The sequence below is a fragment of the Microtus ochrogaster genome, chromosome 1, assembly GCF_000317375.1.
Source record: "Microtus ochrogaster isolate Prairie Vole_2 chromosome 1, MicOch1.0, whole genome shotgun sequence".
Taxonomy (NCBI): Eukaryota; Metazoa; Chordata; class Mammalia; order Rodentia; family Cricetidae; genus Microtus; species Microtus ochrogaster.
In genome coordinates, this window is record NC_022009.1 from 8,264,705 (window position 1) to 8,326,981 (window position 62,277).

Consider the following 62,277-nt stretch of genomic DNA (forward strand, 5'->3'; position numbering starts at 1 on the left):
TCCACAGGGCAGGGAACCCTGACTGCTCTTTGGACTGGAGAGGGAGGGGGAGAGGAGTGGGGGGAGGGGGAGAAGGATGGGAGGAGGGGGAGGGAAATGGGAGGCTGGGAGGAGGCAGATACTTTTTTTTTCCTTTTCTCAATAAAAAAAAAGAAAAAAAAGATCAAATGGTTCAGAAAAGCTATTCAGTGAAATTTTACCCACGAATTTCTCAAACCTAGGGAAAGAATGGGTATTTAAGCAAGAAAGCATCTAGAAGCCCAAATAGATCTGGCTAGAGAAGAATCTCTCCATGATATAACACAGCCAAGATGTCAAAAATATAAAGAACAAAAAGCAAACCAAAATTAGAAGCTCTAAGGAAAAACAACTAACATACAGACTCAGAAATGTCAGCATGATAATGGATCTGTTATCTGCAAACCTAAAAGCTAGGAAAGCATGGAGTGCTCTGTTTCAAGCCTTGAAAGCGAGTACTTGTAACCAAGATTCCGATAGCCAACAAAACTATTTACTAAAATAGAGAAAAGGTAACATTTCAAGGCAACGAAGCAATACCTGACCAGTCAGCACTTCAGAAAATTCCCAAAGGAATACTATACAGAGAGGGAAAAAAGACATTTTTACACAAGGAAGATAGGAAAGATGCATTTCATGAAAGCAATGGATAACATAAGAGAACTGGGAAGAAATTAATCTTGTATAATACAGCAAAGTCCAACACTACCAGCCAGAGGAAGAATAAAACCTACCAATTAACCAGTCAACCAGGACAACAAACAGCAAAGATATAAACAATAGCAAACCCTTCTCAAATAACCTTGAGTGTAAATGGTTTTAATCAATCAGTTAAAGCACACTAATGGACTAGATTAAAAACACAATCCAATTATCCTTTGTCTCTAAAAAATGTAACTAGGAAAGAATCCATAAACTGAGGGTCAAAGCTTGAAAAGGAAGTTACCAAGCAACTGGAAGCACAAACTAGCTGGCCTAGCACTACTCTTTTTTGATAGAATATACTTCAAGCCAAATTAGTCAAAAGAGATAAAGAGGGCTACTACATAGTAATAAACAAAATAATTAATCTAAAAAATGTCGACCTAGGTTTCTGTTCCACCTGATTCCACAGCCATTCAGTCCCAAAGAAATACACAGAGGTTTACATTAATCATCAAAAGGTTGCCCTATTAGCTCAGGCTTCTTATTAATTCTTACATCTTATATTAGCCCATAATTCTTGTCTGTGTTAGCCACGTGGCTTGGTACCTTTATCAGGAAGGCATTTTTAACGTGCATCTTCTGCATCTGGGTGATGACTGCAGACTGAATCTTTCCTCTTCCCAGAATGCTCCTGTTCTGGTTGCCCTGCTCTACTTCCTGCCTGGCTACTGACTGATCAGCATTTTATTAATACAAGTGACAGGCAGGGTAAGAGACCATTGTCCCACAGAAAAAAAAATATTATAATGTTTATGTACCAAGTCTTAGGGCCCCAATATCATAAATGAAACACAGGAAATCATAAAAAGATCACACAGATCTTGGCAAAAATAATAATGACACAGTTTAAACTGATAAGATGGGTCAGTGGGTGAAGGTGTGTACCACCAAGCCTGGTGACCTGGGTTTGATCCCTGGGAACAAATAATGGGAGTAGAGAACTGAATCCCATAAGTTGTCCCTGACCTGCACAAACACAGACACATAAAGTAATAATGATAGCAGGAGATTTCAGAAACCTACTCTCATATCTAGATAGATCTTCCAAATAAAAATAAGAATAGAAACCTCAGAGCTAACTTACATCATAAATCAACTGGGCTTAACAGGTATCTACAGAATAATTTACCTAACAGGTAGGAAAAGCACATTTCTCTGTGGCATGTGGGACCTTCCCTAAAATTGACCACTATAGGACACAATGCAAATTTAATAATTTAACAAAAACAATTCTCTGTATCCTATCAGACCAAGGTGAAAAATAATCATTAGCAGTATTACTATCAGAAAACACAAAAACACTTGGAGACTAAACAATGCACTTTTAGTAGTTCTGTGTGTACATATATGTGCAGGTACATGTTTGGAAAGGCGTGCTTGTGCAGGTGAGTCAGTGCTCCTCTTCCCTCTTGTTGAGGCATGGCCTCTCATGTTTCCGTGGCTACACTGGACCAGCTGGCTTGTGAGCTTCTGATTCTCCTGTTTTCCTTTCCTTTCTTTGCTCGGACTGCTGGTATTAAGATGAAACTGTTACATCCTGCCTTTTTATGTGGGTTACAGTGATCAAACTCAGGTGTTTGGCTTTTATGTCCAGTGTGATTGTCTAACGAGCCATCTCCCTAACCACACATCTGGGAGGGGGTGTCTCATTAGGTAGTCCTGTCTGGCCTAGAACTCAGAAACACATCTGCTTCCACCTCCCGAGTTCTGAGATTAAAGGTATGCACCACCATGCCCAGTTCCCCATAATATACATTTGAACAGTGAATCCTGGTCCTTTCAAAAAAAAATATTTTTGTAATTAAATGCAAAGGAAAGCACAATCAACAAAAACTGCTGAGGTATCTCTAAGACAGTTCTAAAGAAAGTGTTTAGCTATCAGTGCTCACGTTAAAAGTTCAGAGGCCTTACACGATGTCTTGGCAGTTAAGCACACCTGCCACCATGTGATGACTGATGCTGAGCTGAGTCCAAGCCCTGGAACCCACATGATAGAACTGATTCCCTCAAGTTGTTCTCTGACCTCCACATCCATGACATGGCACATGCATACTCATCCACACAAAATAATAATTTTAAAGTTAGATTTTAATAAATAACCTAATGATATATCTCAAGCTCTATAAAATCAAAAGAAAAAAATTGAAGCTAAAGATATGGCAGTAAACAACAAAGATGGGGGCAGAGATTAGTGAAATAGAGACTAAAAGAACCATACATGGAGTTAATCAAAGAGGTGGTTCTTTGAAACATTTACAAGATTGATCAACTCCTAGGCAAACAAACTGAAGGAGAAAAAAGACTTAATAAAATTAGAAATGAAAAGTTATTCAGACAAGTTTTGATGAAATCCAGAAGAACGTAAGGAATACCTTGAAAACGTATTTTAACAAGTTGGAAACTCTCAAAGATGTCGAATAATTTTTAAACACATGTGATGTAACAGACTTAGAGAAGACAGAAACAACCTAAGCAGACTCATAATAGGCAATGGGATGGAAGGAGTAATTAAAGTTTCGTCAGAAAGTACAGAGCTGGTCTTAATCTGAATTCTCCTGAGCTTTCAAGGAAGATTTCATGCTGGTATGTCTCAAACTTCATCGTACTAGAAAGGGAAGAAACACTATGATACCAGTATAATCTTGTACCAAACCCAGAGAAACATACAACAAAAGAAAAATATAATCTCTCTGATGAATACAGACACAGAAATTCTCAGAAAAGTATTCTCAAACAATTTAAAAATCACATTAAGGCAAACATAGGGCAGACACTAGGATATAGATGGGATTTATGTAAATTATTTTTAATAGGATTTCAATACTATAGGAAATAGCACCAAGGATTGGCAGATGTGATCACATAAAACTAAAGTTCTTCTGCATACCAAAAGATTACCAGGGTGAGCAGACAGCCTGCAGAAGGGGAGAAATTCTTTGCCTGTTATACATCTGACAAAGGATTAGTATCTAGAAGTAGAAAGAACTCCAATATATAAGCAACATGCCCATTCTACAAATCAGAGCTGTTAGGCAGTGATTCATGGAAAAGACAGAGAGTTCTGAAAAGAAGAAATACAAATGGCCAATACATATTTTTAAAACTGCTCAATATCCTTAGAATCATGAAAATAGAAATGAAAAATGTGAAATTCTATCACATCCCAGTCACAATGACTGTCATCAAGAAAATAGCTATCTGCAGCCACCAGAGCCTTGGCCCCACCCACAAAATTGGAAAATTTAAAGGAAATAGACAATTTTCTGGATAGATACCACATACGAAAATTAAATCAAGACCAGATAAAGCATTTAAATAGACTTATAACCCCTAAGGAAATAGAAGCAGTCATCAAAAGTTTTTCAATCAAAAACAACAACAAGAAAAACCCCACCAAAAAACCAAAAAAAATCTAGGACCTGATAGTTTCATAGCAGAAATCTACCAGAATTTCAAAGAAGAGTTAATACCAATACTCCTCAAATTGTTACACATGTTAGAAACAGAAGGGACATTGCCAAACTCTTTTAGGAGGCTACAGTTACCCTGATACACAAACCACACAAAGAAGCACCTAAGAATAAAAATTACAAATCAATCTCCCTCATGGACACACCCAGCAACTGATGGACCCAGAAGCAGAGATCCACAGCTGAGCACTGGGCTGAGCTCCTGGTATCCAGTTGAGGAGGGGGAGGAGCGATAATGTGAGCAAAGGGGTCAAGACCATGATGGGGAAACCCACAGAAACAGCTGACCCAAGCAAGTGGGTGCTCACTGAAGCTGGACTGACAGCTGGGGATCCTGCATGTGACTGAACTTGGACCTCTAACTGTGGGTGACAGTTGTGTGGCTTGAGCAGTTTGTGGAGCCAGTATTTATCCCTAGTGCATGAACTGGCTCTTTGGAGCCCATTCCCTCTGGAAGGATACCTTGCTCACCCTAGATACAGTGGGGAGGTGATGTGACAGACTTTGTTGACTCTGCATGGGAGGGTTCACTCTCTCTGAGGAGTGGATGGGGGTGGGGTAGAGGGATGGTGGGGTGAGTGGGAGGAGGAGAGGGAACTGGGATTAGTATGTAAAACAAGATTATTTTAAAAATTAAAGAAAAAACTAACAGCCGGGCGGTGGTGGCGCACGCCTTTAATCCCAGCACTCGGGAGGCAGAGGCAGGCGGATCTCTGTGAGTTCGAGACCAGCCTGGTCTACAAGAGCTAGTTCCAGGACAGGCTCCAAAGCCACAGAGAAACCCTGTCTCGAAAAACCAAAAAAAAAAGAAAAAGAAAAAGAAAAAACTAACAAATGCTGACAAGAATGTGAGTAGGGGGGAGTCCTTATCCAGTGTCCAGTGAAGGTAACTTGGTACAGCCACCATGGAAATCATCCTGGAAGTGTCTCAAAAAATTAAAAATAGACTTAAATATGACCCAGTTGCATTCTGCTAGAGACACTCGGGCACATCAATGTTCATCACTGATTTCCTCACAATAGTAAAGAAATTTAATCAACTTAGATGTCCATCAACTAATAGATAATGGAAATCTGGTATACATACTTGATGAAATTTTATTCAGTCACAAAGAATATTTTATTTTCAGAAATATAGATAAAGCTGAAAAACATTATGTAAAAGCAAGGTTGTCTAAGCTAAAAACATAAACTCGCGTGTTCTTTCTTAGAAGCAGATCTCGGATTTTAGTTGTTAAATATATGTATCTGTTGTGAGATGGTGTGGGAAAATGGTCTGTATTCTGTCAATTATATTTTAAATAAACGCTAATAGGCCAGTAGCCAGACAAGAAGTATAGGTGGGACAACCAGACAGGAAGTAGGGGTGGGTCAATGGGAACAGGAGAATTCTGGGAAGAAGGAAGCCCATTCCTCTGCAGTCCTGACCCAATCACAGAAGAAGCAAGATGTGACTGCCCTGCTGAATAAGATACTGAACCACATGGCTAACACAGATAACAATAATGGCTAATAATGGGCTATATAAGTTATAGGCGTTAATAAGAAGCCTGAGCTAATGGGCCAGTCAGTTTATAACTAATGTAGACCTCTGTGTGATTTCTTTGGGACTTAATGATTGCAGGATCTGGGCAGGACAGAAACCCCAACAACAGTGGTATTTTGTGTAAAGATGTAGTGCTGTGATTGGTGTAATAAAAAGATGAACGGCAAATAGCTAGGCAGAAGATATAGAAGGAATTTTTGGGGAGAGAAAGGAAGAGGAGGCGGAACCTAAGCATACAGAAGAAACAAGACGCATAGAGGAAACAGGACAAGCGTACAGAGATGAGGTGAAAAGCCACGAGGAAAATATGTAGATTAACATAAATGGATTGCTTTATATTATAAGAGCTAGCCGGAGAAGCCTAACTAAGGCTGAGCTTTCATAATAAATAAGTCTCTGTGTCGTTATTTTGGAGCTGACTTGTGGGACAGAGAAAGACTTGTTATATATATCGATGAATGTAGGTAAAGGCCAGAGAACTAGAAACATGCCCATGGGACAGAAAAATAGGCTTTAAAGAAATGGAGCGAGACCACTGGGAATAAACGGGTACAGTGGGAAAAGATGGGGGGGGGACATCGAAGGGGAGTGTGCTTGTGAGAGAGGAGTCAATGGAAATAAAGTCTGTATGAAAATGCCATAAGGAAACTTATTACTTTGCTAGTGAGAAGGGGGTGTGGAAAGAGGAGAATAAACTGTATGGTACTGGTCTGAGAGCAAGTGCCAGGCTGCTGAGATGCTCAGTGGATAAAGAGGCCTGGTACCAAACCTGATGACCTAAGTCTGATCCCTGGCCCATGTGGTAGAGGGAGAAAACTGACTCCCTCAAGTCCACACACACACACACACACACACACACACACACACACACACACACACACACACACACACACACACACACACACAGACACACACAGACACACACACAGACACACACAGACACACACACAGACACACACACAGACACACACACAGACACACACACACAGACACACACACACAGACACACACACACACACACACAGAGGGGGGGGGCGAGCATCATTTAAAAAACAGACATCTGGATCAATAGAATAGAAGTACAGACATAATCCCACAAAGCTAAAGCCAGCTTCCTGGTTTTTGTCAAAGACTTCACAACTAACCACTGGAGAGAAGACAGCTCTTTCCTAAGCGGTGCTGGGAAACTGAGCAGCTATGTGTAGAGAACTGAGACCAGAGCCTTGTCTTTCACAGCTATTAACTCCAAGTAGATCAAAGACTTAGCTAAGACTTGAAACTGAAAACACAGGACAGAAGAGTAGAGAAGTCACTTCAAACACAGGAAAGGGCTTTCTGATAAGGACACTAGTTCCTTAGAAAATAAGGCCAATAATTAACAAATCAAATCCCATGAAAATTTAAGAGCTATAGAGCAAAGAAAACAGACAGCCCCGAGAATGAAATGTTTGCTAGCTATACATCTGATGATAGAAAAGTAATATCTAGAATATCCAAAGAACTAAAAAAAAAAGAGTAAATATGCAACAAGAAACAACCAGTAAAAATGGATTAAGAAACTTGAGTTCTGAAAAGAGAAAATACATATGGCCTAATATTTTAAATCTATAGATATCAGAGAAATGCAAATTTGAACAATTGTGAGATTCCATTACACCCCAGTCACAGTGACTGTCATCACAAAACCGCATGACTACAATGATGACAAGGATGTGGGCAGAGAACCCTTATTTGCTCTGATGAGCGTGTAAACTGGTACGGCCGCCATGGAAATAACTCTGGAGGTCTCATAAAACACTAAATAGGACTCCCATATGAGCCAGGTACATCACTGCCGGGCTTGTACCCAAGAGATTCTGTATCTTACTACAGATGTACTTGTACATCCTTGTTTAATGCCTCTGTATTCACAACAGCAAGGAAACTGATTCAGCCTAGATGTTCATCGATTGAAGAACAGATAATAAAAATGTGCTGTATATATACAATGGAATTTTATTTGGCTGTAAAACATGAAATTATGACGCTGTCTTAAAAATAGATGGAACTAGAAAATAGAAACTAAGATAACCCAGGCTCAAAAAAGACAAACATCACATGTTCTTTCTCATTTTCTGATCACAGCTTCTCATTTTTATATGTGAATTTGTGTGGGGATGAGTGTCTATAGAAGACAGGAAACTAGAATGGGCACACGAAGGGGGAAGAGATGTATTGGTGGGGAGGAGGCACAACACATGGGATGTGGACGTGGAAAGGGAAATACCGAGGGTATAGCAGGGATGGGGAGCGAAGGAGGGAGCGGGAGGAGGGTCAATCAGTACTATGTATGTTTTAAAAAGCCACAAGGAAACCTGCTACTTTGTAATCTAATTATAAAATTAAAGGAAATAAAATGCACTTTTCAGTGTTAAATGAAGGTATTCTAGGTGTATGAGGAAAAAAGTACTCCGAGCAACCACACAGCTATTAAATGAAGATTCTAGTGTTGGGAATGAGCTCCCTCCCTGTAAGCTGTGCTCTTGTTGTCTTAGTCAGGGTTTCTATTGCTGTGAAGAGACAAGGCAACTCTTGTAAAGGAAAAGATTTAATTGGGGCTATCTTACAGTCCAGGGGTTTAGCCCATTGTCATCATGGTGGGAGGCATGGTAGCAGGCAGGCAGACATGATGCTGGAGAAGAAGCTGAGAATTCTCCATCCTGATCTGCAGGCAGCAGGAAGAGGGAGTGAGCCACTGGGTCTGACTTAAGCTTCTGAAATCTCAAAGCCCACCTCCAGTGACACACTTCCTCCAATGAGGCCACACCCACTCCAACAAGGCCACAAATCCTAATCCTTTCAAATAATGTCATTCCCTATGAGCCTATGGGGGACATTTTCATTCAAACCACCATAACCCTCAAATACTACAGGCTAGTGTCACTGCGGCTGGGTATCCAACAGAACTATATAGCAATCCCCACTCCTGAAGAGACCACATGCAGAACTCATACTTCTGGAGGGACTGGGGTGTGGCAGACTGCCGTGTGGCGCAGTAGAAAGTGTGCCTAGCAAACGTGCAGTACATGGTTTCCATCCCCAGTATCACAAAGGAAAAGAACCTGGGATTGTGGAAGTAATTGAAAAACTAGAGATTAAATGTTGGATATGCTTTAGACTGTAGAAAAGCCTGGAAAAAGGTGATAGAAAAATACTTTACATACATACCCTGAGTTTCCCCATGTGAACACATCTTTAAATTTTAAGAGCCTAGTGTCTTAAAAAATTCACTGAAGCCATGCCCTCGGTCAGGGCAGGTCTGAGCAGGATATACAATATCAAGATTCTTTGCCTTTGGCTGAGGTGCTGGTTACCTCATGCAGATCAACGCTGAAGACCTAGAAATAACAATCTAGACAAAGGCCAGACTGAGTGGAGTGGGGAACAGGAGGGCGGGGCCAGGAAATTGTGGTCAGAAAGGAATTCCAGTTTGAGATGATAGCAGTTATCAGGTGTGACTAACTCGTCAGTGGTCGGAGTAAAGGCGGAAACAAAGATGTTGGACAGGTTAAGAAATTTAGAATGCTGTAAGACAGCTATGGTAAAAACAATCTGTGAGCCATTGAAAAGATGGAATTTCCTGTAAAACAGCAGAAAAAAGAGAACAGGTTAGTGTGAAGAGAGGCACAGAGTTCTTCCCTGTGACTTCGGGGTCACTCAGTGAACTCAACTCTTGAACCTACTCACTCACTGAGAATCCCAAATGACTGGATGGTGACATTCAAATTCTGTATTTCCACGACGTGTTTTACTCGTACATCCTCACAGCTACCAGAAGCCTGACACTTCCAGACCGGCTGCTCAGAATCCTCCCAAGGTCACCTATGAACCTAGAGCCCGTGGGGGCTTGTCTGCCCGGCAGGTCCTGATGATCTCACACATGGCTGCTTCGTGGAATGGAGTGATCATATCAACAGTGAAGGTAATTTTCTTAATCGTGGTATCAGTCATCTTTCCAGCACTGCTTTGATGACAATTATGAAGGGATTATGCTGCCTAAAAATAGAAAGAGGGGTGAAAAAAAAGAGACCTTGCAACTGGCGTTCTTGCTGCCTCCACTCATTTCACTCTGGGATAAGTACATCATCTTCCATATAAAAACTCTATGTTCCAACTCACAACCTAAGCTTTCTGGTTTCCAATGTTGACATTAATAACTAGTATCTGAACGACGGGAACCAGTGGGTATCATTGGAGGACCCATAATTAGAACAGTTAAGAGAAACAGCAAACACTACAGCTTTTTAAGGTGCGCTTGGTTTCCGCATAAATACGCAAGACCAAGCGCTGGATCCTTGTGTATATTTCTGGGCCTAAAACATCAAGGTTAAATAATGATCCTTCAAAGATAGTCAGGTCCTAATTTCTAGAACCTGTAAGTGCACTAACATGTTTATGCTGATTAGTTGGGGTTTTTTTCCCCCCCAATTTAAAATAAACTAGAATTATTTGGAAATAGGGTAAAACTCAGCTGAGAAGATGCATTTATCAGACTGGCCTGTGGAAAGCCTGTGGGGGCATTTTCTTAATTAGTGATTGGCGTGGTCAGGCCGGCCCACTGTGGAAGGCACTGCTGTTTCAGTACCCTTGCCCTTAAGGTTGCAGTCCACCATGTCTGGAGAGCTCTCTGGGCTTGGTGAGAAATGGAGGATTCCCTTCCTTTCCCGCAGGACTGCCTTCCTCCCTGGATAGTGTCTCTAGGCTTGGAGGCCTGACCTTATGCAGAAGCTGTCCCTAAGCCTGATGCCCGACCTTCCTCAAGCCTGACCTTTGACACAGATCCCTGCAGATGCTCTACCCCTCCCCTGCTGCCCACGTGATAATTAGGTTTTGTGCTCCCAGCTGCTAGGACCCTGCTGCCAAATGCAAATCAGGCGATGCCCCAGCTACGGTTCCCATCTTTTGTATCTCCCCTCATTCTGGAATAAAATTGAGCGGAAACAGTGACCGATCTCCCAGAACGAGCGTTGCTCACGTTTCTGCCTCCTTTGCCCGCGTGGCCTGTTGGTCGATGAACCATGGTGGTTAAAAGGGGACCCCCACATGCTGTCCCTTTGCTGGTGGGCCTGTGTTGTGTAAGAAAGCAGACTGAGTAAGCAATAAGGAGCAAGCCAGTAAGAGGTGTTCCTCCATGATCATCACAAGGGTATTTGTAAGGGGGGGGGGGGAGGCAAGCTAATAGGATTAGGAGATGTAACTGGGAAGCAAAAGGTTCTCACGTGAGGAAGCAGTCAGGAGACAAACGCCAGGCACTTCCAGAGCCTCCTGGAGGAACCAGCTCTCTGACACCTGTGAGCCCAATGAGCCTGGGTGTGGATCTCTAATTTCCACAAAAAATAATGAGTTTTTACTGTTTCCTACTTTCTAGTCTTAGGATAATTCTCTCAGAACTCATCCATGTTCCACACAGAGTAACTCATGCTTTTTCACTAAAATAATAGCTCACCTAGAGGATGTGCCAGAGGTGCTTATCTGTGGGTTGATTGATGAAAATTTTGATTGTTTTCAGATTTCTGTGTAGGCGGGGTTTTCCTGTCCTGCAACCACTCTCAAATAATTACCCAGAGACTTAATATTAATTACAAATGCTTGGACAATAGCCCAGGCTTATTACTAACTAGCTCTTACATTTTAAGTTAACCCATATTCTTTATTTCCACTCTGCTACATGATGGTACCTTTATTAGCATGGCATGTTCATCTCCTGCTCCCTCTGTGTCTGTTTGGTGACTCTTCTGGCTCTGTCCTTCCATCATTATCATTATCTCTGTCTCAGGCTGTCTTTTCCAGTCTCTTCCTGCCCAGCTATCGGCCAACCAGCCTTTTATTAACAAGGAGAGCAATACATATTTACAGTGTACAGAAGGCTTATTCCATAGCATTCCCTCTTTTCTCTCTAATTAAAAAGGAAAGTTTTAACCTTATAGTAAAACCGTATGTAACAAAACAGTTATTAAGTAAGGATTATAGTTACCATATCCAGTCCATTTATATTTGGCAAAATTAAAGAAAATACTCTTATCTCTCTTTCCTTTGTGAGTCTAAAGTTTTTCATTTATCTTTTTATCATAATTAAGAAAAGCTATGATTATGACTATCTAGTCTTCAACTCTGCCAAAAACCCCAGAAGAGGCCGGGTGATGGTGGCGCACGCCTTTAATCCCAGCACTTGGGAGGCAGAGGCAGGCGGATCTCTGTGAGTTTGAGACCAGCCTGGTCTACAAGAGCTAGTTCCAGGACAGGCTCCAAAGCCACAGAGAAACCCTGTCTCGAAAAACCAAAAAAAAAAAAAAAAAAAACCCAGAAGAGTAAAATGTTACCTAATGACAGGACATCAGGCTTCCTGAACAGTCATCCAAAAATCTTCTGCAATTTTGGGGGACCCAACTCTGGCCTTCAGACCAAACATATCTGACAGACTTTCCTGTGAAGCAGGGAATACTGAAGAACTGTCCCACCTTGTCTTGACAAAGTTTGGCAATCACTTTATTTACATCCTGCTGGTACAGTTTGGACACTAATTGTCAGCAATTGTGGCAAAGGCAGTTTCTTTGCCCATGTGGCTAGCTTTTTTCAGAAAGAAAACAAATTTCATATGGAGTTTCTTCAGTGTGCATCATCTTCTCTGAAGTAGATTTGTGTTGCCAGGAGCAGACATGTCCTGAAAAGCCTTAGATTATTGTCACGCAACTATAGTGCTGCCTTACAGTAGCTTCTTGACTGTGATGTAATGACTTTGAGCACAGTATGTCCCATGGAATAGTTAGAAGACCGACTGAGTCTGGGGATATTTGAGATTGGGGACATTCAAGCAGTTCAGGCAGGTATGGCGAAAGAGCATGGTGGCTTCTAATGGGCAATGGAGATTTCTTCAGGCCTAGCTGATACCAACTCTGTCATTAGTAAGGGCTTCTGGCTCTACTGGCAGCCCCAGCAGTAGTGGGGGGGGGGTAGGACAACTCCAGCACCTCCTCTGTGGTCGTCATACCTGCTCTGATGGCAGTGTGGTCAGGTCAGGTGTGGTGAAGTGGAGACTGGCAGTGGGGTTTGCTATATACTGGGAATCTTTGCTCTTCTTAGGGAGGAATATTTGGAATATTTTGCTATTCTGGATATTCCTCTTCAGGACAGTCTTCTGTTGTTCCTAAAGTACAATTACATGGTAGCTATTGCATCAGCACTGATTAAATATTGTTCTGCTATGAGTAGGAACTGATAGAAGTATCGTAGGATCTCTATCATCTATCTATCTATTATCTATCTATCTATCTATCTATCTATCTATCTATCTATCTATCAATCATCTACTTGTTTGTTTTTTTGTTACAGGGTTTCTCAGCCCAGGGTGTCCTGGAACCTGCTTTGTATATGAGGCTGGACTTGCACTCACAGGTCCACCTGCTGCTGTTTCCCAAGGGATTAAAGGTGTGTACCACCACTGCCTGGCTAGTATTGTCGGACTTTAACAGCAGATCTTGAACCATGAATACAGACCTCCCTATTTGCAGGCAGGGTAGCCTTGATTCTTAATTTTGCAAGCTTCAATTTTCCCATATGTTAAATATGGATAAATAGTTTCTGCCTCATAAAAGCAGTATGAAGTTTATATAAGAGTTTTGACAATGAATAGAACAGGGCTTCGGAGACAGGTCTAGGTTGACAAGGGATAGAACAGGGCTTCAGAGACAGGTTTAGGTTGGCCAACATTTTCACTCTACATTTCAGTGTTGTTTTTTTTTTTTATTTTGTGTTTTGAAGACAGGGTTTCTCTGTGTAGCCCTGAAACTCACTCTATAGACCAGGCTGGCCTCATATGCACAGAGATCCACCTGCCTCTGCCTCCCATGGGCTGGGCAGTGTTTGATTATTAACAATGTACTCTGGGTTTACCTTTTGGGGTGTCTAATGACACCCATATCATCAGTCCATATCATCAGTTATGAGCATCTCAGTTAAGTGTGAATTACTCACCTACGAAGTCGGCAAAGTGGCACAGCTCAATCTCTGAAGCCTCCCGGATGCCACGCAGGGCCTTGCCTCTGGTTAAGATGGTGTGTGAACTCTCCACTGCTACAGAACACAAATACCACAAGCTGACTGGTATGAACGTCATCACTTCCTTGACAGGTAGGGAATGAGTCTCTGGGCTCTAATTCACAACACATCACTTGGGGGAGCCTTCTTTTTAAGGTTTTGCTTACTTTATGTGTATGAGTACCCGTATGAGTTTATGTGCACCACATGCATGCAGGTGCACTTGGAGGCCACAAGAGGGCACTGGACTTCCTGGTGCTGAAGTGACAGGCAGTTGTGAGCTGTCTGATGCAGGGGACTGAACATTCTTAAGCACTGAATCATTTTTCTCCAAGTCACCTGGGGAATCTTCTGAAAAACGATGGTTCTGACTTACTGTGCAGAGTAGGGCAGTGATTTTCTGTTTGCAGAATGTGTTTCCTGCAGCATTTTGATGGTTTCACTTACTGTAATGGTTTAACCGAACTCCAAGACATAGAAATCCAGAGGCATATTTGCAAAATTATTTATTTACATTTTAAGCTTACATTAAAAATCTTCCTGGGATAGAATGACTAAGAAGAAATTTACAAACCTGATATAAACATATTCACATTAACCTTTTTCTGAATACAGTTCTGGAGACGGACTCTAGATGAACTTGCTTTCTTTCATAAAATTCATATTCCTTTACACCATGCTGTGGTAATGTTCTCACAGGGAGAATAAACTTACCTTGTATCATTAAAAAAAATTAAAAAGCAAGTAAGCAAACAAATGAACTAACAAAAAGGCAACTTTGACTTGCTATTAACTAGCTGTCCAATACCAGAAACCAAGCTTTTACAGTATAGAGATGTAAAACAGGACCAGTCATGATCTATTGACTTCCTTCCCTGTGTGAGTGCTTTGGTTGTTAGGCCTAGACCTGGCTTCTGGCTCACTGGAGTGCTATTCAATAACAAGTAATCTATTTAGAACAGCACTTGCTTTATACTGTACTTGAGAACAGTCAGAATACCTTTAAAAGATGCTGATCACAGCAGCGTGTTTTCTTGTCCTTTACCAGGAAAGTAAAAAGAGAAACCACAAATTTTTCCATGTTTTTTTTTAAAGTTTCCCCAAAATAATACCTGCCCTGAATATTGATATTGCTAAAACACTAAACCCGTAAGATATCTTCCTTAAAGTCTATGATTTCATGATCTATTTGAAAAAGCATGCTGATGGCCAAGTACACAAAGAGCACATGTAAGCTTTAAGGAGGGATTCTCATTAAACATGGCTTAGCTGGAATTAGAGTTTTAGAGAAACAAATGAAAACAGTGAGGTTCATTCTAAACCACAGCTTCTATTTCTTTCACTTCCTTCACAAATTGACTTTAAGAGTAAAGGCCTTTAGATAAAATAAATCCTTTCTCCTTTGGGCAGGCGGGGAAGGAAAGAGGAGGCCTTTAAAAGGTAGCAGCAAGCATAACAATGGAGATCTTCTGAGCAAGTCCAGCATTGTCCCACCACTACTAGAGAACTGTCCTCAGATACAGTTTAAAAATCAGGGCTATGAAAAAGACAAGCATATGAATGACCATAAAACACATAACTTGGGATTTTGGCGAGAGCAACTGCAAAGTCTGAGAGTCCAACTACATGGAATTCTAGTATTTTCCGTCTGCCGCCTTTAAACCTTGAAGCCATTCTAAGCAGCCAGCTAAACTCCCGCTCCAAACGGTTTCTCAAAAATAAACTGCTGCACAAATGTATAAACTTAGGCCTCTGTAGGGTGTTTTTATATTTATCCCCCATTTCATAAGCAGGGTAAAGCAAGAAGTTAACATTTTACTGGAGTAGCATTTTGATGTTGGGTAAAATAATTCTCAATGTCTTATTTACAGTCATTGTACATCACCTTATGTACACATAAATACAAATTTATAAGAAACACTAACCCACACTTTCATAATATAAAAATAAAAAAGCACAACAAACATGACCCCATGGCAAGCCAGCGTTGGAGAAATACGCTTGCTGTTCGGTTCAGTGGCATTGACCTTGAGAACCTAAAGGTCACTTCACACGGTTCTAGTTTGCCTCTGATCCTAGCCTAGGCAAGTGAGGTTTTTTGTTTTTTTAACTAAATAAAGCTAAGGCCATACAAGTAGTTGAGAAGAAGGATGTAGAGGAGCGTTAATACCAGATGCCAAATATTTAGATGTCTAACAGGGAAGGATTCTTTCCCTGTGGAAAATCGGAACTTCCTGATAGTAGCAATAGTGCAAAACCAGTGTGAACTATTGGACCACAGACAGTGTGTGCCACGCCAGAGCCCTGGAGAGCTGCCCTGAGCTGGTAGACTAGGTGGTTGGGCCCCAAGGAATCCCAAAGAGTCGCAATGGAAACGACTTGAGATTGCCTCACATCTCCTGACTTCTCAGCCTATTTGACTATTTGACTTCCTGCCCATGTGTAATGGTTTACTTTTCTCTTGCGCCTCTAATAACATGAAATTCTCATTTCTCTCCCCTTGGAAACATGAAGGTGGTTGAAAAGAGCTTTGGTAGTGTCCTGCACCTAGTAAGTCCTCCACCAACCACTGTGTGTGTGTGTGTGTGTGTGTGTGTGTGTGTGTGTGTGTGTGTACTTAAAAAGGTTTATTGTTCTTTAAGCCTAGACCTTGAGAACAAATGCAAAGTCCCATTATTGCTCCCCCCCTCGGATGGCATGCCTCTGTTCTCCACAGTATGAAATTCAGATGTTCAGAAGTGAGGTATCGAAGGGGCCAGAAGCAGGAGACTCCTGACTTGGATTAAACAAACAGTAAAAACTCTTCTATAACTTGGATAGGTTATTAACTCTGAAGTCAAGGCCTTTCCAGATAATTAAGTGCACTAAAATATAGAAATAAGAATTCTATGGCTGTTGATATATAGTACAAATAAGGTCACGTGGTTTATACAACTCCAATTCTTAGAGAGGCTGGGCAGTAAGAAGTTCAGGAAGACAGCTTAGAAATTGTTCCCTGAGCTCTTGACGCAAACTCAAAGTTCTGTGAACTCCAAAGGCTTGGGAGAGAGGAAACCACACCCATCACATTCCAGGTAATCTTCCTCCAAGTGTGGCGCTTTACTCCAAAGTGGGCTGTTCAGTGGTCTTCCCATAGTTCAAATGTTTTAAAAATGAAGTTTTATCCATTTTTAAGAACACAAGGTCCCAAACGAAAAGCTTTAAGAGGAGGAGAAATGGCTAATAAATAAAGTAAGACTTTATCCTCAGTAAAGAGTGCAGCTGAGCAAGTCGGTTCTGAATCTATTACATAGCAGGAGCGGTGAGAACAGGCGCCAGAAGCCAGAATCTTACAAAACTGGGGCTTTTCTGACCTCAGTGTCTAGCTACTGGCCAAGCCTTCTTTAAGCAGAACTGCAGTCACCAATTAATTCGAAGAAACAAAACTAGTATAAGCATAATTATTACAGTACTTAAATGTTTCCAAAAATAAAGATTATAATAATATAATAACCACTCTAGCTAGATCTCAAACTTAAAGGGAATCTGGATTGTATATACAGCTAATAGCAATTAAAACCCATTAAAAACTGGCATTTTAAGTACTTAAAATTATTTTCATTCTTGGTAGCTCTCCAGAGCATACTTTAAAAGTTTAATGCTCATGGGTAATTTAAATAGTGAAATATGTCATTTATGGAATTCCTCTAAGCATTCATTTGGAGACTCAGATTCCATTGCTGGCAGAGCAGACTTCGGGTAGGCTTGACAAGAAGCCATTGAAAGTTTTCAGAGGTTTCAGAGAACGAACTGAAGTGTTCCAAGGATGTCAGGACAGTAGACAAACGCAGGTGCATCCTTTGGTACGGCTATGACCTCAAAGGAGGCGTAGAAGCCAGGGGCGCTGGCGCCAGGTTCCTGACGATGGTACTGAGGCTGGCGATCTTCTCCTCTAGGAGGTAATTCTTCTTCTCTGCCGTTTTCTGCCGCTGCTCAGTCATTTCCAGAGCTTTCAACAGATGGGCATTTTCAACATACAAGTCCTTCACCATGGCGTCGGCTTTCGTGTTCCTGCAGAGCTAGGACAGAACCAGAAGGATCTCATTCCATCTGTGCTAACTACGCTCAGGTCTCGGGGCTAACAGGAGGGAAGTCAGAGGGCAACTTCTGGGAACTGGTGCTCTCATTCTACCACATGCGTTCCAGGTTTTGAGCTCGGGTGCCGGGCATGGTGGCTAACAGCTTTACCTTCCAAGCCATTTTATCAGCCCTAAGGTACCTTTTGAGGTTGCCACAAGCTTTTGGGAACAGGAAAGCCAGCGTTCCATTATTACCCCATTTTTAAAAGTGAATGGATCACTTTCTATTTATTTAGAGATGTGTATTTCATATCTTGGAAAAAACTGTAAGTATCTGGTTTGAGCCACTGAACTTTGTTAGGTGCACTTTGGATATGAGCCACCGTACACAAATATATGTTTAAAAAATTGTGGACAAACAGGCCCCAAAAGAGTTTTAGTAAAAAAATGTAGAATGCAGATTTCATATTTTGAGGCTTAAAAGAAAGTGATCCCTAAGCTCTCTAGACATTTTCAGCAGAATCAACTTTCATTAACAACACAACTTAACAGCAATAGAAGGATACAAGCCTTTAATTCTAGCACTTGGGAGGCAGAGGCAGATGGATCTCTGTGCGTTCAAGGCCAACAAAAAAGGAGGATACAAAATCTGGAGTTAGGTCTGGAATGTTGGGACTGGAGAGACAACTCAGCTGGTAGAGTAAGCATGGGGACCTGACTTTGATCCCTAGCACCCACAAAAAAAGCTGGGCACAGTGAGTGTGCACAGTGGTAACCCCTGTGCTGAGGACAACACAGGCCTAGCCTAATTAGAGAGACCCAGGTCTTCTCAGAAACAAGGTGGAAAAGCTCCCGAAGAATTAACACTTGAGGTTGGTCTCTGGTGCACATGCACACACACGCTCACACACAGGTGTGCACATACACACACATGCATAAATACACACACACGCATGCATGTATACACACACTCAGACACATACACATATATGCACGCCCACACAGTCACAGATGCACACATACACACTCATGCACAGACACACACACACACTCTACACACCCTACAAAACTGGACTGTAAGACAGGCAGAGGTGACAAGGGGGCTGACCTGTTCTTTGAGCTGATTCACTTTCTCCTGAAGAAGCCTTTTGACCAGCTTCAGCTTCTGCTCCACTTCTATCATTCGTTCCTCCATGAGATTGACAAGGTGCTCCTGGCTTCCCTACGGAGAAGAGGGAGAAAGGGTGTATCATCACTTGAAAGTCACCCCTAACTTGAGGGATCCTCTCCCCATAGGGATCTAGAGAAACCACGGCTGATGCTTTATGTTCATAACCAGGACAGATTTCTAGTGAAATGGGGATTCTGGGCACTGCATGGGTTGACCATGCTAGAAAAGGAGTCCTATCACAGAGGAGTCAGAGAAAAAGCAAAGACTCTTACCTGCTGTACTACCGTTCCCTAAAACCCATCATGGATATCCATGTGTACTCTTAATACAGTGAGTATACAAGGCAAACCAAACCACAGTGGCAGACCTCCCACTGGGCCATGGGTCTCTGCAGTACTGTGTGCCTCTGAGCATCGCAAACACTGGGTTTGTTTCTGGTTGCCCAATGTTTCCAGTCAGCCTGCAACACATGCCTCTCATTTTCCCTTTGGCATGACTGGTGACCGTCCAAGGTTAGCTTTTTCTTCAGAGTAATTAGATTCTTCCTGCCAGTTCCCCTCCTCATCCCAATGACTTGTCGCTGGGAAGCAAATATCTCACTAGAGGACGCATTTATTATCAATGCAAAGTCAAAGTGAAAAATCTCACAGACATCCAACCCAGATAAAACCACAGGACAGGACCGGCCTTTCCTCTCCTTCTCATGCAACAAGGATGGGATAAGGAGAACCTGAGTTTAGGAAGCAAAGAGATCGCGAGAGAAAGGAGACTGCTCATACCCTCCCTTACAAAAATGTCCACACCAGAAATTTCATATTTCAGAAGGTACTTCAGATCCTTAAGATTATTATTACTAATTATTATTATTATGATTCAGGTGTTAACAGTTGGGTGACAGCTAACGGTTTCTTTTTTTTTAATATTTATTTATTATGTATACAATATTCTTTCTGTGTGTATGCCTGAAGGCCAGAAGAGGGCACCAGACCTCATTACAGATGGTTGTGAGCCACCATGTAGTTGCTGGGAATCGAACTCAGGACCTTTGGAAGAGCAGGCAATGCTCTTAACCGCTGAGCCATCTCTCCAGCCCCCAGCTAACAGTTTCTTAAAAGGCATAGTTTGAAAAGAATGTAGGATGCTCAAACATGAGTTGAAACCCATTATTTGCTTGGATTTAAATAATAGCACTAAATCACATAGTCAATTTGAAGACAAATTCAAAGCTTAATAGAAAATTTCAATAAATAGGGCCTTGGGTGTCCGGCTTTTAAAAAAAGTTATATTGGCCTTTTAATATTTATGCATAATGAATAATGCTTGTTTCAAAAAAGCAAAATAGAAAATCACAGTATCAGATAAGTCAAAGAACACTGAGTATTGCAAAGAGGAAGGCAGAAGAAAAACAAAGAAGACAGTCATATATTTAAATTTTACTTTATTGTTTCATCAAAAAAATTTTTCTGTCAAAAAGTATGATACATCTTATACAAAACAGTATAAATAACCCTGATTTTCTTCAAATTCCATATATAAAAGTAGTACCTTCTTTTAAAAAATTACAACATATGGAATGAGAAAATATATTGACTATATCCTTCCTAAGAATCTTAAATCAACCAGTTTGTAACCAGCTGAAGCTTGTGACTGGCTCACAGAGTCTCCCAGATCTACATAAATAGGAGACATAATTGTGAGCTTGTAACAGTGGGAATAACAGCAGAATAATTCAAAAGAGCCCTTGGTTCCAACATGCCCCAGCTCATGTCTGTGTGGGGTGTGTGTGCGCGTGTGTGTGCATTTGAGGCTCTGTCATGGTAACAAATGGCATCAATAGCAGCCCAGTTTTCAGAGGTGCCCAATCCTTCTGTAGGAATCTGCATGCACTGCTCGCTGCTCCGGTAGCAAGGCCTAGAGAAAGAAGGCAAGGGGTACACTTCACCCTGGGGTAAGAGTAGGGCTTATATTTAGGGGAGTCTAAGTTCACAAGCTTAAAATGCAAATCCTCAGAAGCACACACAGTCACAGTACGCGTGCAAGCAAATCAACACAAGGACAGATGAAAACCCTCACTCCCATCCACAGGCACTGCCCAGATCTGTGTAATGTGGAGGGTTCTTAAAATTAGAGTCGGCTCAGCAACTGGAAAAGGAGCAGCTTGGAGGCCATTCCACTTCGAGTAATAAATAGTCCACTCTTTCCTCTGGCTGAAGGATGACCTTTTTTTTTTTTTCCTCAATAGCTTCTGTCTAATACTGGAGCTATTGGTACAAGACATTTTTTTTTTTTTAAATTCTCTAAGACTGATGGGCAGATTAGAAAAAGCAGACTTTAAAACCAGGGTGTATGGGAAGGCAGGAGCACAACTTTGCCAAATAACTAGAAGGTCTTTTCAAAAGCAGAGGCCAGGGCTTCAGATTTCAGCTACATGATGAGAAACCGTGACCTTGCTTCCATACTCAACCACTGCAGTTTCTGCTCTAAAATTCCACTTTAATGCTGAGAAGCTGAAGCGTTCGTTCCGTGGAGAGCTGGAACGTCTCTTTAACAGCACAGCCCAGCACAGCCCAGCACAGCCCAGCAGACTTAATTTATGAAGCTGACTCGGGGAAATGGTATATAGAAAGCTCCCGGCACATTAATAAAAAGACTTTTTGAAGGTTTTGTTAAGAAGAATGAGTGACAGAAGTGGACAGCACAGCACAGCACACAAGCACAGCACACACGGCTATCTACTAAGAAGAGGAGAAGCCGAGGGGCCCACGGGGAGTTCTAATGTGACTTGCTCCCCTGGGGGAACCAAGAAACTGGAAAATTCCTTATCAAACACTAACTGGGACATAGGTATTTCTAAACTAGAAATAATCGACTTAGATATATAAAGACGAGGTTTTTTTCTCACCCTTAATTACAACTTAATTAAATGGGTAAGAATAAAAAAAGGAAATTTCTGAAAAATAAAGATTATGTATAAAAGCCCTAAAGAGAAAAAACTATTTGGAACTTAAGTAGTTTTTCACACTTGATTCTTTCCAATGTTGAGTGACATGAACTGGATAACTAAGAGCAGACGCTAACAACTACACATTCTATAAAAGTCCCTGCTTGTGAGTTTCACAGACCTTGGCGGGCCACACTGTACAGGAAGACTGAGGATGTGTGTCAGCAGAGATTCCTACCCAAGGACTGAGTTTGTGACATTTTAGGCATCAGGCAAGAACATTAGGACAACTGTGTACTATGTGCAAGTACCCTTGATCCTTTGTCAAGTACCAATGTGCAAAGGAGTCACAAGCAGAGAGCTTGAAAGGAAACCGTCAAACCAAAGCGAATGCCAGGCTGTGGTTCTGTGACTCTGCAGCTCAGGGAAGGCAGAAGAGCGATGGGAGATGTAGCTCCGCATCCCCACCTCTGCACTGGTTTTTTTAACGAAGGTAAAGCAAAGCGGCTGATTTGGTTTCTCCGTGGAGGAGAAGCGCTCTGTACCTGCGGTGTGTTGGTTTCCAAGGTCCTATTGTCAAGCTCCTCCTGCAGGTGCTGGCTTCTCCTTTCCGCCTGCAGCAGCTGCTGTTGAAGCTGCAGAAACTGCTCCCTGGGCACCATCGGACAGGCTTGCTGCTGAAGCAGCTGCAGATCCCAGTGAGAGGGTGGGCTAAGCGTCACAGTGGACTTCAGGGGCTGCATCTGAAGGGCAAGGACAAAGCTTGGTCAGTGCAGGGCCTTCTGCCAAGGAAGGTGCCAAGCAGGGAGCAGAGTCCAGAGCCCCTTCATGGCCTCCTAGTGCCTGATCACTTAGAAACAGGACAAAGCCCAGGGGAAGTGCGTAGGTAGAGCCCTTTCGCTGCCTTTTGGAGATAATACACCATGTGACCAGGCTTTTTAAACAATTTTTTAAACTCGAAAGAATAGACATCCATCACTCCCAAGTGACCATAAGGGCATGAGGTACGTGATATACATAGCACATTTAAATTACATCTAAGTTTTTGATTCTAGAACATTCTACAACTGCCTTTTTCCTTCTGTTCAAAGTGAGATGGGAGCAGGGAAGATGGAGAGGGTGGCGTGGTTTTAAGCTTTCCCTATTTCCCTTACCATGAAGTTTCTTAAAGATGACTAGTCACTGGCTACCTATCTTCTGACCCCAAATCAACACTTTAAAAAGAATATCATACCTAAATTTCAGGCTCTTAGTTTTATCTACGTGTTGTTATGGTTATGCCCTTCAATAGCAACAGGATAGGCAAGCGTGGGACAGAAGGTCATAACCCAGAACACCCCAGAACCAGACTCAAAGTATTTGTTGGAAACAACAAGGAAACAGTGTATCGACATGCCAATCAAGTTTAAGAAGTCAGAAAGGACGCATTTTGGCCAATGGAACATGCTACTGTCATCCATCACACATTTGGCAGGCACAGGGCCCAATGGGAGGCATGCAACACGCATGAGCAGAAAGTAACCTGGGGAGGGAGCACCAGGCTGTGGGAAGAGAAAGGACCTTCCACACTCAACCATAATTAAATGTTGTGAGGTTTCAGAGCCAATATCCATTTGCTTAACTCTAAATCTCTCTGAGTTGGATCATTAGCCACTTTGAAATATTATAGTTATTTGTAGACGATAGAACATAATTTATGAATAAAGGCTATGAGGGACTATGATCCCACGAGTTTTTTTGTCAGCGGGACAGTTTTCTTTATAACGCTTTAAGTATTGAGGAAAATCCTTAAGTAAATAGAAAAAAGAAAATCCTTAAGTAATATTCCAATTAAAGTAAAATGAAAAACGGATACTGGCTCTTGCCCAAGTACATATCAATGGTCATAATCAACAGAGATGAGGGTGGACACAATGTCGAGATGGTCCCATGCTATGACGGGTCACCGGAAGAGAATGCTCTACCTTCGCACACTAGCTCGGGCATAGAACTGCACCCTTCTCTGCTACTTCCAACCACTGAGTTCTACGTAGAGGTTAGCCACAGATGAAACAAAAAGAGAAGAAAATTACTAGGGTTACAGGAGGAAGAAGAAAAGTGCAAGTCACCAAAAGAAAGAACGGGCAGATTGTGTACACAAATAAGAGCGTACAAGCAACCAAAGTCACTTTTTGCTGTATGTCAGTTTTACAGTAAAGGACCTTACACCCGGAACTCTGCAGCTGTACCCTCACCTGCTGGCATCTGGTTGGTTGTGAATCTGCCAGCTTTACCCATCCCCAGATCCGGGAAGCACAGGATCTCTGGTTGAGTCCCTTGTCCCATGGGCACGCAGAAGGAAAGCATCTTTTTTGTTCAAGTCTGCCAAGTGATATGGCAGACAAAGGCCAGCAAAGGTAGTCTCCGAAGCTTTCTTTGAATGCTCAAAATAAAGTGCTTACTGAATATTCAACTACAGTGTTGCTGAAGAAGTCCAGGAACGGGAGTCAGTTTCAGGTCAAAATCCTTCCATTTGCCAGTCTAGTAATTTGCAATCTTTAATTACACTGGACCCTTAAAACTAGTCTACAGAGATGAGGGAAACTTCTCCCAATGAAGTAAATGTATCAAATAAGAACCATTTAGAAAGCCTTTCTCAAAGTCCCTGGCCCCAAGGACTGTTACAAGAACACCTCCATGTCTGCTCATCACCCCTCAACCCTGCCCAGAGGGAGCATTGCCAGCGAGGAAGGGATACATAGATCCCTCGGGAGGAGACAAGAGGCAGCCTGAAAGCCACTGTCCACCACCCCCATACAACCGTACTGCAATCCCACCCAACAGGCTGGTGGGAGGAACGGTTAGTGCTGAAGAATTAGAGTTGGGAGCTATGAAAGGCTTTAGAAACAGCAAATTTAATTAAAGCCATTGGATTGGAAACTTAAAAATGGTTGAAGCTGCAAAGTTGTTACATCCATGTCCCCAAAGTTTAAGAAGTAAAAATATTCCTCAAGTGCAACTGTATAATTTAATGTAAGAATTGTGCAGCCTGTGAGTTACCTCCAAAGAGCTGTTAAAAATCCCACCTGGAACTAGCTGTGCTGGTGCCTCAAGTACCAGCATTGAGAAGCTCAGGCAGAGGGGCTGTAAGTTCAAGGCCAGCCTGAGCTGCGGGGCTAGATCCCACCTCAGAAAAGGAAAGCAGAAAAAAAAAATGCAGTCCGTCTAACTGTAGGGTTAGTAGCCCAGTGTGTAAATGTTCTTCTCAGTGTTTAAATTCAGGCCTTTTCCTTATTCTGTTCCGGTGCCAGGAACACTTGTTTTCCTTACCAGCAAATATTTTGCCACTATGGAAAAAGAATGGCAGGAAATGGCTGATGACAATTAATAATAGAAACTGGGGCCCGGCAGAAGGGGGCTTCCCAGGCTAGGGCAAAGAGGAGAAGAACCAGCTAACTGGTCGAGCATTTGCAAGAGCCCAGCAGTGAGGAAGTACACATACCCTGTCACCCTTCAGTTTCTCACCAGACACACGAGCTCGGCTTCAGATAGATTCATTAGAGTCCACAATTATTTCATCAGAAAAGCATATCTACATCAACGCACAGGCTGAACTCAGTCTTAATATACTTATTATATGCTGTCAGAAAACAGTTTAGATGTCACTATTTACGGTTTCACCAATGCCCAACTAGTGGATAAACTAGAGAACATAAAATTGTAAGACACCTCAGTGGCCATTTAAATGTCAATGTGACATGTTTTCCCACCTTTCACATTGTTTTAAAGCTAAGCATTAAAGCCACCTTGCCATATATCTAGCTTTATAAAGAAAATACTTTGCCAGGTCTGGTGGTGCACTGAGTGCTTGAGAGGCAGAGGCAGGCAGATGTCAGAGTTTGAAGGTAACCTGGTCTACAGAGTAATTTTCAAGACAGCCAGGGCTGCATAGAGAAATCCTGTCTTGAAAAAAACAAAATAAATAAATAAATAAAACGCTGCAATATCTTCCTTCCTTCCTTCCTTCCTTCCTTCCTTCCTTCCTTCCTTCCTTCCTTCCTTCCTTCCTTCCTTCCTTCCACCAATTCTGCCTTGAAAAACCAAAATGTGTGCACATGGTATTTTAAGAACACAGCATGATAAATTCTATGAACACTTCCTTATACAGATTTTATAGTTCATTTCATATGAGATTCATTTTTCATCTACAGCAAAGCAGCTCAATGAAGTCCTTTAAAATAGCACATGAAAGCGAGCTGTGGTTCCTGGGCCCAGCAGACACACAGGGGTGACTTTTTTAAATCAGCTTCACGTTTGTCAGGTGGGTCTTTCACAAGGCAGAACTGGGTTACGAGTGTAGCCAGAAGCCATGGACCCTGGGAATCCAACCCAGCGATGCAAGGCAAGCACTCTAACGCTGGGTTCTCTCTGCCGAGATGGCGGTTACCAAAAAGAAACCTAAATACCGAGGTCCTCGGATCTCCACATACATCTGAACAGGTGGAGAGAGGGAGATTATGTCATAAAACACTGCAAGACAGACTATGTCAGGGAACTGTCGCATAGACACCAATGACAAGAGAGCTGGGGCTCCTCAGACAGTGTTAGGCAGGGTCCCTGTGGTCCACATTTATTGATGTATACTGGGGCTATTGATGTATGTTTGCATATTGTATATTGATGTATGTGTATCTGTATATTGTATATTGATGTATGAATATTGATGTATATTTGAGGCTGAAGTCGTCCTTTATTCTGCAAAGCAGTACAGATACCTGTGACTGTAATGAAGCAAACATGTCTGTTCATTTTGGGAAGAGAGACCCAAGAGTTAAGTCTGGCAATTAGACTTTCATGACAGGAATTCAATGCCACGTCGAGTCCCTCCTAACAAACGGCCCTCAGGCTTCTCTACAGTTGTGGTCATTTACTCAACTCACCTCCATTAGCTTCTCGTCCAGTCTCACCTGTTTCTTCTTCAGACCCTCATTTTCCAAGTGGATTGTTTCTAATTCTCGCTCAAGAGAACTCATCTGACCAACCTATTACAACAACAAAAACAAACAAAACAAAAAACAAAACGCTTTAAAAAGACAAAAACATATGAGTTGCTGTCTTTTTTTTAAAGATTTATTTATTTATTATGTATACAATATTCTGCCTCCATGTATGCCCGCACGCCAGAGGAGGGTGCCAGATCTCATTACAGATGGTTGTGAGCCACCATGTGATTGCTGAGAATTGAACTCAGGACCTCTGGAAGAGCAGTCAGTGCTCTTAACCTCTGAGCCATCTCTCCAGCCCCCGAATTGCTGTCTTTTATTTTGATAAATTTGTGTTAAAAAATCTCTAATTTTGGAAGAAAGCCAAGATAATTCAGCAAGGAAAACCAGCAAACAACAATTGGTGCACATCTGGCCTTTAAGCAATCTGGATTTAACAGTCAGGTCTCACAAAGACCAGATTTTTCTGAGGCAGCTGGCTTTAAACTTCTCTACCACCCACTGCAAGAAACACACATTACCCCAAAATACAGTAGCCATGCCCACAAGTGCATGTGTGCAATCAGTTCTAAGTGCATTCTTAGTTGGAAAAACACCTAAGAATATACAGCTCTTTCCCTCCCCCTGAGTCAGTGTGACCCCAGCTTTCTACTCAGACAATCTTATATTGTCTATCACTACTAATATTTAATCTTTAAGGCTTTATAAACAATCTTTTTCAGAAATATCATCTTTGCTCTTAACCATTTAATTTCTTAATGAAGAGTGGAAAATAAAAATAAAAACCTATTCCTTGTGACTTTCTAAGTAAGTTCTTTCTAGTTTAGATGCATATTTGTTTTCAAACATTTATCAAACATTAACTGGGAGATAAGGAATTTTCCAGCTTCTTAATTCCCTCAGAGAAGCTTTGTAAAATCACATTAGCACTCCCATGCCTCACTGTTGTAGAATATTTGTTTAACACTGTGTGAAGATGTGTCACTGTGATTGGTTTAATAAAGAACCGAATGGCCAATAGCCAGGCAGAAGAGAATAGGCGGGACTTCCAGGCAGAGAGAGGAATTTGGGATGAATCTAGGTGCACAATTTCATCAAAATCTTGGCATCCAGATTGACCTCTTCAGGAGGCAAATATTCAACTTCTAGGGACTGGAACTTTACTTTTAGGTAAAATAAAGTGCAAGATGGGTTGAATGAATAGGACCAGAAGGACAGATAGGAAAACAAAATCTATATGTGGCCAACAAAGCAAAACATTTATGGGGATGTGATTTGTTGCAGCAACGGAAAACACAGATTAACATTCCTTGAACCTCAGAAACAAACAATAAAATAAAGAAACCTTCTGATGCCGGGCGGTGGTGGCGCATGCCTTTAATCCCAGCACTTGGGAGGCAGAGACAGGCGGATCTCTGTGAGTTTGAGGCCAGCCTGGTCTAGAAGAGCTAGTTCCAGGACAGGAACCAAAAAAAAAAAAAAAAAAAAAAAGCTACAGAGAAACCCTGTCTCAAAAAATAAAAAAAAAAAAGAAACCTTCTGAGAAAAATATTGCAAGGTATTAGCAAGAATGGTTACAGACCATTCAGGTTGTACATAAGCAGGCAAAACAGCTGTTGGTCTTTCAAAGGTATCAACAGCCTTACCTTTAAAATGATTAACCGACAAACCTGTGTGGATGAAACAATGGCCTTTGACATCAGAAAAATTAAGGGCACTAGAACAGCTGAACACTTGAACATTTAGGAGCAGCTAAATGCTCAACATATTGGAGAATCAACCAGTCCTTGGAATTCTCTAAATTTGTAATCTGGAAAATGGAGAATGTTAACAGATTTGAGAGCCATAAATAAGGTGATTCAACCAATGGGCTCTTTACAGCCTGGGATTGCCTTGCCTTCTTTATTACTTAAAGTATGATCTATTATAGTGATTGATTTAAAAGACTTTTTTTTTTAACTATACCTTTACAAAAACAGAATAGGGAAAAATCTGCCTTCACAGTGCCTACCTATAATAATTCCCAGCCTGTTAAATATATCAGTGAAAAATTCTTTCATAAGGGATGCTGCCAAATGTAGTCAGACTTTTGTTTTGGCTGAGAGCTCACAAATAATAACATGGAGACTTATTATTAATTTGAAAGCTTGGTCTTAGATTAGGTTTTTACTCAATTAAAAAAAAGATGATATTGTTTTGACAAGATTACGGCAGTATCAAGGGATGTAAAGAAGGTTCAAAGCCTGACACTCATGGCAAGAAGCAGACATTGGGGCCACACTTGTCAGAACATAGGTACATGGTTACACTTGAAAAACCCACCTTCTTACTAGTAGGAGATTGTTCTTTCTGAGACTGTTCACACTCTCTCTTTAACGTCAATTTTTCTTGTTCTATGGGTTTCACAGTACATGACTGGTGGAGTTGTTTCTGAGGTTTGCTGGGAAGGAGGTTGGATTCCAGTTGGCGAACCTAGTAAGAACAAATGTAAAAGGAAGAAATGCTTATATAACCACACAGTCAGGAAAACAAACAGGAGATGAGGAATGCTTTTATTTACTACTTGGGGTCCATGGTATTAAAAACACTTTTTCAGCTGAGCTAGGTGATAGAGGGCTGTGGTTCCAGTTACCAAGGAGACCGAGTAGGGGATCAAATGTTCAAATCAGCCTGGGTAACATAGCAAGACAGGGCTCTTTCATTCTTAAAGCCTACTTTTCCTTCCTTCCTTCCTTTTTAATTATTTCTACATATCCTTTCTAGATAAATCTGGTTGAGCTTACAAACTCAACATGGTAAGGGCAGGACAGATGAGAGGAGACTTCTGGGTCAGCCAAGTCTCTGGGAGCCAAGAGTGAGCATGCTAGAACGGTTGAGCAATGGGGGCGCAGTCCTGGGTTCCTTAGCTCTGTCACGGGCAGAACTTTAGGGAGTGCTGTTGACTGTTTGAGACTGCTCCTGCTGGACCCATGTACCTGCATCTGTTAAGCTCCAGGAGCATGGGGACTGTGGCTGCCCTACTCCTGCTGTAGCTTCAGTAACAGCAGAATGTCTGCACATAATAGGTAATCAAAAGGAAAATTCACCATTCTTGAGGGAATTTCACAGCAGAGGCGCTGATGAAGGTTAAGTGGTTAACACAAGCACAGTAAACAAGTGTCAGCTGGGTGGTTAGCAAAAACTTTAAAACACTGTTCTGACCTTGAAATGCTCAGTCTCTAAGAAGGGGCACCATGTTTTCTCTTATAAAGGGTTAGCTAGATCCATAAGATCTGAGTCTGATTTTGCCATTTTGTTATTATTGGTCCGGGCAGCTAACCAGTTTGAACAGGGTATATACGGATGTCATAATTTCCATGAGTCTGTAACTTTCAATATGAGGTTTAAAGTCACAGTTTTATTTTAGTGTAGAACTGCCTATTATAAATTGAAAATAGTTTAAATATATAAAGATAAACTCAAATGAAAACTTACTAATCCTTAAAAGACGTCTGGCTCCACAGGATACTGAATCTATACCTAAGAACTGTTTGGGCCCCATCAAGCAGTTCGTTTTCATATCTAGCCAGTCACTTTCAACAATGTGCAGCTTTTGAGTTACCTTCTCCCGGGAGTGTGTGAGGTCTGCTCTGGTGTTCTGCACCGCTGTCTGGAGTCTCTTGCTCTCTTGACAAAGCAGCTGTGGCTCCTCATTCATCAGATGATCCAGCTTGTCCCAGGACAGCCTTTGCTGCTGGCCATGGGTGGCTGTTTCTGAGACCCCGTCCTTGAGGGAGAATTGCAGCGTTAAAAACTTACAAGCAAATGGACAGTCACTTCTGTCTTGAGACGGCGTTCCTGTTTACCTAATGACAATCCTTAGTGAATACTTTTTCAGCTTATGTGTATATAGATACAGATATGAAGAAAATGATACTCTTGGATTTTGACTTTTTTTTTTTTTTTAATAAAGGTTCAATGTGGTCACTGGCAAAAGAGTTCAGTCAACCTAAATAGAAAAAGTGAGGGAAGGATTCTGACCCGGTCTACAAAGGACTCAAGGGTCTAGAAGTCAGTGGTTCTGAAGTCGCCTCCTTCTTGGGAAGCCCTCTTTGTACCCAGACAACGACTGTTAGATAACAGAGGACAGGGCCCTCAGAGGCACTGCACCCTGCGAGCTTCCACAGGCTAATGGCACCCCGCTTTCGCACAGGCTCCAAGAGTACATATTGTCCTAGCGATTGAGGCCTGAATTCAGAAATACGCTTTAAGTCATCAAGGTGACTTTTTAAATCCTAAAAGTAGGTTCAGAAAAGTTAAAAAGGTCACACAGCTAGAAATACTTTCCACATTTTAAGTCAAACATGAAAGAGAAAACCAAGTTTAAAGGTCAGTCCCTAGGAATTTTAAAAATTGAAAACTACTTAATCTTTTTTTTTTAAAGTACGATCAATCAAGAGAAAAAAAATAACTGAACTGGGGCTTATTTTTATTATAGAATAAAATCTTAACATCTACGAGCCTTTGGAATGTTCTAATGATGTGTGTGCACATTAGGAACTCTGTGATATTTCAAATGAGGTGTGTTTCGAACAACACCAGGAAGGCTATTTTTAAACAGCTTTCCCTAGACTTTCTGTTACCACAGAGGCAAACCATTTGGCAGTGGGGACTCACCTTCTAAGTCAGCACCATTGTCTTAGGCTAGAGGTTTCCTTTTCTGTAGTTTTAACGCCCCCACCCCCCGGAGATGGGTGTTCCTCGCTTAATTTCTCTTAATGTTTTTCTTGGCTGGTTTTGCAGGTTCCCATGCATGCTCTTGAAAATGCTTTGGCTTTACTATTATAAAACTCAACTTAGCTATGGTCTTTTAGCTTCTTTGGTCTAAAAAAAAAATACCCTCTTTTATACCACTATAATTCCATTTATATGAGGTTCAGAAGCAAACACCCCTCTACAGTGGCAGAGAATACAAAACTGGGTCCCTGGGGTTATCAACTGGAGGGGACAAAACGGTACAGACACAAATATTTTACTAGTTATTCCTGGTAGTGGCTACACAAACACACACACAAAAAAAACCAAACCTATGTGTTAAAAAACATTATCATACATATATAGAAAAGCAATCAAATTATATACTAAAATAATTTATAGCATAATTTAAAAAAAGAAATGACCTTGTCACAAGTGTTCTGAAGTTGTGCGCGTAAAGACATCACTTCTTGCTTCAAAGCCTCCTTCTCCTGCTGAGTCACCTGGAGGTCTGATTTAATCTGGGACATCTGAAGGTTTACATTCTGCAGGATATCTTCTAAATTCTGAACCTGCATGGTAAGAACAATTGTCTGTGGTGACACAGACATTCAAGGTCTCACCTCTCGAATGTCCAGGAAGAATAAACAAGAGAATAGGCCAAGGCCCCTTGCTACATCCAAGTTCTCAGTCCAGTGATTCAGTGGAAACTCAAGATGTTGCATATATGTACAGGACGTTTAGTTACACTTATGAAAAAGATAAGGCAGATACTGCTGATTTGTTGTCTAATCAACTGCCAGGGTCTGGGGCCAGAACTGAGGATGCCAGCTGCCATTGCCAAGCAAGCTTGAGGTGAGTCTTGAGAAATTACATTTGAGTCTGAGGTGATAGATTGTAGAGGACCTTTTGGTTGGAAATAATCATTTCTACTTGGAGAATTCTGCTTTACTCTAGTATCTCAAATGTATTTCATTTCAATTCAGTATAAATTTGTAAAAGGCAGGTAGCAGTCTGGGACTTTCAGTGTAAGGGGACACGGACTTGCTTTAGAAGTCCTGTCCTGTTACCAACAAGTAGTTGGTCTCTCCTAGTCCTCCCCTTAAACCTTCCTAGCAAGCAAGTTTTCAGTCCATAGGCTTTGAGGGACACACTGTTTAAATTATTTTATCACAATGTAAAGCAGTCGCAGGTGAGGTCCCAAGGGATCATTCTCAGGCCGCTTGGGCCAATGTCATCTGGAACATTCTGGGCCTTTCTGTGGAAGGTGACTGTACTAGAACTACCAGACAATACTGATCATCGAGATGCAGCGAGAACTGTCTACACACCTTTTCCTGGGAGGTCACCAGCTGTGACTTCAAGGTCTCACTCTGCTGCTCCCAGGACTTCTGTTCCTGCTTCATTGTAGCGATTCTGTGCTCCAAAAGGCTTGACTTTGCCAACTGTTTCAGGAAGAGAAGAAAGGGGCGGGAGAACATTTTATAAGCAAATCCAGACCCAGATTCCAGTTCCCACCACAACCATCAAGAGCCAGCCTCTCTGCCTCGAGGAACAGGGTAGGCAGGGGTGGGGTAGGGAATGGGGTGGGGATGGGAGGGTCCACCACAACCATCAAGGACCAGCCTATCTGCCTCGAGGAGCAGACCCAGGAGGGTGTGAGGGGTGGGGTTTTCCTGGTTCTGTCCAACTTAATGTCAGGCTTCTCTTCCTTGTTGGGGTTTCCGTTTTCTACACCCTCCCCCCCCAGCGTCTCTATTTTGGGGCAGGAAGTGGGCCGAGGCAATTGGAAATCTCAAGAGTGTATTGTAACAGGAAAATAAAGGAGGCCCATGAGGCAGGCAGAGCAAGGAAAGCCACATCTTTGTAACGCTGGTGAAATATAGAAAAAAAAATAGTGTTTGTCTATGAATTAAATCTCAGAGGAGCAAAGCCGTATTTCTATTATGTAGCACAATGCTTTATATATTATATGCCAAATAGCATCACGATACATTAAGTGAGACAACACCACGATCTCGACTCCACTAGGCCTAGGGTCACAGAACTCCATCTGTAACTGTGAACTAACACAGGAAGCTCAGCGGCCACAGCCCATAGGAAGAGTTCACCGCAGTGAGTGTGCACTCCACAATGCCGAGAACACCTATTGTTCTTACTACCTTATCAGTGCAGCTGTTTAATTCCTCGCTTAGAACTTCTTTCTCCTTCAGCAGCTTTTCATTGTAGCTTAGAATGCTAGCCATTTTTTGCTGGAAGTCGGAGAGGTCAGGACATCTGTGCTGCTGAAAGTCAGGAAACAAATGAGTCCTGCCATCACCTCCTAGCTATGTTTAAACGATAAACTTGAAGAGGGCGATTTGTAAACAGGGCGCTTGCGTGGCCCTGAAACCTTCCTATCTGGTGGACGTGTTTCAAGGGATGTATAAACTCTAGCAGCCTATAATTAACTTGAACTAACTGTTCCCAACTAGCTTCTCACCAGTCCCTAGTTGACTACTGAAGTGTCTGCTTAGGGAGATGCAGTGGATACTGAGAAATAACGGTGCTAAGTTTCAATTTTACTGTCACAGATAAGTAACACCCTGCTCTCCTGCCATCTGCTTAACTTCTGTTCATGGGACACGGCGCACTTCTTTTTATCATGCTTTTTAAAAGGTACTCAAAGTATGTTTTCCAAACCATTTTAGTCAGGACCATGGAATTAGCTGAGCATGGTGATCCCAGCACTGGAAGGAGAGATGGATTCAGAGTAGCAATTCTCACCCCGTACGTTGAAACCCCTTTGGCAAAGCTCTATCTCCAAAAATATTATTATTCATAACAGTAGCAAAATTACAGATATGAGGTAGCAATGAAATAACTTTGTGTGCAGGGGTCACCACAGCATGACAGAACCCCTGCTCTAGAGGGTCAAGGCCAGTCCTGGTTACACATACAGTTGGTTTTAGTCCAACAAGGGCTTTATGAGACCCTGCCTCCAAAAGAAAAGAAAGAAGAGAAAAACCAAAGTACATGGCATGGTTGTAGATGCCTATAATCCTCAGCACGTGGGAGGCTGAGGCTGGAAGAGTGCAAGTTTGAGGCAAGCCTGGGCTACATGTCAAGATCTTGTTTCAAAAACAAAAACAAACTAGGGGGTTGGTATTTATCACACAAGAGTATCAGCATGTGGATGAGCGAACGATGTATTCTTGCCCTGGGAGAAGCCTAATGACTTCCCAGTAGCTTGCCATTAGAATGGACATGCTGGCTTCCTTTTCTCCACTCCACGGAGCTGATGCAATCCAGGCTGTTTTACCCAAGTTGGTACTAGTGACCCTCTGGGCCGAATACTGTGCTGCAGGGGTCTTTCTGCCCATTGTAGGATGCTTCACAGCATCTCCGGCTTTATCCACACGATATGCACATGCACTGGTCGGCATATATCCCACACAGCATGGTCATTATCATTGAAAGGGTAAGCTGGCAATGCTTTCAAAGGTACAAGGGAGAAGGGGTACTAGAGTTAATTCTAGCAAACCTGGTAGCAATGGCTCTGGGATACTCTCGCCTCACAGAAAGACCGTGAACCTTAGCTTCCAGCATGTTTATAGGGAGGAAATGGAGTTTCTACTTGTGGTGGGAAAGACAGATTCTGCCCTATTGTACCTGGCATAGAAAGATTCTTCCAAGACACTTGTTTGGTGCCGGTTCTGTGAGGAGTGTTATCAAAGACACCAGTGCTCTGCGGGTCTTACTCTGTTACTAGGTAAGGGAGTCAATTAGCAATCGGCTCAAACAACACACACGGTACAGGTGGAGTGTGAACCTGGTTAAGACTGCCATGGCATTTAGAGGAAAACACTTTATGCTTACAGAGTGAACAGATGTAGGAAGGTGCATTTTATAATCTGAGGGTGGGGCAAATAAATAGAACTAAATTCTATTATAAAACAAGATTCGTACAATTGAAACATTCTTATAATAAAAATAAAGAAAATTGGACAATATTTCATTTGTAGTTTTTTTTTGAGGCACACCCTTTTCTATATTTAAAATTAAATCTTTGGAACTCTGAAATAACCTTCTAAAACCACAATCATTTTTTGAGACAGGGCCTCGCCATGTAGCCTGTACTGATCTTGAATTCACAATCCTCCTGCCTCAGTTTCCTGAGTACTGGAGTTACAAGCAGGCAACATCAAACCAAACTCTGCAAGTCAAACTTTAAGTGGGAGAGCATGTACTCTGAAGACACTGGAGATCTTATCCTCCTAGCCAGGCAACTCATGCCCACCACAAGGACAGGACACGGGTAGGAACAGCTTCCTTTGGGTGTTCAGAAATCAAAGAAGAGTTTTGGAAGTCAGCAGCCAGAAAGTCCCCATCTTATAAGACAAACTAACGTTACTTTTTCATCTGTCTGGGAGAAAATAAGAGCAACAAAATTTTGAAACTGAAATAGTTGGGATTCATAGTAAGAAAATTTTGGAGTCTACGCTGTTTCACTAGAGAATTAGCAACCGGAGTCCTTATGAACACACTTGCACTCTGGTCCTCAGCTTGAAGCAGTAAGCTGGTTGAGCAACTACAGTGCAAAGGGCCTTTGGTGGCTGGAGAACACCAAAGGACATGTCGTTCCTCACTCTACTCGGGAAGCACATGCTTACCTGCTTCAGTTGCTCCAGTTCGTCTTTGAGAAGGAGGTTTTCCTGTTCCACAATGTGAGTCTGCAGCTTAACTTCAGAAAGCTCTGCCTCCAAAGAAGCCACTAAAGTAGAAGTCTAAGAAAAATATCAGGCATATAACAGATATATTCACTGGCTGGGGAAACTTCACCCAGGCATATAACAGACATAGTCATTGGCACCAGAAGGCAATCCAAGGAAACAGTAACATCAGCTCAATGGTATTTATCTTTTTATTCAATGAATTAAACAAATTATCTTCCAAGGCTATCCATGTATATAGCATGGGAATAATGACTGACCCATGTCTTTGCATGTTCCTCTACTGTAAAGCCACCTTATTCTGGGAGAGGTACTGTGTGGTTGAAATCTTTCCTTGGATTTCTGGTTATTCATTTCAGTGTCTACCAGTACATTCAGGCTGCAATAATTATCACTTGGGGTTTTCCTAAGGATGACTTTCTGTTTTCTTCCTTTATTTCTGCATTTTTTTAAAGAATACTATAGGAAAGAGCAGTTGCTTCTCCCCTGTTTGTTTATTCAATGCTAATATGTACTCATGTCTTATTTTGGAGCTGGCCCAAGAATGCTAACTGAATGTTTGGCAGTTTATCCATACTATATCTTTTTTTAAAAAAATATTTATTTATGTATTTATTTATTTATTATGTATACAATATTCTGTCTGTGTGTGTGTCCGCAGGCTAGAAGAGGGCACCAGACCTCATTACAGATGGTTGTGAGCCACCATGTGGTTGCTGGGAATTGAACTCATGACCTTTGGAAGAGCAGGCAATGCTCTTAACCACTGAGCCATCTCTCCAGCCCTTGTTTGTTGGTTTTCAAGGCAGGGTTTCTCTGTGTAGCCCTGGCTGACCTGGAACTTACTCTGCAGACCAGGCTGGTCTCCAACTCACAGAGATCCACCTGCTGCCTCCTGAGTGCTTGGATTAAAAGCGTGTGCCACCACCACAGGTTATGTTCCTATCTTTTGAATGTTATATAAGACTACCCAAAATATGGACATAGTCTCAACACTTAATCCAATCACTCCTGTGTTCGTGGGCATCTCGATTGCTTGTACAACTTTGCAGATATGAACGAAGCTGGAATAAATAGTCACATGTGTATGATTTCTCTTACTGCTGCAGAGATATTTCAAGGTTAAATTCCCAGAAGTGAAATTGTTGGACAAAAGGTAAGTGGTGGGTAGTGCCAAACCTGTCTCCATGCGGATGGTACCAGTGCATGAATACCACAATATATGGAAATGTCTGCCAGCACGGTCTTGCCAACAGAACATGCTGCTCTACTTTTAAATAGATACTGATCTTTCAAGTGAGGAATTACATGCCAGTACTGTTTATTGTACATTTCTCTAATTACGAGTGATTTTGAATATCTTTTTGGAACTTTGAGGGTCATTTTAAGCTTAAAAAAAAACTTTGTTTCTGTTTTTTTCTCCAATTTGCTATCAAATTTTTCTCATGTCCTTATATTTTTTTCTTCTTTAAAAATTATTTTAAATTTATATGTCTTGTGTGCACCCCTAGCGTTCAGGAGCCATTGAGGAGGGTCAGAAGAGGCATCAGATTTGCTAGAACTGGAGTTATAGATGGTTTGTGAGTTACCACAGGCATTCTGAGAAACAAAGATTCTCTGAAGAATCAAAAGTGCTCATAACCACCGGCCATCTCTCCAGGCCTGTCCCCTTTCTTTACCGAGAGACAGCATCTCTTCTTTCTGTGACTAAAGACAACTTCACCCATGAGTTTTCCTGGTGTTTGGATGGTTTTATCTATTATATGTTATGTTCTACTTCCATTAGGGTTTATCTCTAGGAAGTCTGAATCTATTCCTAAATATCTACCCAATTTGTTCAGGTGCTTTAAAACAAACAAACAAACAAACACCCCTCCATCTTGACCCCAGTGGTTTGAGAAAACACTTTAATTACACATATTTACTCTTGATATCTATGGGGAATCAGACCAAGGAGTGTTCCTCCCCCGACCCGTCCCCCTGCAAATCCTCAGTGCTCAAAAGTCCTTTACAAATTGGCTCAGAATTTGCAGTATTTGCACAGAACCCTTGTTTACGTTCAATTGTAGACTCAGCTCATCTCCAGTAGTCCAATGTAAACCTAGGTAAATATTTGTTACCTGTGTTCTTTGCAGAAGAACAACGACGAAAGGGAAATCTGTGCAGATCTGGCACAAGCGTAAATCTTTTTTTTTTTAAAAAAAAAAAACTTTTTGATCACAGCTGAGATAAATTCACAAATGTGTTATTCCTAGCTTACAGATGCTTCACGAAACTCACTTTTCATTTGTCGGGGGACATTCTAGCCCCCTCATATACCTGATTTATCTGGAGTGCATATTAATGCGCCAGTACCATACTGGTTTAATCGTTAGGTCTTATGTGTAAAAACTATCTTTTATTTCTCTGGCCCGAGAGAGCGAAGCTGCGCGTGGCTGGAGACCCTACCTGCAGTTTGTAGCGGTCCAGCTCTTCCCTCAGAGCCGCGTTTTCTTGTTCCCATTTCTCCAAGGACCAAGCTCCCGACCCCTCCTTCTGGCATAGCATCTCTGCCAGACGTTGATGGAGTTTTTGCAGCTCTTCCTTGTTTTGGGAGTTCTTTTGGCTGAGTTCTGTATTTTCTGAATCCAACTGTTGGTTTTTGATTTTTAAATCTGAAACCTAATTAAAATTGAAATAAGTTTTTTTTTTTAAATTGCTGCCCTACTTTTGCTATAAAAGAGACTTTTCTCCCCCGCAATGTAAAGTTTATAAAGAGCTCTGTACAAGGCTGTTTCTACAGGACGGCCCTGCTTCTTGCCCTGGCTGCTCTGCCTGTGGAGCAGTGGTTCTCAGCCTTCCTAATGCTAAGGCCTGTTAACACAGTTCCTCACGTTGTAGTGACTCCAACCATAAAATTATCTGCCTTGTTACTTCATAACTGTAATTTTGCTATTGTTATGAGTCATAATATAAATATCTGTGTTTTCTAGTGGTCTTAGGCAATCGTGCGAGAGTCATTGGACCCCCCCCCAAAGGGGTGGAGACCCCCAGGTTGAGAACTGCTGCTGTGGGGAATGGGCCTACTGTCTGTCTTTCCTGTAATAAGTTTAATTTTCCTTTGTGTGCTTCCTTAACTACAACGATAGTAAAAATAATATATGCTCATTATTACAAATTCAATCTATTCAGAAGTATATAAAAAAGTTAGACATAGGTTAATTTCAGGTCACAGGATTCCCAAGTCTTTGTAGTTGGATACACATACCACTAGGTCATTTTCTATGCATTCACAATACCACCTTACTTTTAGCCAAAAAAATAAAAAATAAAAATAAAGATAAAAAGAATCATTGCATGTTTGAACAGACGGCCTGTTCCACTTATGATAGCATATAGATGTTATCTTTCCAACTTAGTGTATCTAGATACCACCATATGGTATATCCTTTAATGAATGCAGAATATTTTATGCAAAAAGATCTCCCATATTATCATTATCCATTCCTGCATAGATAGATGATAGATAAACGATAGATAGATAGATGATAGATAGATACAAACAAATATGTTTGTCATTATCATTTCTTTTTATTATTAACAACTAAGTGGTGGCATATCTGGGTTTGTTTCATTGGGTTTGTTTAGAAATGGCCTTGCTGGGTTAGAAAGAAAGCTCATACATTAATGCCTTGACAGAAGACCCCAAAAGTCTTCCTATTGGTGCTATCAGCTTACTCTTAACAATGTAGTTTTTATTTCCTCATACTCTTGGATGGTATCAAAGATTAGCTTTTGTTAGTTTAGAAGGTGAGAAAACTAAACTATCTAAATTTCTGAAGCTGGCCAACCTGTACGCTTGTTTACATCTTCTATGGATTGATATCTATAGCCCATTTTTCAACTGAGTTCAGCCATTTATTTGAAATAGTATTCAAATACATCAAGATATATTTCTAGATGTTACCTTGGCTATTTCAGACACTAAAGTATTCCTTTCCCAAGTATGTCCCTGTCTTGTGACTATTTCAGACTATGTTCTTAAATAGGCCTCCATACTGCAGTACATGTTGTAAGATTATAGCAAATGAGCATGGAATGGCAGAAGCCATCTGAATGAGCTATAAGTCTGTAAAATGATATGCAGATTTGCTGGCATTCTATATCTGTGAAATTCTGTCTGAAACTTTCTGCTTTTAATCAGAAAAACAAAGGAGCTGACATTAGTCGAAATTAATAAAGGCTAAAACCAGTATTTGTGGGTTAAAGGCATTACCTTCCCATGTGTTTTAGATATAAAGCTTGCATTTAGCATTTAGGGTCTGCACATATTCTACACATGACTTTCCAAAGGCAGCAGCCTAGTTTAGAGCCACCCTGAGGTGAGTTTCCCCTGCCAACCTCACCATCACACACAATATATTATTCTTCTAAGCTATTTGTTCATTTTTGTAAATTTCAATTTTTTTTTTAAAAAAGGAAATTCCAGAGTCAAGATCACTGGGAAATTTGAAGTGTTTCCTTACCTGTTTCTTCAATTTTCCTACCATCTTCTGAATCGAAGCTTTTTCCTGTTCTACAGTTTCTATTTTCTGCCTACAGGGGCAAGGAGAACACAACTCAGGAGTGAAGCTTTTAACACTGACGGTCAATAGTTCTCAGTCCTTGGAAAATTCAAGGACGCTCTCTGCGCCTTACCACAGTTCCTCCTGAGATCCATTGAACGCCTCTGACTTCTCGTTAGAGATGGTGTCTTCTTCATTTAAAGTAGTAATCTCGTTTCTCAAAATAGAATTTTCCTCCTGTAGCTTTTCAGACTCATATCTGAAGTGTGGAGAGGAAAAAGAATGTTAGGGCATGGCAGTCATCTGGCATCTTTGGGAAATATTTTCTAGTAACTTCCAATAAAAAAAGCTTTTCATGCCAGTTAAAGTAGAAGTCTAAATTAGTCGGCTCTTGGTACTTGGAAATCAAATTGTAACATATTGAGTCACTACTTTTGGGATGAAAGAATCTCGCTAAAAGACATGGTGGGGGGTGAAGTGGGGAGGGAAGTATGGCTGGAAGCCTGGAGCCTGGAGACGGGCATCATGACTCAAAGCCAATGCTGGGTGTTGTCTTCTCAGGGGCGGGCAGGCTGCTTTGAACAGCTGGCTTCATTTACCTCAGCCTCAAGTCTTCCCTGCTCTGAACAGACAAAAGCCACACTACTAAGATGTGTGAGCGTTAGATTAGGCCCCCAGAGACATTAAGAAAGAAAACGCCCTACATAAACCAAGGGGCACAGGAAATATACAGTTTATTCTTCTCACTGTATTTTAGGGTCTGAAGTACGAGAAATGTGAGAAAAAGGAAACAACACTCACAACTGGATTATTTTTTGTTTTATACCATTAAGATACTTCAGACACAATGTAATAGTTTACAGTGAAAGAAAAACTATAATGTTTTCAGCAATGCTAGAACACTAAAGTGTGATCGTATTTCATAAAGTCGGGTTGATACTTGTTCAAAGAAACTATTTTTGCTTGTTTTTGTCCCTCAAGAATATGTACTAGATTCTGGTAACTCCCTGGTAAAGTGATGTGTTCTAAAATAAAAAATGTACTATTTGCAGGATACTAGCATACATTTCAAGTACGGAAGGAAAAAAGTATAGCCCAGACAACACATTTCCCATATTAGTGTAAGTCGAGCATTGCTAGCTATGGAGTGAGTTAATACTACACATACACCATGACAGGAACTGATGGTATCTGTCGATCCAAAGGTCAGTGATAGGACAGGGCTAAGGATGGACACCCGTGACGCACGTGGTTAAATAGCAGACACTCGCCATGTTGAGTTCCCACGCTCCAGAGGGATAACACGGATTTACTATGTGGAAGGGGATGCCTCCTAGATAAGGTTACACTAGGTGTTAATGCACACAGAAGCGGAAGAAGGCCAGAACACTGCTCTTCTTGAGACTAACGGGTTAGTGTCTCTAGGCACAGCAAGCGGCGACGGTTAGATTTGCCCAGGTGTTCTGCAGGCTTCCAGGAGGTCTAGAAGGCACATACATTACCTCAGAAGCTCAACTTTCCGCTGCATCTCACTGCACGTGATCTGCAAGTCCTGCATCATTGCCTTCAGCTCCTCCTCCTTCTCTCCTTGAGAAGGCGAGTCTTTTTGTTTAATCAATGTACTGACTCGCTCCCTCAACTTTCTAGTCAGCTCCTGTAGCTTTTGCTTCTCCAGTCCTAGCTCTGCGATTGTGACCTGATGGTGAAGCTGTGTGTCTTGGAGACCAGGGAGAGCAGCCCTCTCCTCCAGGGTGACTTGATTCTGCACACTGGGCTTCTGGTGATGGGTCTGAGTTGTCCCGTGGAACCAGGCAACTTCGTGCGCTTTTATTTGAGCCAGGAGCCGCGTGCTTCCCTGCTCACAGCATTTGGTTTCTTCTCTGTGCTCTTCTATGACGTGCATGCTCGTGACCTTGGGTGTGCACGCTTCTGGGGTCGGATGGAGTTCAAGCACATTTTCATCAGAGATGACCTCCAGGTTTTCTGAAGGGGTGTCCCACAAGGGGTAGCTGTCATAGTGCAGAGGGGCTCCTTCCAGCAACTTCTCCATCTTCCCTTGAAGTCTCAACACCAGAGCACTGAGCTCCTCATTTTCCATTTTGACCTCATCGTAACTCTTCTCCAGGCTAAGGAACGTTTCCATCACCTCCTCCATTTTCTTCATCTCCTCCTGCAGCCTGAAGACTTCAGTAGTGAGCTCTTTGTTGCTGTCCAGTGACTCATCGTAGCGTGTCTCCATGAGTCTCAACTCCTCCTGGAGGCAGACGTTCTCTCTAGTGGCATCTTCATATAACAACTTATATCTGGAAGATGCCTCGGGGATTCTCTCGAGCATCTTTAGTTTCTTCTTCAGCACGGAGATATCAAAGAGTAGGTCCTGTTTCCTTTCTGAAGCCCGATCGCAGTCTGCACGCAAAACCGTTAGCTGCTCCTGAAGCTGAACGATCTGGCTCTTCAGGTCCCAGGATTCCGTCCTGGTGTCTTCACTGTTTCCAAGCTCAGAGAGGCACTCCAGGGAAATTTCCGACTCCTCACTTTTGCCCTCCTGCCTCTGTACAGAGCTTGTCCCTGTACTTCCCAGGTCCTGGGCCTCGCACTCTCTTAGGTCACTGAGAATGTGCTTAGCGGCTGCACTTTCTCCTTGCTTTATTTGTGATAAAAATGGCTCTGCCTGCTCCCTGGAACTTCCAGAAATCTCAGCCATTTGCTCCTCCAAACAGAACGACACCACTGACCCTGGCTCCAACTTTTTCAGCCTCTGTTGCAACCGGGAAATTTCAGTAGCCATTTTTGCATTTTCCTTCACTGCGTGCTCATGGGCTCTCTGCAGGCTGAGGAGGACGTCTCCATTTTCTTCCAACAGCTGCTCGCCTTGCTGGAGCAGGGACATGGCCCCATTTCCTTCTGCCTCCTCCCCTGCCATTCCCAGGGAATGAACACCCTGAAAGACGGGGAGAGACGTCGCCTGTTGCATGTCCTTGACTGTATTTTGAAGCCTGTGGATTTCTGCACTCAGCTCTGCCTTCTCTAGATCTGCTTGCTCACGACTCACTCTATGGGCGCTCTCCAGGGCCGCAAGCTTGTCTAGCATTTCCCGCCTCTCTTTCTCTCGTTCTACCTGTAGCCTTTCAAGCTGCTGGCTGGCCAGCTGCTCAAAGGACCCTGTTTGGCAGAGCTCCTGTTCCCTCAGCTCTCTCTCCTGACTTCTCTTTAACTCAAGAATCTGGTCAGACAAGAGGCGGTGCTGGCTCTCAGAAGTGTTCCGTAGGTCTTCCAGATCTTGTAGCAGCTGATCTCTTTCCATGCTCAGGCTGGTCCAACGTTCCTTGTATGTCTTCTCCATCATCTCTCGCTCCTGGTTCAAGACGAGAGAGGTTGCCTTCTCCCTCTGGAGCGCCTCCTTCAGCTGCTCCTGGGCATCCGTGCACTCTTGAGCGAGCTCATCCTTCTCAAACTCCCACTGTGCTCTCTCCTCCAGGTGCTGGTCCAGGAGGTCCTTTAGCTCCTGGCGGTAGCGCCCCTCCAGGCTTTGCAGACTTTGCTCACAGCGCTCAGTGACTTCCTCACAGTCAGCCTGAGACTTGGCTTCTATCTGAGAGACTCTTCTAGTACACTCTGTCTCCATTTTTTCCCTAAATGTGGTCAACAGACAGCATTATTGAAACTGCTGCCAACTCCGGAAGCAAACCAACATTTTCCCAGGCACAAGGGAGGCCATTGAGCCAACAATGGGACCGCTTTCTACAACGATCTGATTCCTACATGATTCAGGTGTACCAGAAAGGGGTCCTCTCCTCTGGGAGCCATGGCTGGTGGCAATAAATCTGAAAACTTACCTTTCTCTGAAGCAGGGGGAAATTTACAAAACCAAATCCTTTTATATATTCCCGGATGTACTTCTGTGGCTTAATCCAATGCCTTAAACTGGCCCCTTTCACACAAAATGACCAAAGACACAGTGACCTCACCCTCATCTAGCAAATACTTCTTTGCTTGGGTGAAGAAGGCATTGTGGGATTTCAGGTGCATAAATCAGACATTAATAATAACTATTTTCTGCGTTTGCTTCTCATTTACTAAAACAACACTATATTAAGCAAGGTGGGAAACAAAATCTCTTGGTTACACCTGGGATTTCACACAAGGAAGGCAAACCCTTTCATAATGGCTTTCATAAGCGTGTCCAGAACCTAGCTTATAAACAGCGTTTCTCCGTAAGCAACAGCATCGAAGCAGGAAGGACCTGGCCCTCAACTGGAGCACAGAGAGGGGGTAAGTATCATACAGGAACAGTTCCTCTGACTGCCCGCCCTCCTGTGTGCATGCATCACAATAGTTCCAGGAACCCCAAGGGAGGCTCCCAGTCAACAAGGCAAAACTGGCTGGATTAGCTTTTAAAGAATAATTTTGATATATGGGTTTCTCTGCCCCTTAGTCCTCTCTGACTGGCAGGAACTCCCAAGAAAAGAAGCAGTGGCCAGATGGCTCCGTTCCCCTCACTTTCTTACCTTTCCTCTTGAAGTTCCCTTTGGTGGCATTCCAAGAGCTCTTTCCTTAGCTCCTCTTTCTCCAGCGCGTGCTTCTCCTCCAGGCTCAGCAGCTGCTCCTGGTAAGACTGCTCCAGGTTTTGCGTCAAGTCCCTCACCTTCTCTTCGGCCCAGGCAGCCCCCTGAGCGAGCTCCTCTCTCTCCCGCTGAAAACTTTCCTCCGCCTGCTGCAGCCTGGCCTTGAGCTCCTGCTCATGCTCCAGCCGCAGCTCCTCCTGAAGCTGAGTCTTCTCCTCCTCAAACACCAGTTGCAGCTGCTTCTTTTCCTCTTCGTGCCGGCAGCTGGCCTGGTGGTGGGCCTCCTTCAGCACCACTGCCTGCCCTTGGAGATCGGCAATCTCACCTCGAAGGTCACTTATCTGGGTCTCCAAGGTGAGCATTCCATGCTCGTATTTTTGCTTCATGGCCACCTGCTCCTTTTCACAGGTCCCCCTGGTTTCATCCAGCTGCCTCTCATAATGGCGCACCTAGAACCGGACAGTGAACGCACGGGGTGACTGGGTTCTAGGCTATGCAAAGGGAGCGTGGTGGCAACAAGCACCTCTGTCCCCCAGGACTCTCGTGATTTCTCACTCTGATTGAAAGCAGCGAAGGTTCAAAAGCACCTGAAGTAAAATACTAAAGCAAGCAAGGTCCGCTTATATTTCTTTAGGTATATGGGTTTGTGCATGTGTGTACTTGTGTGTGTACAAGGAGATGCACGTGCAGACGTGTGCGCACCTGCGTGGGGACAGGAGGACAACTACAATGTCAGTCTTTAGCCACTATCCACATTCTTTTTCACAGACAGGTCTTTCACGGGCTCGGAACTCACTGAACAGGCTGGCGGACCAGGGAGCTGCAGGGTCTCTCATTGAATTAACAATGTCTTCCCCAAGTTTGTGTTTGGTGTGGCCTGTGGAGTACCTTACAGACTAAGTGTTTTCGACCCTAAGTTTGCAGCGGGGAAGCAGAGGTGGGGAGATGATGGGGAGCACCTCTGAGGCGCCACACAGAGCTTGGTAGAGCTATTGGAGACCAGCAAAACTCAAGTGAACGCATGAAAGCAGAGGCGGAGGAGGTGGCACTCGGTAACGGGGACTTCCGCTTGATCCCTGAAACCCACATAAAGACAGCTGGGCGTGGTGACGTGTATATGTCCAAGATGCATGTGACCCCAGCACCGTGGAAGCAGAGACAGAGGGTCCCCTGGGCTAGCTGGACTAGATGGATGGCCGAGCTCTGGGTTCAGTGAGAGACCAATCAAGGAAGACACTGGATGTCAATCTCCAGCCTTGACACACTCATATGCTCTTGAATGCTAGCATGAATACATGTGTAAAGATGCCTAACACATACCACATGCGAGAAAGGAAAAAAAAACCCCAAAACTCAAAACATGGTGAAGGTGAGCAGCCACATAGTGAAGGACCGAGAGGCCAGGGATAAGAAGTTGTATCTAATCTAGAAAGTGGTACTACATCAGAGAAAGGGTTGGTTTGTTTGTTTTTTAACTGGGATATTTTTAAGCAAGTTAAAAACACTATAATTAGTATATTACGATATGAGAGGCTGAGCACACCACACGCTGGACAACTTTCTCACTGTCTATACCAAGGACCAGGGGAAAAATCACATCACAGAACGGGCCTGTGAGGAAGGAGTGGCAGGAACTTGGCATGCCGACAGGACTCCCCGCCACCAGAGGATGAGACTGGGAAGCAAGGCTTACCTTCTCTTCCAGCTCCAGTCTGAGGTGGCACAGGTCCCTATGATGCTGTTCTTTCATCTGCTCGATGACCAGCTCTGCCTCGATGCTCATATTCAGGGGATTGCATTCTTCAGAACCGAGCCCTGGAAACACACGGAAACCACGGACGCTGCCTCAGGTTGTCATTGGCACACGCTGGCATCTGGTGAGCGGTATGGCTTGACTAAGGAATCCTTCTCAGCCAGATGTGCCCATGTGTGAAGCTGTGAACAGCTTCTCTGCTCTCTAGGCATTAGGGCAACAAGAGGAAGGTGGTTATATTCTCCTGAATATAGGCAGTGTGCCAAACCATGCCTTTGCCTCCACGGAACATCTTTTTTAATGATTTATGGGCATGTATGGAATATGTTGGTTGAATGTGAGCTCTCTGTAAAATGCTATGTGGCAAGGAGATAGTATAGGTAGAGTTTGTTCAAATGAACCAGCCTTCTGTCAATCCAGAAACTGCCTGGTGACAAATTCAGAGGGTGATGTGGCGGGGGGGACTGTATGATACCTTTGCTGCTGAGGCTTATGGGACTAACTTCATGGGCCAAGAGGTCTGATCCATCCCTCAATGTCGCATACGATTGTTTTACTGTCGTGAATGTCCTGGTGTCTAGGCTTTTTCGCCTTAAACAATCAGCTATAAATAGGGCGTGGCTCAGAGGAGTGGGTGTGGACATCTGGGGAGGAGAGTCTCAACGGCTTCCAGGGAGTTTACCTTTTCCATTGGTCACAAGAAGAAGCACAGGGAAATTGGACAGAAGTTGAGGACTGAGCTAGCACAAGGTCAAATACATCTACTACCAGGTAGAGATGTCTCAGAGCAGTGAGACTCAAATATTTTTTTCCTTTGGAAGACCTGAAGGCAGATGGACAACGTTCTAGGGCAGACTTCTGGGATCGACAGTCTTGCCTTGAGCTTTCTCTTCATACATTTTAACACATCCCCATGCCAAGGTGGCAGAGTTCCTTGGCACTAACCCCCAATATTGGTGCAAGTGAGTCACTGATCAGAAGGAAAAACTCATGACTTCTTCCACCACCTCCCAACCACCTGATGGTCCTACAGTAGAGGTGAGAGAAGCAATAAACCACCTTCCTAAGAACCAAAGGGGAAGAGAAGCTACAAGAGCAGCAGAATTCACGTGAGCCTTGCTGAAACGAAAACACAACGCACCGAACAAAGAGGCAGGCATTAGGCAAAGAGCTGAGCAGGGCTGTACTGTGGCTCCCAAACAGGCCTGCCACCCTCGCCACTCACTGCCTCCCCCAGCCACAGACAGTAGCTATTAACTCATTTGCTGTTCTGCAGAGGCAAATAAGGCATTTAGCTTAGCCAGCCTTTGAAAACCAGTTATGGGTTCTGTGGTGTGTGGTTGGCTCACTCTTCCAAACCATCTTCATACCAGGCAGACACTGGCGGGGAGGGAAGAGTCAGCAATATCAAAATCAGAAATATTTTTTTACAGAGACCTCAAGGACAAATGAGAAACCCAGCCACAAGTGAGGCAGCTCAAAAAATGAGACTGCCAAAGTCTCTCCCTCCCCGGATTCCAGGATGCCAGTGTTCAGCAATGCTGCACGCAGCCATGGTTCTAGAAACCAGGTCAAATGCAGATACCAGAAAGATTGTGTGCAACTGTGTTTACCTTGGTCGGGTTCAATGCCACCACCGTGAAGGTCAAGTTCTTCTGACAGCGAGTTCTTCAAGGGGAGCCTTAATATTTTGCCTTGTGCACGATATTCTTCTAGCTCTGAATGAAGTTCATCCACTTGGTCTTGTAAAAGCTGGAGTTTAAAAACCAACACCAGTCTTACATGGGGCACCAAGAGCGCAAGCAACAAGAAAAACAGATAAAATGGATAATTGCAAAACAAACTTCTATGCTTCAAAAGACACCAAGAAAGTAAAAAAGAGAAGGTGGCTGAAGAGCGAACTCGGAGGTCGGGAACCTGTCTTGCTATGCACAGGACCTGAATTTGGTGCCCAGCTCCCACACCAGGGGTCTACAATCACCTGACTCCCACTCCAGGGGAGTCTGATCCCCTCTTCTGGCCTCTGGGGGTACTGCACTCAAATGCCAAAACAACACAAACACATATACACATAATGGAAATAAAAACATATTTTTAAGATGAGTAAAAAGATAATACATGTAATTGGAGGGAAGTTTTGTTAACTATCAGGTAGGAACTTATAACTCAAGTTTATAAATATTATTAGAACTCAAAGACAAGGAATTCAACTTAAAAAATGGGCAAATGCGGTAACAGATAGCTCAATAAAGAAGACACACAAACAGCCAATAAGTACATCAGAAGACTTGCGACACTGTTAGCTACCAGGATGCTGTATGACAACAAGGGTAGAGAAAGATGTGGGGAAGCTGGGACTCTCCTACGGTTCGAAGGAACATGGTGTCAGCACCTCAGAGGAGGCCTGCCAGTTCCCCGAAGTTAAACATTGATTTATCTTGTGTTCCAGTTGAACACTTGCAGGTATAAACCTCAAAAGAAATAACATATATATATGTGTGTGTGTGTGTGTGTGTGTGTGTGTGTGTGTGTGTATGCCCATGCAAAAATCTATATCAAAGTATACATTCCTAAAAACCCAAATTTCTACTAACTAACAAAATGTTACATATCTATACAACGGGATTTTATTCAGCCACTGGAAGGAAGAGAACACAGACACATACATCAACATGATAAACATGGTCAGTATCACCAGCTGAAGGAAGAGAACACAGACACATACATCAACATGATAAACATGGTCAGTATCACCAGCTGAAGGAAGCCGTTTACAAAGAACCATGCTACATGATCCCATTTCTATGAAAGGTGAAGATTAGCTCTTCAGAGACAGAAAATAGACCCATAGCTGCTTGTGGTGGGAGGTGGGACAGGGGGTGGACAATAAACAAGAGAAGCCAGCTAAAGTGGAACTGGGCGGGGGGGGGGGGTGTTCCTGGAGAGACGACAACATTCTCACACTGAGTGTGGTCAGGATGGCTCAGCTGTTTGAATATAATTAAAGACACGGAATTGTATGCATACATTGAACGCAAGGAATGCGTGGCATACAAAGTGGTTCCAAAGTGATGAAACAGGAGAATTCTGAGGGCATCAGTAACGGGTTTACTGACGATTCATTCACTTTAGAGACAACTATAATAACATGGGGCGATGGTGAAGGCAGCAGAAGTGCCTGTCACTTCCTAGATGTGCAGCTCAGCCCCTGAGGAGGCAGGCCAGCAGCAATCTCATGGGGGGGGGGCGGGGGTGGATGTCCTCATCTCTTCACAAGGACAAGTTGTATCTAAAACAAGAACTCCGTTCCACCTACCTCATTAATAAGTATTTTTGACTTAAGAAAAAAGATCAAATTCCTACGCTTAGAGGAGTTAAGAAACAGTCCTAAAAACAACTGTGTCTGGTAGACCCTGGGATGGCTAACAACCAAAGCCTGAGTGCTTTCTGCTCCGAGTTTTTGCCTTTTCCAAATAATTTAGAAATATTTAGAATTTCAAATATTTGGAAAAAGGGGTAGGAACCAGGACAACACTAACTCCAGTCACATCAAGTCTACAACAGCAGCTAGGGGAAGCTAATTTTGGAATAAACACATCAATATAACCACGTATGTCTTCACTCAGCATAAAACTGGACATTCCTCTCTACAGTCACAAGACAAGATAGACCTGAATGCAGTGTGCTTGACTACTGACAGCCCAGGATATGGATACAATGAGTAGCTAGCGTTCATGTCTGTGTTTCGTGTGTGGCTGGCTCTGCTCTAAGCACAGATTCTCTCTGAGCTTCCACAGCTGCCCTTTGGGTGGGCACTCATTTTGCCACCGTGCACAAAGGAAGCGGAGGCACCCATAGATTGCAGTAGATGAGATCAGGAAGTGCCGAGGCTGGGACTTGAACCCAGGCCCCCTTGCACTGCTAAGTTCCCATCAGCCACGCACCCTGCACTGTTGCTCATACTCATTTCGCATCTGCGCCAACCTCTCTTCTTGAAGGAAGAATTCAGCACTGCTGGGATCGAGGTCACCAAACTAGAAAGGACAAAAAAACAAGGCTGTCATTTTTCCCAAGGGCCCTTCTTTGACCTATCACATTCCAAAGATCCCAGTTTCTGGTGTCACCATGGCTCCCAGATATGACAGGAATGTGGCATTTGAGCAGAGACACCACCAACCAGAACAGGAGAACACCCAAGAGCTGTCTTGCGCCTGGGTCGGGAGCCCACCTCCACGCCAAGCAAAGCTTTCCTCACAGCCACTACTCCAAATTCCAGCCTGAGAAGTTACAACTTCCTGTAGGAGTCCAAACAGTTCCCTAATACAAATGTTCTTGGCATTGCCCCTGCTCTTTTGGGGGAGTGACATTTTGGGCAACTTGTCAAGGAAATTGGAAGGAGACGGACTACCTTTTCTGCTAACACATTTTCCAGATTGTGCTGAAGTTTGTTGGTCAGGGCCTCATACTCTGCCAACTTCTCTGCGTTTTCCAGAAGCTCGTTTTCCAGGCGATGGTTTTCCTTAAAGAAATTTGGTAAGATAAACACAACACAAGTTAGAAATCAGAACATTGTCTTATCACTTTTACATGAAACAGAAACCAGGACTTGAGATTAAGAAAAGCCATCTGTCATGAAAGCTAGAGAATACTAGAAACAAAACAGTTATTAAAAGGGCCGATACCTAGGGCATGATCTGAAAGTCTGGCTTTAAAGAGGACCTCATAAAATGTGCTCCGTCACGCCTTAGCCACTAACAGGCCCATGTGGGAATCGAGCATTGGAAATACATCCGGAACCAACTGGGACATACACTGTCAGAGGGGAATCCGCACTGGATCCGCACGGCAAGCTACAAATGCAGAAGACGGCTCCCAAAATGACAGTGCCGTGTAGATACCGCATTAAATGGCTTGAATTTAACTCCACTTCTTAATGTGGACACTATTTTCTAATAATGTACAGCAATACATGCTTACTTTAAAAAAGAAAGGACATAGATGGCTTTATTTTATTTCTATGCGGCATCACAATGGAGTGCTTTAAGTGACAGATTCTCAATGAATTGTTGTAAGAAACCGGTTATAAAGTCCCTTCCTAGGGCCGGCGGCACGAGCTGGCTCACTGGGCAAAGGCACTCGCCACCAAGCCTGACCAACTGAGCCAACGCCCCAAGGCCCACACGGAGAAGAGAAGTGACTTCCTGAAAGTTATCCCCTGACCGCCATGTGCTCATGTCACCGTATCCGCACTAAACTGATTCATGTTAAAGAGAAACACCTTGTCTAGCTATAGCAGGAGGCTCAGAAGAACTAAGAAGAGTAAATCCAAAATCAATCTTAATTAATGGGCATTGCAGTTTACAGCTAGTTTATAGATAATTTTGGTGTAAGGATATAGAAGTTACACATAAATGGCTCATAACTTATATGCAAAAGCAAATTATAATAAAATAACATACCAACTGAAACTCACAAACTTTCTTTCCATTAAAAAAAAAGATTTTTCACAGTACATTTTAGAAAGATTTCACCCACATTTGTTTAAAAAAAAAAAAAAAACAACCCAGAAATACAGACTTGCCATTTGACATATTTTCATCTCCAGTGTTAAGGGCTGATTGGAAGAATGCTTTTTTTCCAAGTACATCTTGCCAAAAGAATAGAGAGCCAGTATATTTTTAATGTATTCTAGTTCACACTCTCACATGGCAATATGGAGTTTAAAAAATGTACTTAAAGCATTAAAAAAAAACCTAGTGGGCGGTGGGGGAGGCGGGTAGTGGTGTACACCTTTAATCCCTGCAGAGGCAGGGCTACACAAAGAAACCCTGTCTTGAAAAACCAACCAAGTAAACAAAAACAACAACAAAACTCTACCTTCTCCTAAAGTGCAAACTCTATTATTTCAGTCTCTCAAAGAATAGCCACACTTAGATGCTGAACTGACAGAGCAAACCCTGCACTCCAGACCCTGGTTGCTGCTCTGGATACCAAGTCATATACTGAGCACGAAGGACAATATGGACAACAGGAGGAAGGCAGGGGGTACAGCTACAATCATAGAGGCACAACCTACTACTGACAACAAGAAAGGGGGTGTGACGGGAATGGGAGGTTAATATGGCCTGCGATGTTGGGGATACGGCAAAAGGAGCATAAAGGAGGAGCAGAGAGCTCCTACCAGACCCTAGGCCCCCTGCAGTCCCAAATGCCAGCAAAGCCACCACCATGTCCTGGCCAGGGCAGTGAGGATCCTTGCGTTTAGCCCTATGCAGACTTAGGCTTTAAGAGCGCAGGAGCATTGTGTGGGTGCTAACAGGAAGGCTACCTTCATGGAGAGGGCAAGGCGGTCCCGGACATAGTTCTCTTCCGTTTTGGCCTTTTCAATTTCCCGCTCGAGCTCCACCCGCTGCTTGCCCATCTGCTGCAGGATCTGCTCCCTCTCTTGGCGGAGTTCGTTCTTCAAGGTTGTTATGCGCTCCTTGTATTCTTCATCCAGCTTCCTGTGACGGAGAACAGATCAATGTGGTCTTTAGACTCCCTGGAGGGCAGTATGTGACGATTCCAAAACTGGAGACAGAGGCACACTGTGACAATGCCTAAAAGTGCTCTGCCTTCCTTCCCGGAGGCTGGGCCGTACCTCTCCAGTCAGATGTGGTCCCTAGCTCTGTTCCCACCCTGCCCTGAGTTGGGGTAGAGGGATAATGGAGGGTTGGGAAAGTCAGGGAAGGACCCTGACCTCGCCCTCCTGGCCACACCTGAGGTTGTACTCATTCCTCCGCTCAATGGCCGCATGGTGATCGTCAACCTCTGAAGCCATTAGAGACTTCAGCTTTTCTGCCTTGTCCAGGTCCGACCGTAGCTTTTCTTTCTCTCTGACCACTTGGTCAACTCGTTCCCTAGAATTAGAAAGAAAGTGAATTAGTAGGAAGCTGTTTCTAAGCAACCAGGAGACCCAAAAAAACCCCCTCTCATGGGACTCGCTTCAAAACAAACACAAAACCAAGACAGCCAAAACCCTCCCCAAACAAAAATGCCATCCACAGTTCCCTTTAGAAGCTCCTGCCAATCGGAGCCCCAGCTCGCTTCCCTTCAACAGATAGGAAGAGCAGTGCTCGCTTCGGCAGCACATATACTAAAATTGGAACGATACATATAGGAAGAGCAGCCACGCTAGCCTGTGGGCAAGAAAAGGCTCCAGGGGCCAGTGACACGGGCGACAAGGGAATGGACCAGGCAAACCTGCTCGACTTACAACAGATGCCGGATCTCGGCCTTGAAGCTGGCCAGAGCTGCCTGGTGTATGCCGTTCTTGGTAACCAAGAGTTCATTCTCGAGAGCCAGCGTCAGTTCTGTCAGGTTGACATTTCCATCCAGGCTGAAATCCAAGGCCTGGGAATCAGAACAACACGGAGTCAAAACAAATGACAAGCCCAGCTCCCAGAAGCAGAAAGTGCAGAAGCTGTATAAACGGAGACAGAAGCCAGCCGAGAGACCAGGAGGGTCTCTCAGAGGGCAGCTTTCATTTAGAACACCATTTTCTTAAGGAAACCAAGCTCACACCTCATGACAGCCCACCTGACATTGTAAGCAAACACAGTAGGTGTATTTCAAACTCTGCCAAGTGAAGATGAACTTAGATATTGAAATTATCTTCAATAATTTGAGATTTAAAAAAAAAACTATGGAACTACTCAGCCATAGGCTTCTGGTTTAAGTGTACATAAAAAGTTGTCTCTTATCTCTGAAGTCTCAAAACCATTAAGTCATTCAGGAAAAATCAAGTCAAAAATTCGTTTCAAAAGATAAACCGACACCCCCTTCCTGGGATTGCCAGTTTCCGCCACACCTTCAGGATCTCCTGGCTGTTCTCAATGCCTTCTTCCTGCCAGGTGTCCAGGATCCTCTCCACAGATGCATGGCCCATCCCGTCATCCAAGCAGGAGAAGACCCGGAAGCCGATGGTACTTGTCATGGCTGCCGAGGTCGTGGTCCTCCGTCCACTCTCATCAAAAGACTGGAAGAAGAAAGAGTCCTGAGCAAACCAAGGTGAGCCCCAGAAAATCAGCTGATACCAGCTAAGACCGGGACCGCCAGGCTGGGCAGAATTCCATTGGCACAGCCTGGGGTGGAGGTAGGGAAGCCATGCTGTGCCTTTGATCTGTGGTTCCCAGGGAGCCAAGCCTACAAGCTTATCAGAAAGAACTGTTCTGGGAGAGTTGGCTGAAGATGAGATGCATGGCTACTTGATACCAGGTTTCTTCAACCCCACGCTGTCGTCATGAGGCATAATTTGTGGCCTTCACACTCTGTAATTTATGGCCATTTCTCGAACCATCCTTTCCTTTCGAATGGCTTGGTCTTTCTCCTTCTCTAGAATACCTTTTCTTCTTTGTATTTTCCTTTAGACAACAAATCAAGCCATTCAGAATTACTAAATGGGTTTTTTCTTAACACTTATTCTGAAAGAAAATATTCCATTGATTCTCTTCTTCCCTAAGACAGGTCTCACTAAGTGGTCTCACTAACCTCCACCTTGCATGGCTGTCTGGCCTCTGCCTCCCTAGGACTGGGATCACAGGTGTGCACCAACACACGCAGCTAGCTTTGTGTGCTGACCTCTTACCTGCATAGAGAGATGCCGCTTTAGTTGTCTGTAGGGAGTAGATGCGGATGTTGTGAGGGACTTTCCAGTTTTAAACAGACTATAGAAAAAGTCTTCGACACTCATTGTACCATCGGGATCAAGGCTGAGAAAGACTTCCTCCAACATCTAGGAAAGAGCAATCCCGTGTTTTAAACACGCACAAATAGCACATGCACAATATACTTCCGGTCAGCAGAAATCCACCCCCCTGTCGACTCTAGGACTTCAGGCATATACTGCTGTCTCTAGTCTCATTTAAAAGAGTTCCCCTCTTTAGAAATGATGTCCTCCCCTCTCCCTCAAACAAAAGTCCATTTTTAGTATCTCCATATTATATAATCTAGCAATCAACCTTTCTTTCATTCGTTCATACTTCCAGGACAGGCAGCCTTAAATGTCTCAGGTATTATTATTTTTATAAATTTTAAAAATCTCTTCATACATACAGCTAGCTCATAACCCTATGTTAATTGGACATTCGTTATGCCTTCAAAATGTGGTGGTTCTAAGCAATTGATATCTGGCTCATACTGAAATTTTCAGATTGGCATGTGTGATGTTTAGTGTCAACTGCTAACTTGGCAGGATTTGAAATAACTTGAGGGGCCCCTGGGCTTGTTTATGGGGGGTTATCTTGGTTGCATCAACTAAAATGGGAAGCTCTGCCCATGGAGGCTGGGATCCTGGACTCCCCAAGTGGAGAAAGTGGGCTGAGCTGGAGCAAGCATTTGTTCATCACCTGTTCCTGATTATGAATGGGATATGACCAGATATGATTCAAATCCCTGCTGCTCTAACTTCTGTGCTGCGGTAGAGTGTGCACCTTCCATGGTGAAGCAGAATAAACCTGCGCTGGTTTGAATGAGAAGGACCCCCGTGGGCACATATATTGGAATGCTTGATTTGCAGTGGCAATGTTTAGGAAGGATTTGGAGGTGTGCTCTTGTTGGACGAGTGTGTCACTGGGGTTGCAAAAGTCCACCTTAGGTGCAGTCTTCCTCTCTCTGTGTCTGCTGCCTGCAGATTAGGACAGAAGCTCTCAGCTACTGCGCTAGTCCTATGCCTACCTGCCAGCTACCATGCTTCCTGCCATGATGACCATGGACTCACCCTCTAAGCTATAACCAAGGCTCCGATTAAATGCTTCTTCTATCAGTTGTGTTGGCCATGGTGTTTGTCATGGCACTGGGACGGTGACTAAGACAAAGCCCTTTCCCCTATGCTGCCCCCCTCCAGGATGTTTTATTACAGAAACAGGAAAAGGAACTCAAGCAGCCTGCTCACACGACAAATTTGCTCTGGGCCAGACCGCAGTGATGCTCCTTGGAACATGCTGAAGTCGCATTTTAATGTGTTAGCCCAGGAAAGACCAAGGCTGGGTGAGAATGGTCTTGTTTGTGTGTGTGCAAAAGGAGGGGCTCATACATTAGAAGAGGAAGGAATTTTGTCTCTCACTCTGTATTCTCTGGTGGCCACTGTATAATTTTTATCATATAATAGGGAACAGGGAGACTGGACCACAACCGGTGTGGAGGCTTGTCGAGGGACGGTTTGTTCCTTCTTCCCAACAGGAATGGAACAGGGGAAAGAGTGGCATGAAACCATGAAGCCACAGGCAGAAGGAAAGACACAGGCCTGCATTGTGTGATAAAAGTTCATTAAGGAACAGGTCTCCAAGAACAAAACAGAAACCACTCAGAGATCTTACAATATGGCTGCTGTCGTGCACTAAGGGAGGGACTTAAGACTGTACTGGTGACAAGTTCCCATATGATGTCCAAGACTCAAGAAGCAAGAAGACAGTATGCTAATGAATTTTATCTCAAACGCTTTTTCCCAAGTCAGAGGAGACATATGTTTCATTTGGGAGAGGATTCTGAGACAAGGAAACTCTTCTAGAAGAAAAAAAAAATCTGTCAAAGAAATAACAGGTTCTAACTGGATCTTGTGATCAGTGGCATTTGAGACAAGATGCTTAGCCTGCCGAACGCCTTCAGCTTTTCTGTCTCATTCTCACCAATCTAAAGAACTACGTCCTAAGGGACATAGCTTTGAGGACCATCCAAGCAGAAATGTCCATGAAATCCAGACATACCAATGGATTACATCCATACTTGGCCAAATCCGTGCAGTTTCTAGGTGGCCTGAACACCCGTCACTTAATCCATCCAAACCCGCTGGAGTAATAGACTCTTGCTACTTATTTTAAGGCAGAGCTCAGGATGAGAAGTGGTGAGTAAATAAAAGGATGTGAATTTAGAAAGGACTGGATGGTCATGGCTGGGCTCAAGAGAATGCTGGGCACATAAGCAACTGGGGTACCTGCCCTCATTGGAAACAGGGGTCCCATCTAGAACAAGGTCATTTTCATTTCCCACACTGGCCAGGTCTGTGGGTGGCTGACTTCTCCCTGTGTAGGATGGGAACATGCACCAGAAGAGGGCCCAGGGACTGGACACCCACAGGGGTCTGGTAGGTGACAGGAGTCACCGAGGCATGAAGGCTTCCGACATCAGAGAGCAAGTGGTGAGGTCTATTCTAGCTGAGCACATGGCTGCCTGCGGTCTCCAGAGACGCTGGCTGTGGCTTGCTATTGCAAATATTTAGGAGAAACTTCCAGTTTCAAAGAATGTGTCTCAAAGATCAGCTTTTAAAATACTGGACAGGTCAAACAAAGTCATCCTTGGGTTTGATGTGGCCTCGAGGGAGGTAGTCTGCCAGCCCTGCCCCCTTTGCTGGCCTCTCTTACAGAAAGTGTTGTGTGAGTGACAGCCAGAGAACAAATCTAACTCTCCCTCCAAAAAACAGGGCGGCAGTGATCTCACTGGCTTCCTCTGCAAAAGGCTGACAGAGTTCAAACTGCTTCCAGGTGTAAAGTTCCAGGATCCCAAGTCCGATGCCAATAACACCAGTTTGCACTCAGCTTTGGTTCAGAGCTAAGGACACAAAGTGCAGGACATCTCCTGATTTCTCTCGGTGGGAGGGGCGGAAACACTGAGCAGGAGCAAGCTCCATGAGCAATGCCTTCCTAATTGGTGCAGCACTGGGAAAGAACTGAAAGTGTCCCTTGCCATCTCGGGATTCAGGAGCTCCCAGCAGAAAAAAAGGAAGCCGGCTCCCCGTGAGTGGCTGCGGTTTATGTCCCAAGGATTCTTCCCAAATCAGCAATTCAAGTTTGCGAAATGTTTCTGGGTTAAAAAACAAAACAACAACCAAAGGCTCTTTGGACAGTATTGGTTCAGAAATTGGGACAATTAATTCTATGACTCAACAACCACTGTTGAAAAGAAATGAGCCCTGGGGTATTACAAAGGTTGTCAGAGGGTTTATATAAAGCTCACGTCAGATGAGAAAAATCAAGCTTTCCTGCAAGTCAGGCTACTTGGCAGCCGTTAAAGACTGGTCTCTTGGTTAGGAACATGCCACCACGTCCCCCCCCCATCCCCCCCCAGAGGCAGCCAGCATGGTGTCAGATATCATTAGACTCAAGGATCCCGGAGCAATGACTGTTTCCTAACCTCCAACTTTCCCTAACCTTTTTGTAGCTTTTTGAAAGACTTGTCTCATGCATTTTCCGGTGCTTCCCGGCTATTCACACACTAATTCTGGAGATCTCTCGATTCCTCATGAAGCATAAAGCAGATTCTCAAGACCCTTTACGCCTTCAAAGTCACCAGCCTACCTGACCCCATTACCTCATGGGCCTGAATCTGGCTGTTCCTCACAGCAAGGCTCCCTGAACACCAGTCTGAAAACTTCAGACCGCCGTTGCTGAGGCTGCCTGTCCCATTCACCACTCAGTGTCCCCAAGTGACAAGCGATGACACTGAGATCTTTCCAGAACTGCAAACCCAGCAGCCCGGCCTTCAAAACACTCTAATTCCAGGCTCTGGCCTTCCTTAATTCTTGCTTGTTTCCCCACATTTTCCTCTTTTGGGTGATGCTTCTACAGCTATATGCTGGCAGTGCTGAGCTTGTCTGGTTATCTCATATGAGGTAACATAGCACGGTAGGGGACCGTATTATATATTCAGGAAGCTCAGTTACATCAGCTTTGATTTCTGCCACACAGCATGACTTTCCCGTAGGCTGTCTTTCTAGTAAGAAAGAATGCACGTCTCTCACAGGGTAGCCACAGTATCAGTCCCAAATGAGAACAAAGCACCCGGTTACCGCTCCATCCACGTTCTGTAAGCCGTACTGTTCACAGATGGAAACCAGCTTCTTCCGGTTCAGGTGACCATCTCGAGTGATCCCCAGATCTTCGCAAACCTCTTGCAGTTTCTCTTCTATCCAGTCTTGGGGAGGGCAAGACCCACTGTGTGAAGCATTCAGGTCATCCGGGTTCCAAAACCTTAGCTGACCTAAAATCGAGCATAGACTGTGTTGTGTTCAAAGGATTCCCACAGGGATGCTGGCTGTGACAGAAAACGTACCTTTGGAGAGTAAACCTTTCAATTGTTTTTGTACTTTTGCATGTATGAGTGTTTTGCTTGCATATATGTCTGTGCACCACATACATATAGTGTCCACGGAGGAACTACAGTTACAGAGGTGCTACTGGGACTCGAACCTGGGTCCTCTGAAAGGACAATTAGTACTCTTAACTACAAAACTATCTCTCTATCCTCAAATACATATTGTATGAGACAACTACAAATATTGCCCCTGCTTTGATTTGGTGCTGACGTCACATTGTAAATGGATTTGATTTGGTGCTGACGTCCCATTGTAAATCGGAGGCATTTTTTGCTCTGGGACGGCCGCCCACAAGAAAGGAACATTATCTCACACTGAGGACACACAGGTCAAAGGCCTCAACTGAGGCCTTCCCAGAATTTTTTATTTCTGTTTTCTTTCTGGTCTAAGCATCACAGCCTCTTTTCCTGGGAAGGAAACAACCATAATGAGCCTTTCAAGGTTCAGCTAGTCTCCAAATCTCCCTGACCCACAGAAACCCAAGAATGCAACTTAAAAGAAGATGTGGCAAGCTGAAGGATACAATCTGTTTGAAGAGAGGGCCTGGCTACTTATTGAAACACAAGACTATTTATCTGGTATTAACCATCTTGCTTCTAAATTGAAGCATAACTATCGGACCTATTTTCTGTACCTGGAAGAACCACTGACGACGGAAAGGACTAATTAGTGTCATTCATGCCATTTATTGACAGAAATTAAACCCATCACTATCCTGTTAGTCCAGGCTGGCGAGCCAGAGAACACATTGTTTTAATTATCCTTAACCACAGCTCATCTGGGGTTAGCGGAAGAGAAAGCGGAGGGCTCCTGCTGCTGAACCACAGTGCCATCTGGTGGCCAGAGGATCAATGTGTTCTGCTTCAAGTGTATGATCAGTACGGGACACTTGGAAAGGATGTGCTTACCAGGACATTCACATTCCTTTGAGAGTCTGAACAGAGACTAACTGGTCTGCAAGTGGGCTGCTACATATTAGAAGCTATGGTGGTTTGAATGAAAATGGTTCCCCTATAGGCCCAAAGGGAGTGGCACTATTAGGAGGTGTGGCCTTGTTGGAGGTGTGTCACTTGGGGGCGGGCTTTAAAGTCTCAGAAGCTCAAGCCTGGCCAGTATCATTGCCACTTCTTGCTGCCTGCCAATTCAGATGGAGAATTAGCAGCTACCTCTCCAGCACAAAGTCTCCCTGCATGCCTCCATGCTTCCTAACATGATAACGGACTAAACCTATGAACTGTAAGCCAGTCCCAATGGAATGTTTTCCTTTGTAAGAATTGCCAGGGTCGTGGTGTCTCTTCACAGCAATAAGAACCCTGAGAAGCCGTCTTTCAGGTCATATTAATAGCTAGGACTTGAAGATGAAGTATCACTTGGAAATGTTGTTTGCTTTTTTTCTGGTGCTGTTGGTCCGAATGTCAATGCCCAGCTAGCTTCCAGGGAAGGAGCAAGCAAGTGGGTACAGAGTGCCTGCCTCAGCCATAGTAGCCAAGGGCAGTCCCTCCTCAGCAGTCCCCGCCCACCTCCTCGGCAGTCCCCACCCACTGTCCACCTCCGCAGCAGTCCCCGCCCACCTCCTCATGAGTCCCCGCCCACCTCCTCAGTAGTCCCCACCCACTGTCCACCGCCTTAGCAGTCCCCACCCACTGTCCACCTCCTCAGCAGTCCCCACCCACTGTCCACCTCTGCAGCAGTTCCCGCCTACCTCCTCATGAGTCCCCTCCCACCTCCTCAGTAGTCCCCACCCACTGCCCACCTTCTCAGCAGTCCCCGCCCACCTCCTTGGCAGTCCCCACCCACTGTCCACCTCCGCAGCAGTTCCCGCCCACCTCCTCATGAGTCCCCGCCCACCTCCTCAGTAGTCCCCACCCACTGTCCACCT

At 43.5% G+C, this 62,277-nt stretch overlaps 1 protein-coding gene across 1 annotated transcript; it reads right to left on the reverse strand.

The window, feature by feature from the left end:
* Positions 1-14,330: 14,330 nt before the first annotated feature.
* Nin (ninein) lies at positions 14,331-60,163 on the reverse strand. Its single transcript, XM_026779278.1, has 25 exons — positions 60,093-60,163; positions 55,899-56,045; positions 55,122-55,289; positions 54,528-54,664; positions 54,031-54,171; positions 53,601-53,775; positions 51,681-51,791; positions 51,217-51,306; positions 48,886-49,024; positions 47,213-47,334; positions 45,463-45,968; positions 42,457-44,586; positions 41,088-41,213; positions 40,916-40,985; positions 38,859-39,071; positions 36,351-36,464; positions 33,861-33,980; positions 33,030-33,143; positions 32,124-32,270; positions 30,566-30,730; positions 29,287-29,436; positions 26,902-27,003; positions 22,528-22,725; positions 18,979-19,092; positions 14,331-17,870 (listed from the first exon to the last, which is right to left on the reverse strand). Exons 2-25 carry the CDS (start codon positions 56,043-56,045, stop codon positions 17,661-17,663), a joined length of 5,709 nt encoding a protein of 1,902 aa, XP_026635079.1. The 5' UTR covers positions 60,093-60,163; the 3' UTR covers positions 14,331-17,660.
* Positions 60,164-62,277: the final 2,114 nt, after the last annotated feature.

Excerpts from the sequence above, each read along its gene's own strand:
- Nin (XM_026779278.1), bottom strand. The coding sequence starts at position 56,045 with ATGTTGGAGGAAGTCTTTCTCAGCCTTGATCCCGATGGTACAATGAGT. Across the intron at positions 29,437-30,565 it reads TCACACACTCCCGGGAGAAG|GTTCGCCAACTGGAATCCAA; the intron begins GTAACTCAAAAG and ends TGTTCTTACTAG. Across the intron at positions 27,004-29,286 it reads AATCTCCTACTAGTAAGAAG|GTTGGTCAGATGAGTTCTCT; the intron begins GTGGGTTTTTCA and ends TTGTTGTAATAG.